This window comes from Neopsephotus bourkii, unplaced genomic scaffold, assembly GCF_033783945.1.
Source record: "Neopsephotus bourkii isolate Nb327-2 ecotype Australia unplaced genomic scaffold, CSIRO-AGI_Nbou_v1 NB_998, whole genome shotgun sequence".
Taxonomy (NCBI): Eukaryota; Metazoa; Chordata; class Aves; order Psittaciformes; family Psittacidae; genus Neopsephotus; species Neopsephotus bourkii.
Window position 1 is genome coordinate 1,590,910 of NW_026901490.1, and position 54,144 is coordinate 1,645,053.

Sequence of the window (54,144 nt, forward strand, 5' to 3'; positions counted from 1 at the left end):
CCAGTATACTTTAGTGTAATAGACACATCAAACTGATACTTTCTGAAGACACCATCCAAACACCTTCATTAGCATTCTTTACAATTCAAGATTTTTCTCATGGCTATATACCACTGCAGTAGCAATAATGGTCTAACATTACCCGAGGCAAGATTTGTTGGTAAAAGGCGAATCTTTTCTCAGGAAAAAACAAATGTATTTATGAAAAAAGTTCTGGATTTTCAGAATATATCACTTAAACTGGAGTACAGATACTAGAATAGCCTCTGCAGGTCTGATGCTCAGCATACATGTTTCCATCATGGATGACAAACCTCTTTTTCTCCTTTTATAGCAGCGTTTGTTCTGATGCAGCTCCTCTGAAAAGTATTTGCTTATTGGCCACTCCAGTACTGCCTTGTATGTACCTCAAAATCCTAACATCCTGTGGCACTAATCATTTTGTTCCTTAACGTTTTTTACCTCACAATCATTCCTCCTCCCTGCAATTCTCACCTTGCGACTTCCTTTTACAACTAAAGCACCAGCTCCTCCCTGTGAAAGAGGCCAAGATCTTGAGCACAACGAGCCATACTTCGTGCTCCTGGAGATTTTGACATCTTATTCACACCTTACCTAGTAAGATCAGCCTGCAGCACTGATGTCACACTGTCCACTGTGTGCGAGGACACACAAACAGGAATTCATAGAAAAGACTTTAAAGTACTTATTTTTGCATCAGAATATCAGACCCAATTCTTTCATAAAGATAACTTCTTGTAGTCCTTTTTTAAGTTATGTTTATCAATGTTAGCTGCTAGTTAAGTAGAAAAGGTTCCTGTAATTTGTTCAACAGCTGATTTTTGCCAAGCAATGCGCTCAGTGAGATTTGAGTTAGTTTATTTATGGAACTATCATGAAAAATCCACTCACTTCAAAAAGTCCTTAAAAATCCCTCAAACAATAAAGAACAGAAAGCAGCAAATCTTCCCCCCTCCACACACACATTTTTCAGAGGTAACTTACGTGATAATAAGCTTCCATTAAACATTAATAAAACAAAGGTTACATAATTCACTATCCAGCAAGTACTAAGCAGGATAAAACCAGATACTAATGATGGTTTGTTTGGGATTAATGGTAAGCGTTGGATTAGTTGAGGGCTTCTTGCTATCTGTATTTCCCATCTCTGAATAAAACCTCTAACTGCAAAAGACTAGTGCCACCTTTGGATGAAAAATAGTATTAGATCTCTCAAAGTGACCTGTTCCCTACCCACACTGCTTTATGCTGAAAACTTAGTAAGATTTAAGCAGAAAATACCTTTGTTCCTTCCCTCTCTCACGTTCTTTTCTCCTTTTGCCTCCTGTTCGATTTTTAAGCAACAAAGGGAGAAAGAGTCCTTCCCTTTTCTCAGTGTTCACATTTCCCCATCTCTTCAGAGTTTATCTTCAGCTCATTTGTGAGCTATTTCCACAAAATCGTTAAGCATTGAGGGGAAAATTAAAAACCAAAACCAAAACACAGTCTGAAACAAAAAAATGAAAATTCTAAGTTTAGATAAAGGTTTACCTAATTTTTTTGAGTCCTTTTTTGGTACTTTACCCACTGTCCTTATTTTACCTTGCTTTAGATAACAAAAAATGTCAGCCCTGTAACACCTAATTGATCTTACAAGGAAAGACAGCTTCATTTTGAGAGGTGGTATTCAAATGTGGCATGCCAGGTCTGGCTGGAATGGAGTTCACGTTCTTCAGAGAGGAGCATGCCCCGTGTTGTTTTGGGTACAACTAAACCAGCAATGGTTTTGGCTGTTGCTGAACAGTGCTTGCACAGCACCTGCACAGCATCAAATCTTTGGTTTGTCACCCGATGGGCCAGGGGTTAGCAAGGATTTTGGGAGGCGACACGACCAAGTCAGCTGACCCAAACCAGCCAAAGGGGTATTCCATAATGTATGGTATCATGCTGAGTGACGGCAGGGGGTGGAATACCTTCCAAGGAAGCCACTACTCACAGGCTGGCTGGGCATTGGCCTGACCATGAGAGATGGTGAGTGCACCCCTGCGGCACTTCCCTGCCCTACCCTCTTTCCTTCACTTTTAAACCATCTTTACCTTGATCCAGACATTTTCTTGTCTTTGTTTTTCCCATTCCCTCCCCAGCCCACTGGGGAAGCAGTGATCAAGCAGCTGTGTGGATGCTTAACTGCTGGACAGGGTCAACCCACCACACCAGGATATGCAAAAGCTATCTCCAAACTAGGCTCACAGGAACACACAGTGTGTTATTTCTTAAGGCAAAGCAGGATAGCGTTACTGTCAGCCCATTCTACATTCATGTTTGGTATTAGCAAAGAGTGATGACTGAAAGCTAAAAATCCCAGAGAGAAACAAATGATACCATTTGCTAATTCACATGGGTTTTCCATCTCTGTGTGGGTTTTATAATTACATGGAAGCTTCACTTTATTTCAAGGGCTCTGATTTTATTTCTAACAGTAGCACTTTCCAGTTATTATTGGATGATCCCCTGGAGACCTTGCACTAGGAAAAAAATAAATGTGCTCAACAACACACTGCATGTTCAGGCACACTTCTACAGCACAACGAAACAGATGCCATTTAATCTACCACACACAGAAGTGGGAACTTGATAAAGACAGGTTGGAGCTAGTCCAATCAAAAGAAGTGACTTTTCTTGATGATTTCCCAATGCAACCAATTAAGTCCACTCCCTGCACACTGCATGGCCTTGATTTCTCAAATTTCCATGATTTCTTTTTTTTCTACCAACTTCCCTTATCCCCTTGGAGGTGAACAGAAAAGTGTTTGGTTTCTGCTGAGGAAGTGCTCTGACATCAGTGCCCCTGTGTGGCCATCCTAGTTTTAAAGCACCAGTGAAGTTTGGCCAGATGACTTTTCCTGCTCTCTACAAGCATCGCCTAACATTTCAAAGAAAATTCAGACTTACCTGTAAAACAATTGTTTCACACATCAACAACTACTTGAATTGGTGTTATTATCCTGCCCTTCCACTCCGCTCTTATGAGACCCCACCTGGAGCACTGTGTGCCGTTCTGGTATCCTCAACATAAAAAGGACATGGAACTGTTGGACCAAGTCCAGAGGAGGGCCACGAGGATGATCAGGGGGCAGCAGCACCTCCCATATGAAGACAGGCTGAGAAAGCTGGGGCTGTTCAGCCTGGAGAAGAGAAGGCCGCATGGAGACCTCATAGCAGCCTTCCAGTATCTGAAGGGGCCTATAGGGATGCTGGGGAGGGACTCTTCATTAGGGACTGTAGTGATAGAACGAAGGGTAATGGGTTAAAACTTAAAGAGGGGAAGTTTAGATTGGATCTAAGGAAGAAATTCTTTACTGTTAGGGTGGTGAGGCACTGGAATGGGCTGCCCAAAGAAGTGATAAATACCCCATCCCTGGCAGTGCTCAAGGCCAGGTTGGACAGAGCCTTGAGCGACATGGGTCTAAAGAGAGGCATCACTGCCCTTCGCAGAGGAGTTGGAACTAGATGATCTTAAGCTTCTTTTCAACCCAAACCCTTCTATGATTAACATGAGCAGCCACCACCTGACAACTTACTGAGCAAAGGGCTCACATTCCCAGTTCTTACAACTGTTCCTCATTTTGTCTACATGTTTGGCTCTAGCCATAAGTTGCAGTGAGATGGCTGCTTTGTCAGAGGCTGTCCCTTAGAACTTACTTATCAAACCTGATTTTAATTCCCTCCAATGACAGGAGGAACCAGGTACAACACTAATACTCAAACCTTACTGTAACTCATCCATCACTGAGTCCCCAGTGAATGATTTGCCCAGATGGACCCATCACTGGGTCCCCAGTGAATGATTTGCCCAGATGGACCCATCAGTGAGTCCCCACTGAGTGATTTGCTACATAGCCACTGTAATGAGGTTGGACAGCTTGCTCCATCAGAATGAATATCTGATTTTAAAGTCTTGTGGAAAGAAAAGTAAGCAAAGAAACAGAGAAAACAGTCCATTTACAAGCTAGAAAAAATCCCAGCAAAAATGCTTGTATCCCATTACTGTAATCAGTTTGGTCAGGCTAATTTTCATCATCCAGTATTTTTTCTGTGAACATTATAAGCAGTTATATTTATGCTGCACGATCAAAACACTGATTTATGAAGGCCATTTACAAAGGCCATAGCTACACAGTTCAACATGCTCTAAAAATTCAGAGTTTCTCTATATGCCCTACCCTAATGCACGAGTGACTGTAACTCATGCTCGGAATAACACGTAACTCGGAGTCCAAGTCAGGTAAATATTAGAGCAGTGTATGTCAGAAGAGTCATGGAAGTCCCGATATGCTAGTAAGATTTAAAGAGCAGCTAGGAATCACATCTTGTGTAACAGCATCTCTTATTCATGTGAAGTCAGCCAAAGAAGTAAACTGTATATGCAACTGTTCTATTAACTTATTTTCCCCATTTCTATCCAAGCAAATTCAGAACATACCCCAGAAGGAACTCTGGAGCTGCAAGCACGTCCATGGACACTTAATAAAATGAAAGAAAACCAAAAATAGATAAAAACCACCAAATCAAACAGAAAATGCTGCTCTTTCCTCAGTTTCTTGGCCTTTCTGCCACTTAGAGTCACCTTTACACTTCCACAAGCCTGGGCCATATAAGCGCTGATTATACCCCAAGATAAAAATGAAGTTGAACAGCTCCAGACTGTGAAAGCTAGATTAAATCCTTTGATATGCACTGCCCTGCCAACATAAACTGCAGCATCAAGCAGGCCCTTTCTGCCAATACAACCTATTTTAATCACAAACCCACTACAAGTCTGCAGTGCCTGTCCAGCCTGCTTACATTAAAGCTGACATTGACTCATAGATATTGGTCATACCCATCTTTAGCATCATAGTGACACATATTGCGTAACTGACAGCTGACCACATTCACAGGCAGCATGGACCATCACTAGTTGTGACCTTAATGACTGCAGCCAACTACTCTTAAAAGCAGTTGCCTTGCACCCAAGTCAGAATTTTAATGCAGAACACAATTCAGAGATTTGAAAATGAATCCATGAACATTGGGCTAGAGGATCCAGCCCTGGCCTCCCAGACTGACCAGTTTAAAACATCAGCTACAGCAAAAGAGAACATCTGTGGATTCTCACCATGTAATTCATAGGATCATGTAATAGTTTGGGTTGGAAGGGACCTTCAAAGGTCATCTAGTCCAACCCACCTGCAATGAGCTGGGATATCTTCAACTAGATCACGCTTCCCAGAACCACATCGTGCCTGGCCTTCAGTGTCTCCGGGGATGGCACATCCACCACCTCTCTGGGCAACCTTTGCCAGTATTTTACCATCTTCCTTGTAAAGAAATTTTTCCTCGTACTGAGTCTGAATCTCCCCTCCTTTAGTTCAAACCATTACTCCTCATTGCAACAGGTCCTGCTAAGAAGTCTCTCCCCATCTTCCTTATAGGCCCCTTTCAAGAACTGAAAGTGCAGTAAGGTCTCCCCAGTCTTCTCCAGGCCAAACCACCCCAGCTGTGTCTGCCATTCCTCATAGCACAGCTCCTCTATCCCTGTAATAATTTTTGTGGCCCTCCTCTGGACCCTCGGACCCCCTCCAACAGGTCTATATCTTAACATAACCAATAGGCAGTACTCTACTAGACTTACAATACCTCAAGCCTAAGCATACACGGTACCAAAATGATGAGCTTGTGATGATACCACAGTATCTCAATTTGTGTTACCTTGCCCAAGAAGTCTGACACCCTCCCCCCTAGCTAGGATGCCAGTACAGGCAGAAATTTGTAGCCTGACAGTGGGCCTTACCCTCTTTTCTCTCCCTGAATAGATGGGATTCTTCCCTTTCTTCAGCAAAATGCTAAAATGGGTGTGACTGCTCTGAGAAAATGTAAAGGAGGAGTTCTGTTCAGACCAGAGATGGGACAGAAGGAGGGACTCTGTCACAGCCAGCAGCAGTCTCTCTGGGACAGGCTTTAGCTTTCCAGCAGCCAGATTAACATTTCCCACCCCATGCTGACATACTCTTCTCCCCTATTTACCAACCCAGGAAACCATTAGGCCTTTGTCCAACAGGTTTAATAGTAGCACAACTGCAAAGGGTACAATAATACCAAAGATACAAAAGATGCTTGGCTAAATGCATTCCAATGTTTAGCAGTGTGTTAGGCAATGCCATTCTAAAAATTCAGTAAGACATACTATAATACAAATTTAGGCACACAGATGCAAATGGACCCCTTAGGCCTAAGTACCAGCTCAAACAAAAAGGTCTTTTACTTGGAACTCTTATCAGAAATCCTGTATCTCCAAAACTTCAGCACTGTCAACTTTCAGTGCCTTGTTCTAACTGCTTACCCCAGCTAGGACCTCTCCATTTGCCTCCTCCAGAGCACACGATGCACCACAGTACTTAGCTTGACAAGAGCAAAGAGAGAGTCACGACTGATACCCTAAAGCTGTTTGTTTCACATATGGCTGCAGCTCACACTTCGTGTGCGTCTGTTCTTAAATGACAAGTTTATCTGCTGCTTTGATGCTAGCTGGCTCATGCCTGCCTAACCATACTGCAAGCAACATGACTAACCCAAAAGCAGTATGGTTCCAAAAGATTCCATAGGCCATGTAATTTACTTATTTTGTGGAAACACATTCACTACATAAGACTTTTAAAAGTGTCCATAGCAAATGGGGTGTTTGATGAGGTCTGTAGCATTGCCACTAATGGATGAGAGTGTCAATTTGTTTTAGCATATATACCAAAACTGGGCTGCTATTGCTATGCAAATTGTTTTATTCAGATGTCTTTATAATTGCTTTTGTTTCAAAGACCTGCAGAACTCACTACGGAACTCATGCTTTAAGAATATACATACTGAAAATAAACTGGCATTTTCTGCAGGAGGTTTCAAGTATCTGTACAAAGGAAAGTTAAAAACGAAAAAAAAAAATACCCTTTTAAGTGGGGTATCAGAAGTGAGGCTTTTTAAGTTACTTGAAGATTCGAATGGAGGAGATTGTTCAGACACAGAGTGCTATTTCAAACACAAAAGTATCACTGGCTCCAATTATATACTTTCCCAAAAAGAGACCTTACTTTGGGCACAGAGACACATACATTCTGCTTTTCCAAAGAAGCTCCTTTATGAACACACTGAGCTACACCATCAAAGCCCTGCTTTGGCCCTCAAAGCTGAAGACTCAGCCCACTGCTAATACAACACACGCCCCAAGGATGCAAGGACAAGCTCTGCACTAGGATGCTCCATGTACCCAAAACTGGGAGCTGAACAGGGCAGGTGAAGTCATAACACCCAGAGACGGCATATGTTGGGTTTGTATGACAAAGGAGTGGTCTTCACTAACACTGGCCACACGAGTTTACTTCTGGCCAACTACAGAGTTGGTATCACACCTGCCCCTGCCCACCCCTTCCTTTGGGTTGTATTTTTTAGATCAAGATGACTTGCACTTGCAGTCATTTACAGTGGGATTTCTTTCAAACACAGGAAAAGCACAGAGGAGGCGTTTGCACTCAAATTCTTCAGTTACTTTCATTTGACTGTAGCAAGAGAACATACTTTTAATCTCTGCAGAAATTCAAGTATGCTGCTTTAACATACTTCCTCTACTAAAAAAAACGACCAAGAACCTAACAAAGAACCTAAATCCAAAACATTTACACCCACTGTATCCACAAATTAACAGAGTCCTAAAAGGAAGAATTGCACAAAACTAGGGAGAACTGGTGCAGAAGCCCAGCCAATACCAACCGAAGATCTCAGGTTCTCATGTTCTGAATCACATCCCTCAGTTTCCATATGCAGCATGGGAACTCCAGGCTCCTACTCACCTAAATGACATACCTGGTGTTAGCAGATTAACTGCTTTTCTGCCAACATGCTTTGCAGATCAAAGAGTGGAGTATTTCCACAGATTCAGTTTAGAAAAAATTCCCTGTCCTTAAGGAGATAATATTCTGCTTTAGCGTATACAAACATAAAGCACAAAGTAAGGGGAAGTTGAGGGTACAGAAAGTAATTCTTGGGCATATTCTACAGAAGTATAATTGGACAACCAAGCAGGAATCTGCTGTCTTCACCACTTCCATCTTTTCTCCCTTGTCTTCCCTGAAGCATATAATTTTATCAGCATAGACAGACATCCAATGAAACTAGACATTAGAAGTGCCCTGCTAGCTGAATCTCAGCTGCTTGCATAGAGCCATTAGCTAGTTACCAACTCCAGGGCTATAAATCCGCTAGACAATGAAACAGAGACCTTGGAGTCAAAGCCAAGCAGTGGACTTGAGTTTTCAAATTAATGCTGTACTTCAGCAGCTCTCATCGGTCACATGAAGGAAGTCAAAGCCCTGTGAATAAAGCAGTGTTCTGCCTTGCTGCAAGAAGAGAGATCTTATACTTGTACTTAGGGACTTCAAAGTGCAGTACTATTCAAAAACTTCCACGCATCTGCCCTTTCATAGCCACAATCCATATAAGCGTGGCAGAGCATCTGCAATAAGAAATCAAGGCTTGTAGAAGTACATATTTAAGAAATTAGTATTGTTTTAAACATGATTTTAGAAAGCTCAAGGAATAAACAAGGTCAATATCATAATGAAAATCCACTCAATACTAGGAAGACCTTGCAACATTTAGAAGCCCAACTATAAAAACTCCCTTTAATTCTGGATTTCATAGAACTACATTGCATATGACTGAACTATCTTACGAATTATTAAGCATCAGAATATTATCAATACAATGAAACAAAAACCTCATTCTAGCTTCTCTGAGACTCAAATTTAATTTGTAACTCTAGTGCCCCTAATCCTGTTCTTAAGTCATTATCTAAACTATAGATCAAGTCACTCAAACCACCCATCAGAAAACATTTCATAAACCACTTGTAGACCTACACACCCTGCTGTATGATCCATGAGTAAGTGTAACTCTCTCTGATGCTATTCATAATTCTAACCTCATTTTATCCTGTAGAACATACTGTTCTTCTCACATGACAGGCTTGCAGACACCAAAAGATCTGCAAGTAAAACTCTCCAGTTCACCTCCCCAGTCTTAAACTGTATGCCTAATTCTACAGGGAGCAGTTGACAAGACTCTTGAGCAAAGCAGAACACATCTAAAGCTCTTTCTTCACCCATACTTTATTTCCAAACCAAGAATACCATGGCAGATATCCTTCCCCAGTCTCAAGAGGATGATCAGTTTCCTCAGGCAGCTCAATTTTAAAGACAACGTATTACCCCCCCCCCCGTTAGAAGGTTCCATTAGAACAATTTCTGAACTGTTAGAGCACATGTTCAGATAAACGAAAGAAAATTCCACTCACAGATGAAAAAATAACTCCATAATTTGGAAGCTATTTCTTTCTTACAAAACAATTAACTCAATAGTCCTTCAAATGTACGAGTAAAATTACCAGAAGCGTGAAGCACTCAAACTGACTCTTAGGTATATAAGCTCAAATATACAGCTCATGCAATGCAGCCTCTAGTAGCTGGTTCTGAGATCTTCTAGGCATGCATTAGAAAAAATAAGCTTCAATGTCATATTAAAAAAGTGTAAATTACACGTTTCTGTACATCAGCTTAAAGGCACTCATTTGTACATATAAATAGCAGCAAGGCTAGCAGTCAAATATTCAATGTTGTCCACATGTTCCTTGAACACAAAGCCAATGACTTCTTTCACTATACATTTTTATACCCCAATTACCAGCGCAGTCTTTATTTTCATTCAAAGCTGATTATTTTACAGCAAGCTGTCAGCTATGACACAGAACTTGTGAGCATGTGAAAATAAGACCATGCATCTTGACTGACCAAAGGCAATGCACAATACTGCAAGAAATGAAGTCATTAATATATGATGGCACGGCTTTATGGCTTTTTCATAATAATTACGTTAACATAGTCAGAACAGGCTACACAGAATGATGATTGCAGGATGAGGCCGTCATGGAGGTATCTTAAAGCTGTTCAGTTTGGAAGGTGTGGACACCTCTGGAAGCAAAATCAGAACCATGAAAAGTCACTACTGAATGTCTGTGATAAACACAATGTTAACTATTCAAGTCATCAGTGCACAGAAACACAAAAGCTGGGGTGAAGAACTGTTGACATCGACTCCACGAGAAAGCAGATTAGGATCACAGCTTGCAATACCAGTGTGGTTTCTGACTGCAACAGAAACTAAATTTAGACCCAGTTATATAAAAAAAAAATACTAATAGCCTTAACACTTTTAATCAGCATAAGAGGTTTAAAGATGCACAAATGATTTACTGTTGACTAGTTTTATACTGCTTTTGCAATATTGTGCATCAGTAAAATCAGGGAGATTATGAAAGAAATGCTGAAGCATAATAAAATAACATAAAGCATGAAAAGCAGAGTGACTTCAAACTTGGATACTACTAGAATCTTAGCAGAACACATCCAGAAGGTAGTTCTCCTCTATAGACTCCTGCAGCACAGGGCTAACCTACCCAGGAAATGCAGCACCAAGTACCTGGTAGATTCAGAAAACAGATTGGACTCTCCATAAATGTAGTGTTAACTCATCTGATCCTACAAAGGGCAAAAAATGCAAACATTTACTATCTTCATACTTCATACTGTTGCAAATCACTGACCCACAGCTAGTGCAATCTGAGCAGGCTTTAAAATGCCAAGTGTGGCATGGTGATGGGCAATATGCTCTGCCAGCTGTGCAACTCCTTCAGGAGCTGCAAAAGGGCAAAAAATAATTCCCTGATGATTTTCAAGGATAGTTCATCATTATGGCCTGCAGAGCACCTGACACTAATTTATGAAGTATTGATCACATCGTGCTCAGGGGTTTTTCTCCATAGTGGCTAAACAAGTTCCCAGAAAACAAGAGAAGACTCAACAATATTGTCCTAATATATATAATTACTTGGATAAGCTACAACTGCTGCCACAGGCATGTGGTAAAATTGCACAATAGGTGGCAATATTATCATACACCCACCACTCTCTGCTGTTTAAACTACACCATGAAAACATGCTCAGGTTCATGTTTTGAAGCATAAGCAACAGGCCAGTTAGGGAAAAAAAAAAGTTACATTTAGCTAACTTGAACTTCATTGCACAATTGCATCACAAAGTATCCCTCAAAAGCGTGTTTTGTCACCACGCACTAGCTAATACAGAAATGAAACAGCTGACAGACCTACTGAATTTTAGTGATGACCAAGTTCTATTTCTTTATTGTCAAGGATCTTTCAAAATCCTCAAAATCCCATGCACTTCTATGCAATTTAAGTGTTGCTACTGATAAAGACCTATTACCTATCCCCTTCAGAACTACTTTTAAGAAATGCTGGTAGTAACAGCTAAAATGCTGGTACCATAAAACTTATCCAGATAGATCTAAAAGAGGGGGGAAAAAAACCGCCAACCAAACCAAACCAAAAAACCCAGTTAACTTTGCAGCAATTACTGTAAAATATAAGCTCAGGCAAGTATTATCATCGATACCTGGCCAATCACTGGTGAAGCCAGTGGTTCTTTCTACAAAAATATAAAAATTGGGGGAGAAAGCAGTAGTTTCTCCCGATCAGAATAACTGCAATGGTCGTACATGAAACTGCAACCTTAAACAAGCCCCAGTACAATGTTAGCTTTCAACTTCTAAGCTATTAATCTTTTTTTCTTTGCAGGAACTAATTCTCAGTGATCTAAGCTGGCTCACTCTAGATTAGAGTTCTTGTTCCAATTTACATAGCTGTAAAGCAGTCTAGAAAATGACTGTGCTTTGTGTCACAACATTATGGTTTACAACTGGCAAGACAGCTAAACCAGAGTCCTTGCAGACAAGGCAACAGAGTTAAATGACAACTCTAAGAAGGCACTGATGAAGCCACCACTTTGAGAAACTGACCACTCCCAAGTATTGCTGCTTAAGAGTTCTGTTGCTAAAAGTTTGTTCTTCATCATTGACACCTAAAAATTCCTATAAACTGATTAGGCATAAACAAAGTAAAACCATCTGGTTTTATCTTAGAAAACCCCGTAACACACTGGAGATGGAACAGTTACTTAGCTGCAGAATTTCTGACATTGTTACTTGTTATTAATTGTACTTTATTTTCTACACCTTAAATACTAGCAAGGGCATCGCAGTTACCACCACATGACAAACTGCTTCCATGGGATTTCCAAACTTTTCCAAAGTCAATTTTACAAAAACTGGTATCAACCATGGGCTGAGATGGATAAACGGTTTGTGGTTTGCATCTTTTTCTTTTTAACCAAAATCACCATCATTGTGAATTTCTTTAGAACCATTCCTCAAAAATACTTTCTAGAGAAGTTTTTAGCACTTCAGAAAAACTACACTGAAAATAAAAAATATTTACACAACTGAAACTGTGTACTTGCTCATTATCAAAATTTGAGATTACCAGATTAGAAACTATACTTTTTGGCAGATACTTAACTCATTATCATTCAGCTGCTGAACCACAGATCCAGCTTGCACCAACTAAGAGGCTTATGCAACAACAGGCAGGTTATTACCGCTTAAAGCTCATATACCAAACTTGCTTCTTCGTAACGTTTTGAGTTTCTATGGACACTTCCTTACCTGAAAAACTGCCACATGGGTTACTGAAGTTCTACTAAAAAAAAATAAATAATATATATTTTTTTTTATTTACTTCCTATCACAGTGGTAATATATATCAAGAAGAGTGAAACAAGCTGCACTGCACGGAACAATTTAGTTATCCCATATTTTAATATCTCCCGTATTTATTCAACCTCCACACTCCTACTATACATAAGAAAACATACTTGTCAGCTAATAGATTTTTAATTACTACTTCTGTATTCCTCTTCTACCATGGTGAGCAAGCATTAGTCAGCTGAAAGGAGTGATCAGTCCACTTACCAGTGAAGTGCACTCACTCCTTAGAATTTCTCTGTCAGAAACAGTAAGACACCTTTTAGGACAAGAAAGTAAGAATTTTACTAGTGTAAATGATTTAGAAACTGTAAAACAATGTGCTCTTTCATCCCTGATTAATACTGGTCAAGCAGTAACAGTTCACTAATAGTTCACAATATACACGGCTTACTGAGGACGAAGTTTTAGACCATTTAAAATATCCAGTGAAATATTTGCCTTGCTGGCAAACTTCCCAGAAGATGATTTTCTGTAAAAGATTGTATTATTGTAGAAGAAGAAGTACTTTTTTTTTTTTTTTATGATGGCTACTGCTCCCATGAACTTTGGCTATCTGCTCTATTCTGTACTTGCAGGAAACAAGCCCCGCTATGGACCCTCATTTACAAAGTAAACCCTAGTGATGTAAATTGTGATCTGTGTCATACCCCTGTTCCAATCAGAGAAGACTTAAGACTATTTAAAGCATTTTTAAAAATAAATTCCACTAGATCTAGACTCATTGACTCATTTTGAACTACCATCAGTTCCTTACGTAGTTTTCAGATCAAGACCTAAAATTGTTTAGTAGATACTTCAACAGATTTGAATGCAGTATCTTCCCCAGCACCCTTTTTAAAACTATGAAAATATCTGTGAAAGCTATCAAACAGAATATTGTGCCATGTTCAGACCCTGACAGTAAGATCCCTTTTGCTAAAGTCTCAAAAATTTTACTGGTTTAAGTGTTTTCCCCAGGCAACACACTCCCTTCTCATAACCAAAACATTAACACATATCATATGTCTTATCAATGAAATATGTACCATATAAGTGTTTTAGAGTACAACCATCTATAACAATTATTTTGGGGACGGGGGTGGGGGGTGCGAGTGTGTGTGTTGGTAGGGTATCTTTCTGCTTGTTTATTCCAGATTAATAATGTTTGACTGCAATTAAAAGCCAGTACACACACAGGAGAACTCCTACATTTCCAAGGAAATTCTACCACCAAACGTATCTCAAATGCTCTTATGAAATTGCTTCAGTCTCTGACTGAATGCAGGGTATACCACCTTTCCATTATTTTGAAAAGTGGATCTGGTTAAGTCTAAACACTGCTCAGGGAAGGAGAAGATGGCAGATTTTCAGCTCCAGTACATACTGTCAAAGTAAAATGATTAAAAATGAGACTGTCGCCCACAAAGCCATTTAGCTTCAGGTTAAAGCTATGTTTAGACAACGGGAACAGCTTAACAAGCCTAGAATTTTTTTCTTTTATTATTAAGGAGTTTTGCCTCTACATTTCCTTAATCTTCTGGAATACATCTTCATATTCTACTATATAGGCATAGGTAGAAGAAAATACAGATAGCTGCAATTTACCCACAACTACTTGAAGAAGCCAAGTTTCTGCCTTTCCAGCCTCTTTACATGCCTCTGGCTCTTCTTAGTTGTGGAATCCACATTATCCGAGGCCCCTGGGCTGAAATACTGTAAGTAAGTACCAAAACTAGGGTTTGTTTTTTTAAACTTAAAGTTAATATACTTGACCTCAAAAGCAATACAGCAAAGAGTAAAAAGTGATACACTGTATCAAATTTTTAGTGCTAGCGAAGAAATGGGAGAATTCATAAAACACAGCTTACAGTCCATGGCAGCACTGACATTTTGTGGAGGTAAAGGGAAAAGAATCTTTCATTTCAGATGCAAACAAGAATCAGATTAGAAACTCTGAAAATTACAGAGAAGTTCAATTACTGTTTAATGTTAATCACAGTTAAGGAAAAAAATAAAATAGAACAATAATAATCTGAGAACTAACAGAGGACTGCAAAATTTATGAGAATATCCTTCAGTTCCACAAATAAGGAATACATAGCCAAGGAGCACACCTGCCCCACAGTACAGACACAGCATGTCATGGGTTTACTACAGACATCCTGTATTCCCCTTCACCTCTCTCACCACCAGAACTGTCCACAAAAAAAAAAACCTCAGCTTTCCCTAGTCCCAGTCCTCAGACGACTAAAAAGCCCTATGTATCAGCTTTCTAGGTCTGATTTCAAGCCACACTTACACTGAATAGACTAAAAAAAGAACAGCTGGTTTGCTCATATCAAGGCTTGAACCTCTTCCATAGTGATGGCACTAATTTGGGGTTCTCCTCTAACAGAACACAGGAATTTAGTGAACAGTAACCCAAACTTCTGTTTAACTGTGCAGAATTTGAATCAATAGGTTAAAAAAACAAAACTGACAGAGATTTATGATCAGACTGTCCTGTCTTTATCCTTTAAGCACAGCACTATTTTTAGTTTGATTTCCTAAGGGATTTTTTTCTTTATTAGCATACTGCATGCAGGCATGTGTGATCTCTGCCCATACTAAGCCCTAAAGTCCTAAGGCCAAAATCATCATGTACAAAGAAACTCACTTTATGAAAGTTCATTAGTATCAGCAACAACACAACAGTATTAACCAACAAGCACCCAGTACCATATAGATTTAGATAACATTGCTACAAACCAGCTACAAACCCAGAGCATTTGTATGAAGCTGTGGCTGTCAATAAGATAGAAAATAAATAAAAATAACAAAAAAAGCAAAGCAGCATATCGAAGCCATTCAGTCATTCCTAGCCAAGGTTTGCTTTGTGTAACAAAACGTTGTCACTGAGTATTCACTTTTCAAGGTTTCTACGTTTTTAGCATATAGTTCTAGCAAGTGCTTGTTTTAACACCGTCTTCAGTTTTAAGTTACTATTTTAAACAGAATAGTCTGTAGATCAGATAGAAAACTATTTCTCAGCAATAAATTGCAAAGTTAGTTATCTTTTCACTGAGAGCCCACAGGGCTATTTTTGCCACTTTTTAAAAAGTGTTTTATTTAAACATACACACAGAAAGTACGCATTACATTGCTGCTGTATGTAAAAACAAGCAAGCAACTCTCTGCTGCCAAAGCCAGTGGTTCACATGTGGACAGGGAAAAGAAGTATTAAGTAAACTCTCAAGAGGCCATTTGTTTAAGTTAATTTCTGAGAAATTAAGGCGCCCAAAACTGTGCTCATTTTCACCTAAAAAGGTCAATTCCCAGCATCAGCACCTACAGTAAGTCCCACTGTCAACTAGAATGAAAAATGGCACAACACATGCAAGTAGAATGAAGCATGGCACAAAACCATTAAAACACATCACATGAGTCAGATTTCAAGATAAAGGATCTTTCTGAACTTGGCTCACAGCACTCTGAACAAACAGCACTGCATGGATAAAGGCTTTAGGTTTTGGAAGGATTAAAGTCAGAACTCAGAAAGATTTTCCAGTTGGTGTAATTTTGCAAAACCCTGAAGTTGCAAATTCTATATGCTGGCATAGAAGTTACACGGAAGCACACGATCACTGGATTCTAATCTGCCTGACAGTATTATCCAGTCATCTTGGAGTACCTTTCCAAAGTAAATTTTTTGATATAGAATATGAAATGCTGTTCTTGAACAAATCAGTAATACACAGCAGATGCAAGACCTAGATGCAGTCAGATTAACAATGGGGGAAAGTTAGACAAGTCTAGCTTTACATGGCTATTAAAAAAATGTACTTTAACTAACCTTCATTTAAATGAAGAAAAAACAAACAAAAAAACACAAATCAGACTTGACTGTCCTGGTAAATCAGAGTTATTTATAAAACCCAACCAAACAAAAGAAAACCAAACCAAAAACCCCAACTACATAAGAATCAAAAAGAACAAAAGCAAAGCAACTCGCGGTTCCCCATCTAACGTTATTTTAAAATAGAAGAATAACTTTGCTCTATTTTGTATTCTTTGGCAGGGAATCTATGAAACCAAGACATGTTCTGACAATCTGAACCTTTCCTAAGAAGGATAATCATAAACTCATTTACAATGTGTTATGGAGGAGACAGCAACAGTTTGAAAGTCGACAACATGGAATGTACCAACAGATTTATGAAGAAGACAAGTAGCAATTATTTACATGTTCAGGGTAGTTAATTGTTCTTTAGGAATCAGGTTTCACCTGTATAAATTAGAAAGCTACAAAAAGTCAAAATTGAGAGAAGTCCCCACTGTCTTTAAAAGTTCAAATAAAACCATCTTTGCAGCACTTTCCTTAGACAATAGCGTATTGCTCGTATAAAAGGTCTCTTATCCTATAGAAGTCCTGACAGAGACAGCCTTCCAATCCAATGCGCCCCGTTTCAGTCTGAAACAAAAGATGTTTCAATTTATTACTTTAAAATTAAGTTACTCATTAGTGTAATTTAGAACATTATTTATCAAAGAGTTTAATACACAGAACACCTACCCTGCGAACAGCCACCAGGTTGTTGCACACAAGCACTCCTCCTACAAATTCAGCTTGAATACCTTCTCGCAAGAGAACTTGCTTGAAGTCAGACAGCCTTGGCTCATTCATAAACACAGACTGATGTCCAAGAACCTTTAAACAACACACACACAATTAATACTTCTGCTACCAAATACCTCCCATTTTTCCCTAAGATCTCCTTATCATTGTGTTGGCAGCAGTGTGGCCAACTACAGGACTATAAATGAGGAGACAGGTTCTGTTTCTGTTCACCTGCAACAAGACATTTCCAGGACCAGAGAAATTCAGAAGTCAAGTAAAACCAAAAAAAAAACAAAAATAAAATGCTCATTTCTCTATTCACATACTGAAGACAAATGGAAAGCTGTCACTGAAGATCCCTCTCCCAAGCCATGTTATGCCAGGGACAGAGATGCAGTAAGCTGTACTGTTTATCAGTACATACTTCTATGATAGTTGTCATGAATCTGAACAGACTTTAAGAGTTGTCTCCTCATTTATCTAGCTCCTAGAACAGACAACACTTCGGACTGTGCAAGACTATTTTAATAAGCAATTCTAGGATTATAAGGCATGGTAATCATTAAATGGAAAGATAAAAGTTGTACCTACTCACACGCAAAGTACTTTAAGAGCGAAGATAAATTTATAGAAGTCTCAAATCACTACTAAAGGAGACATATAAATTTTCAGAAGATCTGTACATGAAGTATTTTCCATAGCATCAACAAAACATAATGAAAACCAGGAGTGGCTAAACATCAACTAGTTTCCAAATTTGCAAGTACTAACTACAAATATGAAACATGTTAATTAAAAAAAATCTTTATCTTCGTAAATAGATAGTACTGGATACTGGGCAGTGTTACTGGATGCAAGAGATCATCCTCACCTACAAGCATAAAATATGAACAAAGAACAGTACCAGGTTTAAAGAGAAAACCAAACATGAAAATTCAGTTTTTGTTAGGCTTTCATTTGAATAAGATCACAGCATCAACCTCTAAGCACTAGAAAAAGCCAAATGAATACAGAGCTCTTGAAAAAAGAAGCCCAAATCAGCATAACTTCTGTACCTCATGGGGTGGCAGAGGTTCCAAAGTGGGAATGATCTCGCTCTCCTCACACACCTCCTTGTCATCATCACCAAAGAGGCTTTTCATGGCCTTCTGTTGTGCAATGACACTAGAGTCTGAGGAAGGGACATCCACTTGCATCTCTAACTCTTCGTCTTCCCTCAGCTCCCCCTCTTCCAAAATAACTCCAGTATCCACTTTTGAAACCCGCATGTCCAGAACACCATCTATCCAAGCCAACTCTGCATCCTTGGCTTTACAGAACTGAAGGGAGCTGACAAGAGAATCTTTTAACCTGACCTGGTTTGATGGAAAACACAAAATTCTTATTTCAAGTTTCAAAACAAACAAACAAAAAACCCAACCAAACAAAGAAGACAAACAAAAAAACAAACAAAAAAACCCACAAAAGAAAGGCAGTCTTCCTTTTACTGTCTCTCCACATAGGTTTGATTCATACTTTTTGGGGGCAGGAAAGGAAGGAAAGAAGTGGTATCAGAAAGTCAAGATGGTCTATTATTGCAGAATATAATTTGTATAACCCTCATGTTGTTACTCAAAAGCAGTGAAGATCAGTATCTTTAAAGAACCTATGCAACTGCAAACTTAAGTTAAACATAAAGCAAGAGCAATCAATTCCTTTTAAAACATCAGAAACTTTTTTATAGCCTATAAGTTCCTCAGTTGGCTGTAGTAAATTTAAGGAAAGTTTCCCCAGATATACTTAGGTTACTGAAGAGCAGTTCCAAATTTCAACCCTCCAAAAAAAGCAACTAATTATTTTATAGTAAGGGATGTCATAAATATCAGATTCTAAAGTGACCGAAACACTACCTTACCCTGAGTACTCTGTCGCATTCCAGGACTTTAATACTCTGAAAGACTGTTATCCACATGAGATTGTGCATGATCCCCATAGCAGAATGGAGCAGTATCCAGGATACTACAACTACCCATTTGCCTCACAGCCCAATCAAAAGACACTGGGATTCTGATTCCCCACTTGTACCTATTATTTTCTAATTCAAATGTCTCAAGTGCACTTCATTTGTTTAGAAAGCTTCAAACAGAAAAACAAACTAATGCTAGTAGTTACAAAACTAACAAATTCTACTACCTTACCTGGTAAATGTGAGTTTCGCTGGTTGCATCTACAGTTTCATGTAGTTTTGGCATATAAACTTTAATATCTTTTCCACCAAAAGCTCTGCAGCATTCTGCAAGGTCCTGACTGGCCTCAGGTGGTCCATGGACAATGATCAGTTGTCTTGGTTTCATTTGGTTAATAATTTTTTTAATTGAGTCACCATCTGAGCGTCCTTCATAGTCAATATATGTAACTCTGGCTCTAATTTGAATTAAAAAACCCAAGAACAACATTTTTTAGTTTAAAAGATTTAACCTTCCAGTGCTCCAAAATACTTCATTTAAAAATAGAAGATATACTGAAATTATTCTACATCAGCAAAAGCTGCCAGTAAAAGACATATTATCAATCAGTATGTATGTGCATTTAACACTATAAATTCTCAAAATTCATTCACACAGTTATCCAAAACATGAGATAAGCTTATTTGAGTAAGTTCTTATTTAAAAATAAATATATGAACATTTGAGTATCTATGCTAACATACTGTTCTTCCTCTTTCACTTGTCTCCATCAGACAGGGAACAAGCAGAATTTCTTAAGAGTGAGGAACCATAAAACCCTGTACCACACCCCAGGAAAGACTACTAAAAAACTAACTTAGCCTGGGGGACGAGGGGTGGAGGCACACCAAAACCGAAACAACAGAAAAAAACAAAGACCAAGCCCTTTCCCACTTCATTAATTCCAAACTAGCCTTTTACCCAATTTGCACCGTTCCCATACCACCATTCCAGCAGAACTGACAAGAACAAAGCCACTCACTTAATTTCCATTGATTCTGTTGCAGAAATACATTTGGTAGGAACATCTGATAAATCCTGGTCCATAGGCTCTTCTCCATTTGTCAAACCAGATTCTAATTTGTTTTTTTCTTCTTCTGTTGCTTGAAGTTCTGGAACTAGAAAATCCTCGGGTCTGAAGAAAGAAAGGCATTTTGCTTTTAACAGTCTCACAGTGAAACCAAAGCACTACACAATGTAAAAAACAAATACTGCTGTTACTACTGAGATGTTTTATAATTCTTATAGCCAACAACTGCCTTCAGTATTTCCATATTTGAGCAGAGGTCATTTGGAAAATACCACTTTCCTATCTTAAACAACCTTGACATCTTGGGAAATCCTGCAAAACTGAGGTTTTCTAGCAAGTATTCCTTACACAGAACAAAAATCACCAGACTTTTCTAGGATTCACAATATTCTTTCCCCTCATTACAAATTTATCAAAATTAAGTGTGAAGCAGAAAAACAGTCACACTAAAAAAAACGAAACCGTCTATCTCAAGATAAAAAAAAAACAACAAAAAACACCAAACCAAAAACTGGAGTGGAAACACTTCCAAAGGGGTGTGAATACACGCCAAGGATCAGGACTCTGCAGCTTCAAACTGATCATGAGCTTCCTGTGGGACTTAGTGCAAATGGTTCTAACTGTGGTAGAAAGAGCATGCAAGAGTGGTGCAAACGAGACAAAATTTTTATTACTTTTATTTCTGAAGTAGTATGAAGCTGCTACATGTCACAGTATGCATTCCCACCACATACTTGATAATCTCGCCATATTCATCCCATTTAATTCTTTCTTCAGGGGCTGGAAACATTGGATAAGACTTCTTTGCCTGCTTGAAGAAGCTTCCTTTCCGGCTACCTTCACCTTTCATCATCAAATCATGTTTCGTCTTATGTACAGTTGGCTGATCAATATCCTCTTCAGCATCACTCTCATCGCTGGAATCGATATCTGCCCTGAAATGACATTCCAAAAAAGCTGGTATTTTTTTCATTCAGGTTTAATGTTACATAAACACTCTTAACTGGAAAATAACAGTTGACATAAACACTAACCAAGGACAAGAGCAGTTTCTGTATCTGAGAAAGAGCTCACAGTCAAAGGGCAAATGAAACAGGTCTATCATAACACCAGATTAAATATAACTACTCCCAATTCCTCTGTGGCTTTAGACAAGTCTATCAAAATTACGTTTTTCATTTATCCCTGTGAACAGTGGAATGTTCACACAGAAATCTCAGCTCTGACCCTAACAGCAAATACAAGAACAGCCAGTATACTTACTCTTTAGATTGTTCTAACTTCTTAGCTGCTTCTTTCTTTAGTTTCTCCTTTTCTAGGTATTCTTCAAGTTCTTTTCCTTCCAACTTGACACGTTTCCTCAACTGAATAGGATTAAAATTAGTATTATTGTGAGCAGCTGACATGACTTTAATACCCTTCCTACACACTGCTGACAAGAACATTCATATTTAAGTACCAAGGGCAAGTACAACTTGTATGTTACATACAACGCAAGATTACGCAAATGTGTGACACCTTGGCATGGCAAAATCATGACAATGTTACCTATTAGTAGATTCTACTTTAATAGAAAAGCATTTCAAAACGTATTAAAATAAAAAAAATTACAACATTTTTTTTAAATTTACAAATTTTTTTTAAAACATCTTCAGGAAATTTCTCTTCAACAAGGGAATGGTACAATAGCAACCATAGAAGGGCTACAGGTTGCAAATCTGACTATAAAACTGAATCGTATTCTGGGGAGGGCAGCCAGGGAGCTGCAGGCTGGTGGCTACATGGGGTGCAGAAGCCTGTGTGGGTTTATGGCTGGTCTTGAAGGTCTTTTCCAACCTAACTGATCTATGATTTTCTGCCAAGAATAACCCATGGTATATTGTGATCTGTATGTCAATTACAAGCAGAATTTCATCTATTATAACAAAACCAGAGTGTTTTCTAAAGATAAATATTTAAAAAGCAATTTCATGCTCATCTCTATGAAGTATCAGTTTTGCCACACACCAGAAAGCATTTTGCTGTTTTTAGTATGAGACCTATTTTTATCCAAGTCTATCCACAATCAGTTAAGCATGCAACATACTGATTTCAGATTTCCCTCTGCCACTAGAACTGTTTTCAGTAGGTCTAAAAGGAAACTAAGTTCAGCTTTACCCAAATTCCCTCAGATGGCCCATAATAAAAATCACTGGGATATACAGATGCCACTTACCTCAATATCAATAACTTTCTCAGAAGGATTATCAATCAGGAATCGTGCTAATGTTCCAGGTGTAGTCCGGTAAGTTAAGATTATAGAGTTTTTGGAGTCCTGGCACCACTGAATAAAAAGATCTCTAGAAAACCCACACTCTAAGTCAGGCTGACTGGCAAGAACAACTTTTGGACTCGGCACTCGTGCCAGATCAGACAGACTATGACATAAGGAGAGATGGCGGAACTGAAAAGGATTGTTTCTCTTGTCTTCAAAGCATCTCATCAACTTGTCACTCATCCATTCAACCTAAAATAGGTATTAAGAGAAAGTTATTTATAAGAATACGAGTCCTACAATAATGTACAAACCTGATAAGAAGTACGGGATGCAATATGCACTTGAATATGCCCCTCAGCAAGTGTAGAAATAATGGTGAGCGTAAACAACACAGAAGCAAGTACTGTAAGTCCTCTTCTTAAAGTTATAAACTATGCTAATTAGTATTGTGATAAAACCGAAAACGAGTATCAAGAAACATGCTCATAGCCATGACTGCACTGCTACTTGACTGAAAGATCTGAGACACAAACACACACTATAAAGAGAGGACAACATCCAGTATTTACTCATTCTTTACTGTTAAAAAATAAAACATTTCTGCATACATGTTCCATTACCCTCATCATAAATGCATTTTAAAAACAGAACAAACCTGTGATTTAGAAAACTCCACTACATTGTAGCTGACGTTATTCAGAAGTGCTAGGGAGTAGACTCCTAATCCTGCATCCTTTGTTCTCCAGATCTGATCAAGGAGCTGAGCAAGCTCCAGAACTCTGCCTGCTGTATCCACCGCTATTAACACATTTCCATCACCTCGCAATGTCTCCAAAACATTAGCTAAGAATTAAAAGCAAAACAAAGCCTACTTACACTTTAAACCAAAATTAGAATGTTTGTAGCTTGTTTTTGTTTGTTATATCCACCAGTAATCACAATCAAAGCATAACAAACACAGATTTAAATTAATATTTAAAAGAGATCCAAAGCCACATTTCTACCAACATTAAAAGGAACTGGAGTTTTCTTGGTAAGTCTAAAAGATCTCATTGTCTTGATGCTACCTTTTATTTTTCACTGAAAAAAAGAATAATAAAAAAAAAAAGAAAATAGGCAAGCAAAAATAGCAAAAATAACACCACCCCAGAAAACCAAACCAAAAAAACAACCCAAACAAACAAAACCAAGAGTAAAACAATGTTTAAAATAAGAAGGTGCTGACAAAGGAAATACTAAGTGAAATATACTGTTTTCAACCATGCCTCATTGTTTTCAGAAAAAGTATTTAACCCAAAGGATCAGTACAATCAGAAAAGAGCAATTCAGAATTTGTTACATTTTAATAAAGGTTATTAGTTGGATGCTGAGGAATTTCTCATAGAAAAACAACTGACAGTAGCTAACAAATCACATTACCACTTTTTTCAAGCCCAAACAGAATACATACTCAGTAGCTGTTCATCCCTTTGCTTCCTCCTGGGTTGTACATAAGTAGCATTAAATGAATCTGTAATAAGCAATGAAGGCCTGCTCAGCATTTCCAAGGAACATCCATTCAGATGACTGTGGAAAAAAAAAAAAAAAAAAAGGCAAAATCTCACTTCATCGAATTCCTACTTTAAAAGGGAAAAAAAAAAAAAAAAAAAAAAGAGGCAGCTAGCTTTCAGATACCTGCACATAGAGAAATCAAACCCCTCAGGAGCTGAATGTTTCCTGCTTCACTCTTACAAATAAATAATACTCAGTGGAATAAAGAAACAAAGTTAATGCTTATTTCAATCTGATTAATCTCAAAACAACTAAAATTAGTGCTCTCATTACAGCTGAAAAGGCATGGCTACTTCCATACCTGCTTATTAAACACCAAATGACATATACCTAACACAACTTTTAATACATATTGCTACGTTATACTTACATCTCCCTCTTGTGGTTGAAATCAACTGCATAAACAATTTCTTCCTCTCCATCCTTGACAATCTTCCAGATTGTGCCTCCTATCATGTGTCCAGCTGGCAGTGGCGTGATTGACAAACCATGTCCTTTGCCTACAGAAGTTTTCAATATCTTAGATACATGTATTAACATAGAATCATAGAAACATAGAATAGTTAGGGTTGGAAAGGACCCTAAGATCATCAAGTTCCAACCCCCTGCCATGGGTAGGGACAGCTCTCACTAAACCGTATCACCCAAGGCCTTGTCCAACCTGGCCTTGAAACACTGCCAGGGATGGAGCATTCACAACCTCCCTGAGCAACCTATTCCAGTTCCTCACCACCCTAACAGGAAAGAATTTCTTCCTCATATCCAATCTAAACTTCCCCCGTTTAAGTTTTAACCCATTACCTCCTGTCCTGTCACTACAGTCCCTAATGAAGAGTCCCTCCCCAGCATCCCTATAGGCCCCTTTAAGATACTGGAAGGCTGCTATGAGGTCTCCACGCAGCCTTCTCTTCTCCAGGCTGAACAGCCCCAACTTTCTCATCCTGTCTTCACACAGGGGGTGCTCCAGTCCCCTGACCATCTTTATAGACCTCCTCTGGACTTGTTCCAACAGTTCCATGTCCTTTTTAAATTGAGGACACCACAACTGCACACAATACTCCAGGTGAGGTCTCACAAGAGCAGAGTAGAGGGACAGCATCACCTCCTTTGACCTGCTGGTCACGCTCCTTTTGATGCAGCCCAGGATACGGTTGGCTTTCTGGACTGCAAGCGCACACTGCCGGCTCATGTTCATTTTCTTATCGACCAGAACCCCCAAGTCCTTCTCCACAGGGCTGCTCTGAATCTCTTCTCTGCCCAGCCTGTAGCTGTGCCTGGGATTGCTCCAACCCAGGTGTAGGACCTTGCACTTGGCATGGTTAAACTTCATGAGCTTGGCATCAGCCCACCTCACAAGCGTGTCAAGGTCCCTCTGGATGGCATTCCTTCCCTTCAGCGTATCAACCGAACCACACAGCTTGGTGTCATCGGCAAACTTGCTGGGGGCGCACTCAATCCCACTGTCCATGTCAGCGACAAAGATGTTAAACAAGACTGGTCCCAACACTGATCCCTGAGGGACACCACTCATTACTGGTCTCCAGCTGGACACTGAGCCATTGACCACAACTCTTTGTGTGCAGCCATCCAGCCAGTTCTTTATCCACCGAGTGGTCCATCCATCAAACTGATGTCTCTCCAATTCAGAGACAAGGATGTCGTGTGGGCCAGTGTCAAACGCTTTACACAAGTCCAGGTAGATGACATCAACTGCTTTACCGCTGTCCATCAGTTCTGTAGCCCCATCATAGAAGGCCACCAAATTGGTTAGGCAGGATTTCCCCTTAGTGAAGCCATGCTGGCTGTCACCAAGCACCTTGTTGATTTTCATGTGCCTTAGCATGCCTTCCAGGAGAATCTGCTCCAAGATTTTGCCAGGCACAGAGGTGAGATACTCTGAATAAGTGAGTAATTCTGAACAATGGCAGGCCAAAATTATAACTGGTGGAAAAAAGTCAAATCAAGTATGAAAAAAAGCATTAACATCTGTCCTTCCCATCTAGCCAGTAACTTCAAAATTTTTTGCAGTATATTTCTATTCAGCCTCCAAAAAAAGAAACTAAAGTGAAGGTCACTTCTTTCCCGCACTGATGCTGAGAGGCACTGAGAGCTGCTCTATAGACTTAAACAACAGCAAATTACGTAATAAAAGTATCACGTATAAGCAGGTACTCTGGTGCAAAACAGGCCCCTCTCTAGGGTAACATAAGATGCTTACTGCGTCACTGGCTGCCTGAGTACTTACAAAATCACATACAGATTACACAAACTGGGAAGTCTGTCAGAATGACAAATACGCAAATCAAACAAACGGGGAAAAGCATTCAAGTGCTTCAGTCAAGGATAATCGATCTTTTCAGCACCTGATGCCTTTCTTAATGCATTGCTACTCCTTGATGTGGCTGCTAACCTGTACTGTTGCTAGAATAAAATGAGACTACTCGTGACCATTACTCACTGACTTCACTGCATGCAACCAACTCGAAGTGCACAGCTTTAATAATAATTAAAACATACGTTATCTTCTTATATGCATCCACCGAGTCTTTTCAGATCACTTACATTAAATACAAAAGAGTTTTTAAGAAACACCCTAGAAAAAGTTGTTCACTAAAATTATTTTAAAGATGCAAAAGTTGGCAGCACAAACGTAGCCTTGCTACACATATCCTGAGAAAGGATCAGCAGCCTTTAAAAGATGACATCCCGTTTCTGTTTTCCAAATTACAGGTCAAGCACTTTGGCAAGCAGCATTCAGGAACTAGGAGATACTGCACCTGAGACTAGCTGCTGGTGGTTAACTTGTAGGTGGCTGTTCAAGAACAGGATTTCTGATTCATTCTGATTTTTGACTTAAAGAGTGAGTGAGAAGCTGCTGATTCTCTGGATGCCACAGTTCCCAGCAATAAGCTAGACTGAATATCATAGACAGCCAGTGAAGACCTCCTAAGCCATCCACATGGTGTAACTTAATGTCTGCAAACTATTAATTCTCTAAAAAGCCTTCATGTTTCTAGTTGAGTTCCAAGTTACCTACCACTAGGCATGAGTATATGCTTTTGAGAGACAACAGCAGGAAAAGTAACAAAAACATACAATCAAAAACGTGTCTAAATATGCTTTGGAATGACCTCCTCATTAAGTGGAAATTCCACCCATTTCCACATACAATTACTGAGGCAAATGTTCAGCTGATATAGACTTATACAGGGCTACTGATATCAGTCCTGCAAAATCCATTACATATCAAAGCTTGCTCCCTTTTTAAATTAAATGTGTATTTATATATACATATATACACACATACTTTAACTCTTAGTGAAAGACAACAGTCATTAAAAGTCATTTAGTGAAACTTGGGTGACATCTTTACCTTTCAAGTTGACAATCTGAGAAAACTTCAGCTGTTGTATCTTATCAAAGGCTGCATCTACATCATCCAATGTAAAGAGTGTGAAATCTTCAGTATTATGGCGGGACTAAAACAAATAAGAAATATGGAAAATTCAAGAACCTGAGCACTCTACCATATGGATGTTGTGTACAAAAGTATCAACTTAAACATACCTGGTAGAGATCATACATGAACATCTGTCCCATTTTATATACAGGAATAGTTGCATAAATGGCACAATTCAACCCCATTTTTCCAACTGCATATGGAAGTGCACCAAGGTGTAGAGGATCAGGATGAGAAAGAAGAACAGCATCAACTTGGTGTACATGTCTACAAAAAGAGGACAACAGAAGTCGGTTAAAAGAGTTCTGTATGGTGTTATATACTCCCTACCATGGCTATTTTGAGAATACATCCTGAAGGCCAAACAAGAAAACTTAAATCCTTCCAAGTTCAGGATGAAGTTTTTAAAATCATCATTTAAAGGTTGCAGATATTTCCAAATGTTCAAGTACTGGAACTGCAAGTGAATACTGAAAACATGATTTCAAGGTCTGGAAGACATACATTTCACATCAAATTCTTGATTAGAAAGACCTTAATATATGCTTGGACGCCAGAAAGTGCATTAACTGAGGGGTCAAAAATATTACCAGTGCAGACATGCTACAAATTGTTTATACACTTAAAACCCAAAGCACTACAACTTTTCTTCTGATGAGAAAAAGCCACAGGAACAAAGACACAATGATACTTAAATTGATAAGAATAAAATCTAAACATATTCCTTAAAAACATAAAAGTCAAAAACATAATATAGGGAAAAGGACACAATTTTCTGGGGGAGTATTCATTTAAAAATAGAGTATTTTTCCTTGAAAAGTGTTGCACAAAATAAAAATCAGACTAGAAGTTTACTATCTAGCATAATTGAAAAAACTTAAGGGCATAAAACACATGCCACAAGTGAAAATACAAGTATGTCTGAAAGCTTTTTGTTCCTTCACATTATAATTGGGGCCACACATTCTTCTCCATGGCTTTTACTAAAAAAGAGATTTTATCTAATTGTTTCACAGATAAGACTTGAAAAAATGTATAAATTATCCTAAGTACACAATAATTCTTAGTAAGACTTCAAAGACTACAAGTGTGTTACTGCTAGAAAATACATGACTAAGCTTAGTTTCTTTCAGTAATTGCCATGGTTCATGTAATCAATGCTTGCATTAAAGCTCCTTGCTGTAAACCTGTAGAAGGTTCAGTATTAAAGCCTAGACAGGTATATTTCTTTGCAAGGCTGGGATAATTTATAGAAGCTGTTTTACTGACTAACAGTTTATTCAACTTCTTTGAAACAAAGAGTTGAACCACTTTGTATTGAGCCTATGTATTTTAAGGAGTCTTTCATTTAAAACCTAAGGAACCATTCTAAATTAATTTAGAGCCAAGGTCAATATCCCATAAACTCTGCTCTGTGCCATGTTTAGGGAAAAACACCTCAAAACCCCACAAACATCCAAGCCAAACACAGACCAGTTTGAGAATTACAGTTAATACATGTAACTTGTTAGACTCATAAGAAAAAAACCCAATAAATATGTTTTTATTGCAAATATTTCAGCAGCATAATTCCCTTCATATAACCCGTAACTCTAACAAAGAACAAATCCAAAACAACTCTGGATTTTATTACATCACCACACACATACCACTGCATAGTATTTCAGACAGAGACCTATCAAAAATTGTGTATTAACTACTTACTTTTTCAGAGAATCAATAATATCCATAGAAAAGTTTTCATCCCAGCCACAGTCCAAAAGAAAACGAAATTCATCTACTTGCAACAGATAGCAAAGGGCAGATTCCTCTTGCACCCCTGAAAGCGTAGTCAACTTGATAATCGATGTCATTTTCCTCTCTCAAGTATTTAATCTTCAAAAGAACTAATCTGAATGGAGGAAGAAAATGTTTCATTGCCTAAACCAAAGCAAAGGTCTATTTATACCTAACTTCATTCATTTCTGCGAACACTCAGGGTAACACCTACTGGATTAAGCCCGATATTAACTTGATCCTTGTAGGTGTTTGGTTATTACAAAGAGGATATTTTTACTACTGTAATAAGAATCACTCGGAGCAGCGCAGTTAGCAGCAGCAGCTCCCCGCCGAGGGCCGGACAGGAACGGCCGGACACGGCGCTTCCAAAGCTGTGTCCCCTCAAGCCCAGCGACTGCCGCAAGGGGTGTCCAGCCCGAGCTGGAATCCAGCACGGGGCTTGCCGGGGGCTCCACACGGCGGCTCCAGCGTCCCGCCGCCGAGACAGCGGCCTAACCCTGACGAAGTGAGCCTCGCCGGCCGGGCCCAACATTAAGGAAGCAAGCCCTGCGCCCACTCCACTCTCCAGAAGAAAAGGACAAGGGCGAGCTCGGTGAGGACAAAGCCGAGCGCTTCACGCCTCAACCCCAGGCAGAGACCGGCCCCCCGCAGCGGGGAGCAGAGCGTTTCTTACCGAGCCCCGGGCCCGGCCGCAGTGTGGCCCGCAGCGCGGCCCGCCGACCAGCCACTCCCGCCACCGCCGCCGCCTCCACCTCCACCACCCTCCCTGGGACCGCCTGCGCGCCGGCTTCCCTCAGGCGCGCCGGCCTCCCTCAGGCGCGCCGGCCTCCCTCAGGCCCACCGGCGCACCCAGCCACCGCTTCCGCCCCGCGCAACAGCCTCCGCCACCTTGCGGAAGGCGTGAAGAAGGAGGAGGAAAGGTGGAAGGGCAACGGAATGCACCACCGCGAGGCTTCCCGGGAGGGGTGAATTCTCCTCCCCCTCTCCCTGCGCAGCCGGTGGGCTCTCCCGGCCTGCTCGCGCCGCCTGTTGCCCGTTGCCCTTGGTGCGGCCGTTGCGCGGTGCCTGGCGGCAGTGGCGAACGGTAACGGCGGGGCCCGCAGGGGGGCGGGAGCCGCTGATGGGCAGTTTCCGTGATCTTGGCATCAGCCTCGCCCTGTCGCTCTGTCCCCCTGTCCGTTCGGCCGGAACACAGGGCGGGGGGCCCGGGCCGGAGCGACCTTCAGCCCCGTGGTGTTATGGCGTCTTGTCCCTGCGGGCACGGGCGTGCGTGGGCTGGTGGGGTCCCCAGGCAGGCTAGGAGCAGCGGAGCTGGGAGGTTGGCAGGGCCCTTTTCTGTGTCACTAGCGTGAGCGCCGGCCCCAGCCGCCATGGCGACCGCCTACGGTTTGGGATGTGCGAGCAACGGCGTCGGTTCTGTCCTCTAACTAGTGTGTGGCTTTGAGCTCGCAGCTGTGATTTCCATTGTGTCTCTTACAACAAGACGCTAATCTTAGCTTTGCTTAGGTTGTTAAAGCTGGCTGGATTTTAGAAAAGCCCTTTCTTCCTTGTCAGTTCCCCACCGAAAGTACAGATTAACTTCAGCCTTGTTACAGGTAATAAAGTGTCTGTCTACAGGAGTTTAGGTAGTAAATGCATTTGTTAGAGTTACTTTAATGGGTAAATTACTCTAGAACATTTAAATAGAGCTATTTCACCAGGGATATCTTAAAAGACGTTTTGTGTTTCTCTCACATTTTAGGTTAAAGCTCTCTTCTCCAGGGCTATAAGTTAGGATTCTTTCTAAGAAAATTATAAGGATTTGAGAACAGCATGTGTCTCATAGTAAGTGAGATTAAAGATGCCAGGCATGCAACATTTTCCATGTACAGATTTATATGTAACCCTCCTCTGTTATGCTTTTCTCCATAGCAACCATGGTGAATTTTGCCCAAGCTCTGCGTGATCACTGGGTGCATATCCTTGTTCCCTTAGGATTTGTGGTTGGATGCTATTTGGACAGACTGAATGACGAAAAACTGTCTACCTTCAGAAACAAGAGCTTACTATATAGAAGGTCTGCTTTATGTTATTTGCAAAATGCTTCTCTGCTCTTCTTGAGAGTATTAAGTATGAGAAAAAAAAAAACAGTGTAAAAATGCTAAAGGGAAGAAAGCCCTAAACATTTCAGCAAGCATTCATGAAGGGTTTAAATTACTAATGCCCCCTGAAAATTGGGGCTTTAGGAGCCATCTTAGCAATGAAAGAAAGGATCACTAGGTACTTGTGTAAATCTGTCATTTGAAAATAATAACCAAAGTTTTGAAAATTAACGTGTTTATGTCATCAGCTGCTGTATTTTCACTGAAGGATATGATTATAGACACTGATGAGTTTGGGCTTGCTGACCAACCTCTGGGGAAGAATTTAGATAATGCATTGCCTCAGCTCTATCACTTGTAATTCTGTTTTAGACTGTAGCATTAACAAAACAACATGAACTAAAAGAATGTTATTGTCAATTTGCAGGTGGATTTTTTGTTGTTGTTGGGGTTTTTTCTTAACTCTGATCTCGCCTAATTTAGGTAGACCAGAGTCATAAAGTTATAAACTTACTTTCATAGTTAGTGGAGGAAGTAAGTTTATCATGTTATCCACCCCATGGCACTTTTCTTAATGCAGTTACCGGTGAAATGAGGCTGGTAATTCAGCTTCTGGCAAAAATCCCCTCTTTCACACCCTAGTTCTCTTCCCACTAAAGCAATGAATTTTTGTATTTTAAAGAAGTAGATTTTTTTCCTTTTGGATCCCATTATGTAGAAAGTCTGTTAACATCTTAGAATTCAGCAGCATCAAGCTTCTATTTAAAAGAATGGGAGTTAAGAGGACTCAATCCTTTGAAGCTTTGGAAAGAAGAGAGGAAGTGTATCAGTATTGAACAATTTTTAACTGACAGTAGTTGCAAGGAAAGAAATGCATACATCACTCTCAAAATTGTAGAATAATCACATCTATTAGTAAATGTTCTGCAAAAATTATCCTAATTTTAGTCTCTTTCCTTTGTTTTTCTTTTCTGCACAGAGAGTTGAAGCCTGGTGAAAAAACTACATGGAAATAAAGGCTGCAGATGAAATGGAAAACATTTTTTTTTCGATTCATCATCTTACCTTACTCGTTGAAAGCATAGGGTTATGGTTTTTACCTTCGGAGAATATGTAAAGCTGCGAAAGACAACTACAGTTCATCTGTGCTAGCTTAATTTTAAATCTGACCTTTTGGAAGATGATTTAATTGCATGACTAGTATGTGTCCAGGGGTTCTCTTAGTCCATAAGTGTTGAGAAACATTTATCCTCAGAAGTCATGTTCTGGAGGGGAAAGGAAGAATTACATAATAAACTATGCAAAAATCATTCACGTTGCAGTGTGGTTGTAGAATTTATGTATTTATAGCTCATTTGTGGACTAGCCTTCAGAGAAACACTTAACAAAAACCCAGGATGTGGTCTTCAGTGGTTTGGCCTTTCTTTAGTTGGATCTGAACAAGTTTGTTTTCAGATTTCCTCGGCAGGTTTGTTTGGAATGCCAGCCAGTGGGATGCGGCTTTGTCAGCGCGTGTCGGCAGAGGGAGATGGAAGGGACGGAGAGGCGAGCTGTTACCGCTGAACTCGGTGGCGTGAGGAGCCTGGCCATTGTGGTGCTCAGGAATTCACGCTTATAGCGTGAACTCAAGGTACCTGTTTAAGCCCCCGGCGGCACGGAGCAGCCCGCCGGCCTCCTTGCCGACAGGGGGCGCCAGCATGGCCTCCTCGCACCGGCCTCACGCGGGCAGCCTAGCCCAGCAGGGGCCTGCGAGGATTGGCTGCTGCGGGTGGCCGAGAAAAAGAAGATTGGATTGGCTGGGGGAGGCGTCACGTGAGGCGGAGGCTGTGGCCGTTGACAATAAACATGGAGTCGATCTTCCACGAGAGGGTGAGTGAGGGTTTGTGGTTCTTTTTTTTTGGGGGCGGGGCACTCGGCTGCTGTAGGGGGTGTTATGCCACCGGTTGGCCTTCCGGGACGGGAGTCTTATCTGAGAAGCTGTTCGGGGTGGCGGCTGGGTCTCCCGTCCGTGCGGTAGCCCAGGGGCAGCTCTCGGTCCGACGGGGTACGCTTCGCCTGTGTCGTGCCCCTTCCCGCCATCCTTCCGGGAGCAGGATGAGGTAGCGGCTCTGTTTTCTCTGTCTCGGGGAAGAGCCGAGCTCTTCCCAGTGCCTGTGGCCTGGCCCAGCTTGGCTCTGCTTGGCCTGCCGGCTCCGCGGGGGACGAAGGGCAGTTTAGTGAAGATCAAAGAGGGTCAGGTCTGAGCCGCAGTGCTCCCTCTTGCATGGTGACTGCTTTTCTTAGGCTTTTAAAAATAGACCTCGAGTATGGGAAGGTACAGGCTACAGCTGTTTATGTTGCTTGTGAGAGAGCTCCCTTAACTGAGAAATGAGCATGAGGGTGAGCAGCGGCTGGCAGGGCTCTTGGACACAGCCTTTCACTTATTCTGGCTTGGCTGGGCTTGTGTTACGATCAGGGAAAGGGAGAGCTGTTAAGGAAGTCCTAATTAATATACTGTGCTTTTGTGTGCTGAACAGCTTTTCCTGTTTTGGAGGACAAATACTTATATGAACTACTGTGATTTATCCAGTTTCCCAAATATGAGCTATTTATGCTTTAATGCTATTCAAATATAATTGTCCTTTTTTTTCATGTACTTTCTTAGTGTTTCTGCACCTTTATTGTCTTAAGATAAATGTTAGTTATTATACACTGCTCTCATATATTGCTTGGTTTCCTTAGCAAATAAGCAAGATAGCAGTATAACTTAAAAACAAAACTGGTCTGAAATCTGTGGAGCATGAGAAGTGTTCTTTCAAACTAGGTTTCTATTGCAAAACTTGGTAGTCATTGTGGTATTAAAGAGCAGCTGCCCATAGGATGAGTGTTGGATTTCAACCATTATGGTCTTTGCTACAATGACCTTGAGTTCCAGTATAGATTTGAAAATAAGTTCAAAACAAGTGTACCTTTTCCCTACCTGGTCTAGCTTATTGCGTAATGAAGTGATAACCTTTTTTAATGACTAAGTTGCTTTCTAATTTAATAATAAAACTGCTGAAATTGAAGTCGCAGAGCACAATACATTTAAAGTCACAAGCTTGTAGTTGCTACAGGTTTTGGGATGTGGCGGGGGGCAGCCTTGGACTGCTCCTTAGTAAGTCAGCTATGCAAGTTACGAGGTTAAACCTGAATGCCTATTTTAAATTGGAGTACCAACTACTTTATCTTGTTATCATTATTAGTCTACAAAAAATTTAACTGAAATTCTGTCTCTTTTCTTAAGGGGTATTTTTCCCCCATCAAGCTATGTCAAAATATTGAGTGCTGTATGTGCATACACATGTCCTTACACTTCAGTCTGCGCACCTTGGACGTTCCAATAAAAAGGCATGAAAAATATGGTATTTATAAAGGAAATTTATTAAAACAAAGACCTAAGCAATGGGGCACTTTTAACAATTGCAGAAAGTAGGACTAACTACAACTACTACTAGTAGGTACCATTAACTTAGAAGTTGGTCATTTCTTTGATATTAGTGTTTGAAAACACTGAAAGCAGGGCAGCAGTTTATATCCAGATAGATTTCAAGGAGGAAATTTCAGATTATGGGAAGATGCAGTATTGTCTGCATTAAAAAAAACGAACAACAAACAAACCTGAAGTTAATGTCTGTTAAGAACTAAGATCAGTTTTCTCTTCTGCATTTTGCAGTTACTATGTACAAATTTTGCATATGAAAGTTAATGTTTATTACTTTTAAGATAAAACTGTACAAACACAGAAAGTAAAAAACACTTTTAGCAAAATTAAGATCAAAGACTGTAATAAAACTAATTTTCAAAGGTATTTTAATATCTTTTTATTTCTGAATGAGTTTCATATAATTCTGTTGGAGAAACCTGTGATTCTTGAACAGGTTCTTCTGTTATAGTTTTATCATATGACCAGCAGCAGGGATGTGATATCAAGGGGATGGGAGCTGCTGAGCTTGCTGATGGAAGGACATGAGCTGGAGGAGGCTTCTGGATTCTGTTGCAGCTGGGCTGTACAGCCTATCCAGCCTTAATAACTCATTGCTCAATTAAGTGATGAAGTCCTAGAAAGTTTTTGTGATCTGCAGTAGAGGGAACTTTCAGTGTTCCTGCTGTAAGGGAACTCATGGGAGATTTGTACATAAGATTCGTATGAGCTGTTCATGGAAGTTCCAAGTCTGTTCCTCCAAGCCATGCTTTTGTATTCTTAGTTTCTGTGGGAGGGAGGGGTGTTACTTATTTTAGTTGAGGGGCTTTAGTTTTGTTTTTAACAGTGCATGCACACTGGAGTTATTAATGTAAATAAAAATGAGGACTGATTAAAATGAAACAGAAAAGCAGGATTAAGGAAATGATGTTGATCTTGTCTGTACTTGTAGTTTAGTTACTTTACTATTCTTTTAGTCAATTTACTAATTTTTAATTTGGGTTGACTACTATTATCTTAAATGTGCTGAATATGTAACAAAATATCTGAAGTGTTTTCTACTCAAATGGTTTATCATGAAAAATATTTTCATTGTTTAATATGCTGAATTATTTTTTTTTTCTTGTCACATCATCATTGTCATCAAGATTTTAGAACTGGTAGTATTAGCCTCTTTTACCTGAATTCTATTCATAAATTTCATGTGGAAAAGGAGCTTTACTGCTCCTCAAGCTGCTGATCACTTTCTTGGCAATAAATTGGTTCTAACCTGAACTAGAAATAAATTCTGTAGATATATATTTTTTAATCTATTCAAAGTCCTAAAGGTCTGCTTTTCTTTACTCACATATGGAAAGCAGATTGCTAATAGCCACACTTGGTAGGAAAGGAAAACTTTTAAGAGTGCAAGAGAGATATTTTTTTATTGAGAAGTAAAAATTAAACTTTGATTTTCCTGTGGTTGTGACTTGGAAGAGGACAGAATCTATTGTACTGATAGTTGCAGTCTTTGTATGATTTGGTCAAGTGACTGGCAATTTTTAGTGTTTTAAAAAATAACATTTTGACATTAATTTATTTCCTTTGAGGAAATAAAGTAGCATGCATGTTGGTTTGTTCCCATGAAATTGATGGGAGGGTTGTGTTCTATAGCTTGCAGCGTACTACATCCAAAGAATGTATGGCATTCTGGGTGAGTGGCAAGGGCAGAATGCCGGAATTAAATGGTTGAGTCATTTTACAGCGTGAAACATTAATGTGATTTTTTTTGTTGTTGTCTTTTTTTTTTTCTCTTCCAATTTAGCAAGAAGGCTCGTTGTGTGCTCAGCACTGCCTGAATAATTTGCTACAAGGGGAATATTTTAGTCCTGTTGAGTTATCCTCTATTGCACAGCAGTTGGATGAGGAAGAAAGAATGAGAATGGCAGAAGGAGGAGTGTCTAGTGAAGAATATAGAACATTTTTACAGGTAAAATCATCTTAATTTGAGGTTACTTGATATTTGCCTGAAATTTAATATTTTGTACCAAAGACCCACTATTCTTGCATAGCTAGAAAAGGTCAATTCCCTAGTGCTGAAACTTCTTAATTTTATAGGTCTTTTCATTCACACATCTTAAATTTGGCATTCTGAAATGTTATTAGTACAGCTTTACAAAACTTCTCCAAAAAGCTACATTATCTTCATCTTACAGGTAGAGGGATCAAGCATCATGAGGAGGAGGATCAGCAATTTGCCACTTTTGGGGTTATTTTTTTGTAAGCTAGTGGCAGAGGTAGGAGCAGAAGTTTCCATGCCTGCATGTCCTTTAAGCATTGAGCATTTCTAATTTAAAAGTTTGGAGACTTTAATTATTTGGTTACTTAGTTATTGTAATTAGCCTTACATACTAGGGCATACTGAGTTGTTTCTCTGTGTAGTTATTTTCAAAACTTATTTCTGATCTTTTATGCTTACACCATTTTTCCCTTCTCTCCCTCCCAACCTCATACTAAGCAGCAGCCTTCTGTAAACATGGATGATAGCGGATTCTTCTCAATTCAAGTAAGCATGGCTTTATATTGACAGAATTTTTCTATTTATGCAATGTCTCATGTAATTTAAATAGCATTGAGCTTTTTATCTAGTTTGCAGTTTATAAGCTTAATGGAATTAAGTACTGGACTTCTAAATCTTCAGAGGGTTTTCCTCTAAGTGACTTGCAATTCTTCAGTTCATAGGCCCTTAAACACATGGTAGGAGCATGGACATCCTGAACTGTGAAATGACACGTGCTGGCAATAAGCTTGATTCTAAGTTGATTCTTACAGGTACTTCATGTGTAGATCTTGGCTCCCATAGACTGCTGTTGAAAAAGCAGACTTGAGATTATTTTCTCAAATACAGACTGTAAAGCCCTTGGGAATGGTTTCAGGGTTATCACAGCAAATGGAAAAAGCTGCAATATCTACACGTCAGTTTTTATAACATGCACAAAACAACAACAAACGTTACTGAACACCAAACTGGGGGTTATATCTAGATGGAGGTGAGAATGGCAACATGTTTAGTATGAGGTATCCCTGCCCATGGCAAGGAGGTTGGAACTGTATGATCTTGAGGTCCTTTCCAACCCTAACTATTCTATGATGCTTTGCACCTTTGGCTGCCTCCGCAGCTGCTCCGCTTGGAGCAGTGATTCTCATTGTTCCAGAATCCCTCAATAGCCTCTGTTTTGGTTGGTTGGTTTGCTTGTTTTGGGGGGGCTTGGGGTGGGGGTGGTGGTTTTTTTTGTTTTTTTAATGGCAGGGCTGTTCTGATCAGTGAAAAGCTATTAATGGTTTGGCATTTCTTGTATTCCTTCATTGTGCTTCGTCAATATTGAAGCTGAAAAAAAAAGCTTCCTTACGCTACCTTTTTTGGCTGTCACTGCTCTGCTCACTTGCTGCGCAGTTGCCTGGCTGAAAGGACAGTGAATGTGAATTTAAATTTCTTACAGCATCGTTCCAGTTAGTGCTAAAGTGTTACTGTAATAGAGATGTGCTAATGCAGCTGGCTGATCCTGTGACAGTCCAGTGGTGAAAAATTTCCAATAGTTACTGTGGGGAAGGACAATACTGTATTAGGGGGATGGGGATGGCAGAGCAGTACATTGAGAGCAGAGAGATAACATCAAGTGTGTGTGAGAAGTTTACTTTGAGTTACAGCCTTGCCTGGGGGAATAAGCTTATTAATACAACTCAGTTAAATCCTAGTAGTTTTCTTACTTGCCCTTAGATATGGCATGCATGTTAAAGTTTGAATGTACATCCACGACAGTTGTGTTTTGAATAATGCAATTTCTAGGTTTCCTAGCAGTGAAGTCCTGAGTTTTATGAAACTAGTATGTTTGTTTATAGCAGTTAAGACAGTTGTATTGCTTAAATTAAGATTTGACTGGTTTGATTCATGAAAAGTGCTGTTTTTTGACAGGTTATAAGCAATGCCTTGAAAGTTTGGGGTTTAGAACTAGTCCTCTTCAACAGCCCAGAGTATCAGAGGCTTGGGATCGACCCTATGTAAGACATTTTTTTTCTTAGCACCCTACTTTTATTTTACAGAAAAATAATAATCTATGACTTAAATCTTTCTTTAAAATTACTATTTCAAGCTCTGTTGCATTCTGATGGTTTTATTATCCCCTCTGTCTTTAATTTTTTCTATTTGGGGGTGTATATGAGTATCTGTCCTCTCTGCCTTTATGATATCTCAGTATCTGTGGCATCATAGATACACGGAGATTTCAGTAATGCTGAAAACTTCCTAAATGTTACAAAAGTAGTATGAGTATGGTTGTATTACTGAAATTTTATTATGTAAGTTTAAATTAGCGGTAGCAAAGAACTTGAACATTAATATGCACTCCAATAGTAGAGTATTTAATTTTATCTATACCTTTTGTTTTTCTTTTTACAGAAATGAAAAATCATTTATTTGTAATTATAAGGAACACTGGTTTACAGTTCGAAAGTTAGGAAAACAGGTGACACTGTCTCTTTTTACTTAAAAATTGACTTCAGAATGGGGGTGGAAAAGTGGTTGCAACTAGACCATGTGTTGGCCTTTTGCAAGCTTTGGCTGCAGTTTAATAGTATCCTGTACTGAAAAAAAAAAAAAAAGGAGTAAATGTTAAATGTTTGTAATAACACAAAAATACCAGGGAACTTTTTATGAATATTAGCCTGGAGAAATACCCTAGGATCAATTTCTTAGTGAACCTGTCCTCTAGGGAGCTGCAGTTCTTGTAGAGCCTGTGTGACATCTTTAGCTCTTCTCTGTATGAAAAGAGGGTAAGAGGAAAAAGATCAGCATCCGTACAGAATGCAGACTAATTTTAATGCATAAATTTATTGACATTGTAAAAATAATTTTGCTCATTTAAACGGACAATAGGCATAAGGAAAAGTTCAAATTTCAAAGGTATTAGTATTTATGATTGCTAGTGTTTAAGAGTATCCATCAGGATAAGGTTGGGGAAAGCAGAATCACAATTTTGCGCTTTTTCAGAAAACTTTCAGAAACAATTGTTTTATAAGCAGGAAGTAATTACTAAAGGTAAGGGGTGGCCATACAAGTATATGGTACGTACCTGTAATAACTCACATCCATATCCATTGTAACACCAATGCAGTTTTTTATTTCAGTAGCCAATCATTGTTCTGGATCACACTGCATAAGTTTTATACGACATAAGCTGGTTTGGTGTTTTCAGGTTTGTTTGGTTTTTTTTTTTGTTTTAGTTTGTTGGGGTTTTTTTCATAGAAAATGTGCATGAAATGGTTTTTATGTTCTAAAGTAATGGACAGGAGTCTCTTCCTGCATTTGGTTTATCTGGTGGTGGCTACCTATCTTGTCATCCAGATTAAAAACCCCAACAAAAAAAACAACCAAAAAAAAACCCCACCAAGCAAAAAAACCAAAAAACAATCCAAACCCAAACAAAAACCCCCAAACCAAACAAACAAACCAAACAAACAAGAAAAAAAAAACAAACCAGAAAACAACAAAATAAACAAAACCCAACTGTGAGTAAACACATTAAAGTCTGCTGTTCTGCTTCAATTTGAAAGTATGGGTATTGTTTACAGGCCATTTTTGTATATTTAATATCAAAAAGGCTGAATGGTCTCTTGAAAGCATGGGAATGTTGTTTTATTATATATGCAACCATGTTGGGTGGAATTTTGTGTGATAATATTCTAGCCCAAAATGTTCTAAGTTGGAGGGGTAATGTCTTCTGTTTGTACATGCAGCTTGTAACCACATGAAAACAATGCTAGGTATGTGTTATCTAGAGAGGAATGAAAAAAAATACTTAGATTTGACATGCTTGTCTTCTGTTACAGTTAAAAGCAGTTTACCAAACCTTCCTCCTTCATGTTTCCTTTTAAAAGTTTGTCTGTAATCTGTCCATCACATTTGTTTATGTAACTTTATTGCCCATTCCTACATTGTTGGTTATCTTACCCTTTTGCAGTGGCAAAGGGTGTTTTTAACAAATTCAGTGACTGAATGACAGATTGGCAGATAGACAACTCTGTTCCAGGTGAATTATAGTATGGGCCTATCTGCAAGTGTGTAACTGCAATATGGAAGTTTGGATAGATAAATGCATTTTTATGAAAATGGAGATAGAATTATCCTCCTACTATCTGAAATTACGCTTCCTGATTAAAATGGGTAGTACTGAATGAGTATGGTATAAAAAAGGTTCTTCAGATTAATTGCAATATATATGGGGTTTTAAAGATACAATATGGATGTCAAAATATTCTATATTTTTTTTTCTGTAGAAGTGTTATTAATGACTACTTGTCATCTTCAGGGAACTATAAATAATCTGTGTATATATTTATGTCATAACATTATGCTCTAGATTTTAGGGTTTCTTTTTTAATTAAAAAATTATCTCAGAAGTAAGCAGTAGTTCACCAGCTGTCAAAGGCAGAATGTTTAATGAAGGTATTTTATGTAAAGAATTCAACTTCTGTTTCCTGTATCTGTTAATTTCTTAAGATACAGTGTTAACTCATGAAGGTTTTTCTTCCCTCATTAGTCTCTGAACAGAGTTAAAACTCTGATTAAGCAGAATTTTAGATGCTATCTAAAATAACTCTTCTACAATTATGTTTTGACTTGCCTGTCCTAGTCTGTTTGCTTGGTATCAATGTTCGGTAATGGGAGAGAGCATGCAGTAATTTCCTCACTTCATACCTTCTGTTAGCTGAAGAGTATTTGAAGGGTAACCTTTAGCATTAGAGGTATTGTGCTTCAAAACTTTTAATTTGGTAATTTACTAGGTTTATTTATATATTCCATCATAGAAAATGACCACAATGTACAGAAATGGGTTACCTAGAAATCTTTATGCTAATTTGTTCTCTCAAACCTTTTTTTTTTTTAATTACAGTGGTTTAACTTGAACTCTCTCTTGATGGGTCCAGAACTAATATCAGATACATATCTTGCACTTTTCTTGGCTCAATTACAACAGGAAGGTAATAGTAATTTGCAGATGTTAAACCTCATTAATTAAAAGTAGGTAATAATAATTAATTAGAACTTATGTATTCAGTTAATTATCCTTAGTTTTATGATTGAAATAGTGAAATAACCCAAGTCCTTTATAATGAAAGGTAGAGCCCTACATTGTAATAAATTGCACATTACTGTGTTCCGTATAGTGTGCATTTTAGAGTGGTTTTGCATACACCTTAATGCTGTAGACTTAACAATTTATTTTCCTCAGGTTATTCCATATTTGTAGTAAAAGGTGACCTGCCAGACTGTGAGGCTGATCAGCTATTGCAGATGATTCGGGTACAGCAGATACAGCGACCAAAACTAATTGGAGAAGAGACAGTGCAATCCACAGATCAGAGGTAAGATAAACAGAGACTTCATTTTAGTGATGTTGAAGTATGATTGGTTTCCATGATTAATGTCTCCATGGAGACAACCTCCTTAAGAAGTAATTAGAAGTACTTTTAGTGCAGTACGCTTACTACTGTTGCGTAAAGTAACAGTAAGTTGGTGAATACAAATGGCGTATTTCTAAGTGGACAAAAATTACCTGAATAAGGATTCAGTCTTTCAATGTGTACAGGTGTTGTATAATGCAGATTTTTAACTTAATGATTACAGTATTTTTCCTATTATTGTAAAATGGGTAAACAAATCTTACCAAACTGTGGTTAATAGTAATCAATCTGTAATTAAGACTTCTTAGTGCATTCTGTCAGAAAAGAACAAGAAACCCATACCTGAATTTCACATCATGTAATCATACAGCATTCCCTTTTGGAATAATTTCACTGTAATGTTGTAGTGCTGCTCTGTTGTGAAAGGTACTGATAGCATGCAACATTCTTGAAAGCATATAAAGTGCCACTTCTGCAGTAATTTTATCACATTTTCATAGTGAATGAATTGCAATAAGCCAATTGCTTAAGGCTTTTTGGAGGAATTCATTCATTATGCTTTCTTCCACTTTGTAAAGGTAAACTGGTGTAAATTGATGGAATAAAACCAAATGACTTGGCGGTAACAAAGAAAGTGTGTATAGTTTATGGAGGACCTATTGCTCTAGTGTGGTCATCAGAGTTTCCCAAGAAAGAGACCGCATGCACTTGATACTGTTTTCTGCTATTGTAACTGTTTAAGTAGCAGTTGTTTTAAGTAACATGTATTACTGCTTTTTGTAGGCTTATTGTCGTTGAAGTTTTCCCCGTTAAACATGTACATGGGTTTAGATTTTCAGTATTTATTTTTTACAGCTGCAAGCTCTTCTTGCAGCCTTTTTGTGCTGCTTCACATTTCATTTAGAAATGAAAATACTTGTTTATAGAACAGGTTTTCACAATAGAAATATTTTTTCCCAAAGTTAAAAAAAAAGTCAAATTAGTAAATACTGACTTTAAATTTCACAGTAAGTTATTTTTTCTGCCTGAATTCTGCCATAAATATATCAATTTCACAGGCTACCCAGAGGTGATATGGACCAAGCAATAGATGTTAACCATCCTTTTGATGGAACAGGCATGCTAGATGAAGATGAAGAGAATTTTCAGAAAGCACTGGCTCTAAGTAGGCAGGAAATGGATATGGAAGATGAAGAAGCTGATCTTCGCAGGGCCATCCAACTCAGCATGCAAGGTGCAGTGCTCATCTAAGTTTCTCTTACACTGTTCATGTTGCTTATGCTTTAGGCAGCTACTGAAATTGGTTTCAGTCAGCCACTTCTTCCAGCATGCATCAAGCTCTCTGAAAAGACTGGCTTTGAGGCATGGAAGGACAGTTCAGAATTCCCTGTAGCTATCTCCTTTCTGCTTTTGAAAAGTTGAAACTTGCATGTTAGCATTGATCATTAGGAAGCAGGAACAAATTGGCAAAGGGCGGCAGGAAGGAAGGGAAGCAGTCCTAATAAGGAGATAGTATCGAATGAAGTTAGCCTCAGCACTTATTTCTCCAGTACGTATATTTCTTCCTCTGAAGTTTGAAGACATTTTCTGAAGCTGTATTTCATTTACTAACTTCATTTTACAGTAATTAGTAGGATATCATATGTTCTGGTTTTAGGTAGTCGTCGAAGTGAGAGCTCAGGCTCATCACCACAGAACGTTCCTCAGCTACCTCACACCAGTCAGACAGACTCCCTTTCTTCAGAAGAACTGCGAAGGAGAAGACAAGCGTATTTTGAAAAGTAAAGTAGTTGAAACAAAACTGCATCTGGAAGGACATGTCTTAATTTCCAGTGCTTTTGGCATGTGGATGAGTTTCTCACTGACACCCAACTTTTGTTTTAACATGTTTTCCTAACAGTACCTGAATTTTGCTATTCCCAGGTTGCTCCTTATGAAGAAAAAAAACTTGTAAATAATAGGAGTTCTGTTGGTAGTGCAACATCAGTCTTGTGGGGGATGGAAAAAAATATACACGTTGGGTTGGAAAGGACCTTAAGATCATCTAATTCCAACCTCCCTGCCAAGGGCAGGGATGCCTCACAGTAGACCATGTTGCCCAAGGCTCTGTCCAGCCTGGCCTTGAAAACTGCCATAGATGGAGCATTTATCACTTATTTGGGAAGTTTGTTCTAGTGCCTCACCACCCTCACAGTAAAGAACTTCTTCCCTATATCTAACCTGAGCTTCCTCTGTTAAAGTTTAAACCCATTACTTCTTGTCCTATTGCTGCAGTCCCTGATGAACAGTCCCTCTCCAGCTTCCTTGTAGGCCCCATTCAGATATATTTTAAAGAAATCCTGTGAATTTCTGTAATTATTTTTCTGAAGAAAAGCATTCTTTCTCAAAGACTGCTTCTGGTAATGATGCCTCTAATGTGCATCACATGAAAGTGTTCTAGATGATATTTTATGTCGCTGTTCTGGAATACCTTCTTAATACATTGAATCAGCTAGGTTGGGAAACATCTTTAAGATCATCAGTTCCAACCATTACCCCAAGACTGCCAAGTCCACCACTAAACCATGTCACTGAGGGCCTCATCTACACATTTTTGAACACTTTCACGGATGGTGATTGTGGCACTAGTGCAGGACCCGGCATTTTGCCTTGTTGAACCTCATACCACTGGCTTCAGCCCATCGATCCAGCCTGTCCAGAGCCTTCTTGTCCTTGGTGTTGTCCACAAATTTACTGAGGATGCACTCAATCCTCTGAGCTGTGAGGCACGCCTCTATTGACCAGTTGCCAGCTAGATGTGATGCCATTTACCACCACTCTTTGAGCTCTGCCATCCAGCCAGTTTCCAGCCCAGCAAAGAATACACCTCTCCGGGCCATAAGCAGCCAGTTTCTCCAGGAGAGCTCTGTGAGAAGTAGTGTCAAAGACTTTAGGTCCAAATAGATGATGTCCACAGCCTTTCTCTCATCAACCAGGCAAGTCACTATTGCAGAAGGTGATCAGGTTGGTCAGGCAGAACCTGCCCTTCATGAATCCATGCTGCCTGGGCCTGATCCCCCTGTTTTCCTGCACATGCTTTGTGATTTCACTTAGGATCATCTTTTCCGTGACACTGATGACACTCCCTGGCAGTGATGTCAGGCTGAGAGGCCTGTGGTTCCCAGTGTCATCCTTCCTGTCCATTTTGTAGAGAGGCATTACACTGGCCAACCTCCAGTCCTCTGGGACCTGCCCACTAGACCAGGACTGCTGTGATAGATGATGGAGAGTGGCTTAGCAAGCTCCTCTGCCAGCTCCTTTAGTACTTTGGGGTGTAACGAATCTGGCCCCATATACCTGTTCACGTCTAAGTGGAGCAGGAGGTCACTATTTCTTCCTGAATTATGGGGACTTCAGTCAGCTCCCCATCTCTGCCATCCAACTTGGGGAACTGTGTACCCTGAGGATACATTATTGGGGTATTGTAGCTTTTCCTTATCTCTGTCTCCTAGTGATGAAGGAAATAGAAATGCTATAGATGGGAGGAGTTAGACTTCGCATGAGAGGGTAAGAATGCAGAATGTTCAGATTCTAGGAAAACAGTAATGTTTTGGCTTGGCCACATAATGCTGGGGTGGTATGATGTCTGAGGGGTAGCAGTGTGAAACAATTGAGATTTTAGGTGCAGGGCTGTTACTGTACCAAACAGCTTTCACTTCTCACTCTCACCCTTCCTTACTATGAATTAGACTCGATACAGGTCTCTTACTGATGTTAATCTTACTCTGTTACAAATTTATAACACTTTTCAGGCAGCAACAACAGCAACAGCAGCAAGATCGGGCCCAAAACCTACACAGTAAGCCAGCTCTAAGCTCAAGCACTCTGGAAGCTGACCCAGGTATTGTTTTTTAAGCTTATTTTCAACAGTGAAATATTTGTCTTTCCTGCTTTTGTGCTCTGTTTCTAACTTTCCTTGACTGCCTACTTCCTCACTCCAGCAGCCATTCAGATGATGGATCAGAGCCCTTACTCTTTTTGGCAGTGAAGGATCACTTTCTTGAGAAGGCTGTTCGGCTTTGAGTGTCAATATCCTGTTTCAGAGTGAAGAGCATTACCATTAGACTATCTTAGTTCTGGCTTTTTGTTGTTTTGTTTAGTTTGAGCATTAAAAATTGTAATCTTTGATGGGACTTGTGCTAATAATTTGTTTTCTAAAGTACTTTTAAAGTTGTATGATAATGTAATATAACTTGGAGTGATATCTGACAAAATTACTGGAACCAGTTTTCAGTAGAATGTAAGTATGTAGGCCTTACTAATGTCAAGTATTGGTGATCCAAAATCCATATATATTACTTATTACAAACTGACTATGGATGGAAAGCGAAGTGCAAAATGTTCAATGATTTTAAAAAACAAAGCCAGTTTTGGGGGTGGGGTGCAAACAGGTGGGTGTGGACAAAGGGAGCAACGGTAGCATTTAACTACAGTTGAGAATCAACTCTGTGCATTTATTACAACTTACGTGCATTTATTTTCTTTAGGAGGTGATATGAGTGAAGAAGACATGCTTCAGGCAGCTATGAATATGTCTCTGGAATCTGTTAGAAACAACTTGCATACAGAAGAGGAGAAATGAATTAACTATTTTTTTTTCCTCTTATTGTCAAAACACTTAAGTCTCCATTATAATTTTTCTGTGTGGATGTTGCACAAGCAGGGTTCATTTTAGAGTTCTGGAAGCAGGAATGAAAGGGGGACTGGAAGTCAGTGTGGAGGGAATCCTCAATTACAAAAAAGATTGCACTAATTTACAAAACTTTAGCACTCCTACTATAGAACCTTTGTTAACAAGAGTCCTGTATTAAAATTACTTAAACTGTTCACATGAACCAAGTTAGACACGTGTAGCAGAAGGAACTTGCATTTAAAAAGCAAATTTAAATTGTATTGAGAAATTTTAAAGGAAATACAGAAGGTACTGAAAGGTGGCATCAACTGATTTCCTTCAGTATCAATGGAAAAACAGATACAAGTAATAAACTGTACTCATAAATGACAAATTTCTTTGTAAGGAATCCCTTAAAATGGGAAAAAGAATTCTGTTTATCTTAGATAATTTGTTTTATGATTGTTTATTGTGAATGACTTAATGTCAACTTTTCAATCCTGCTGTCTACTTTTGAAATGACCCATTTTGCAGGAGAGACATAGAATCATAGAATAGTTTGGGTTGGAAGGGACCTTCAAAAGTCGTCTAGTCCAACCCTCCTGCAATGAGCTGGGACATCTTCAACTAGATCAGGCTGCCCAGAACCACATCATGCCTGGCCTTCAGTGTCTCCGGGGATGGCACATCCACCACCTCTCTGGGCAACCTTTGCCGGTATTTTACCATCTTCATTGTAAAGAAATTTTTCCTCGTACTGAGTCTGAATCTCCCCTCCTTTAGTTCAAACCATTACTCCTCATTGCAACAGGTCCTGCTAAGAAGTCTCTCCCCATCTTCCTTATAGGCCCCTTTCAAGAACTGAAAGTCTGCAGTAGGGTCTCCCCAGTCTTCTCCAGGCTGAGCAGCCCCAATTCTCTTAGCTGTTCCTCATAGCAGAGATGCTCCATCCCTCTGATCACTTTTGTGGCCCTTCTCTGGACCCTCTAACAGGTCCATGTCTTTCCTGTACTCCAAAGCGGGACACAGCACTCCAGGTAGGCTCTCAGCAGGGCAGAGTGGAGGGCAGAATCATCTCCCTTGACCTGCTGGTGATGCTCTTTTGAATGAAGGCCAAGATATGATTGGCCTGGGCTACAAATGTACATTGCTGTCTCATATCCAATCCTTAATCTACTAGTACCCCCAAGTCCTGGATAACTCCCAGTCCAAGTCCTGGGGTACTCTCAGTCCCTTATCCCCCAGGCTGTATTGATACCAGGGGCTGTCCTGATCTGGGTGTAGGACCCTGCACTTGGCCCCACTGAACCTCATGAGGTTTGCACAGGCCCACCTCTCGAGCCTGTCCAAGTCCCTCTGAATAGCTTCCCATCCCTCAGGTATGTCAGCTGTACCATACAGCTTTGTGTCATCTGCAGACTTGATGATGATGCACTCAATCCCACTGTCTGTGTGGCTGATGAAGATTCTAGAGTACTGGCCCCCGTACAGACCCCTGTTAACATGAATTTTGCAATTCAAGAGATAATCGTCAGTGTGTTGTTGATAATGATGTTACTCCTGAATCTGTGACCTCTGATCTTCTGACACTTTCTGGTTTTACTTTGAATTCCAACTCTAAAATTTTCAGATCCATGATTCAAGTAGGATTTTTGCATTGCCCTATTATCTTTTGGCAGATACACTTGACAACTTTGTTTTTTTGGGGGTTTTGGGTTTGTTTTTGTTTTTGTTTTCTTAGGCTCTTTCCAGTTATGCCACTGTCTACTACAAAAGTAGCATATAATTGGTTGGGTTAAACAGGTTTTATTTTCTACCTCCTCTGGAGTCTTTTTTTCCTCTTCAAGCTCAACCTTTCTGGTCTTTCAGTAGGGAAGAGCTGTAACTTGAGTCTAGGAGAAAGGAGGAGGGGATTTATGTGCCATTAAGTCAGTGCCACACAAATAAGGTGCATTCTTGCAGTCTGAAATGACCCCTGTGCAAATCACTCATTTAACAATGAATATTTATGTCTGTGTGGATGTTCTTTCTGAAATACTTTTCATGAGTGTCTATCAGAATGTTGCAGCCTTTTCAGGAATGGCCTTTATTAGTGCACCTTACAATTTTTTATCATGCTGTTTCTAATCCTGAGAAAAACTGGGGAGCAAAGTATGAGTAGCTTAAGCTATTGGTTGTAAGACAGTTGCTTTGATATCCAGGATGAATGTGTAAGAGGGTGACCAAACCTGACTCATCTTCAGTGCAACAATTGAAATATATTTTCCTAAATGGTGCTCGAAACACAAGTTCTGTTTACATACAAATTAAATGGAAGTATGTTGTAGATAGAGTATGTAAGCTGTAGTCCACATAATGCATTGTTAACACAGGCACTCTGAGACTTTTGAAGATAACCCTAAATTTTTATCAAAATATTTTAAAGTTAGATCATTGCACACTAGTAACATTTAATCAAAATTAGTATGAAATGAATGGTCTCTAGATGGAAATACACATTCAGCATCAAGTAGTACTGTACGTGAAAGGGCTTTTACCTCTCAGTAAAGATTTGTTTACAGCATTGTTTTCTTGATATCTTAGGATATTATTATGTTATACATAATTGGACCTAATTCTGTTTTCCTTATCTGTGTGCTGAATTTCCACCAATGTCATCAGAACCACTGTATGTGTTAGACAGTATGGATTTTGGCATGCAGCAGTGCTACTTTTTAAAAGCTTGTTTTAAATTTTGTCTTTTTTAAAATAACCCTGTCATGCACATTATAATTAATAGCTGTAATGTCTCAAATTAATACAGCTAAACAATGGCTTTAAAAGTCAATGTGTGCATATGCCATTTGGAAATGCTATGTATGTTTTTCAGGATGAGAATTTCTGCTTTCAGTTTAAAATTTATATGAAACTGAAAACAGGAAAGAAGTCTCTAAAGCACTGAATTGTTTCCTTGCTTGTCCGTAAATCCACAGCTTTAATTTCCTGTCTTTTGTTGTGCCATGAACTGATTCTGAAGTAAGACTCTCAGTTTTATAAATAGGTATAGGCTGGCAATTTGATACTAGTACTTGGAACCTGGACCTCTTATTCCCTATTATATAAAAATATATTATTTCTATAGCTATATAGTGTGGCAGCCCTATATTAAAAATATAAGAAAAAAAAAGCCCCTTGAATTGCATTAACTGTAACCTGTGACAATTACGGTTTTTATAATCACTAAAGCATGGAGGTTTGCATTTGAACTTTCTTGCCACTTTGTAAATTACTTTTATCACCCAAGTGTTTTAATATGTAAGGCATATAAACAAACAGTGCCTGAAAAGCACATCTGTGTCAGTCGTTACAGGGCTAACCATACTCCTTTCTGTGCAGCAGCACTGTCACTGCAAACAATTTAATTTTCAGAGGTATGTCAAGTTTCATGAAGTAGGTGTATCATCCCAGTCAAGTAGCTAGAGATAGTAATTTAAGCTACGTATGTTAATTGCACCAAAGGAAAAGACTAATTGGTTCCAGTATACATTTTATAACCTAAAGTTCAAAATGTGTGGACCTGCCAAGAAGTTGTCAATAAAAAGCCAGTCTCATTTTTTGGTGTGCATTCTTTTGGTGATAAAACAGTTCTCAACGTGGCTGAACTATGCTCATAAAGCATTTACTAATATAGAGCCTATTCCTACTGTTATCTGTTCTGTCAAGCTGAAGTGTTTTTTGCATGTTGTAGCTTTAGGCCAAAGTCCATTGTAAAGGAGCAGAAACTGATTTTTATTTTTATTTTTTTAATTACAGTGTGATACATGAGGGAATTTTAGACTTCTTTCAGCCAACATATTTTTACTGTCTTCCTTGCAGTGAGCAGTCTATGTGACTGCTATGTAATTCATGTTTTCCTGCCTATAGATATCAAAGGGGTAGGCAAAATGAGTGATACTTGTATTAAATATCTTCCAAAATTACTTCTGTAAGTATAAGCTGTAAACTGTTTTCATGGTCTTGTAATGGGGACGGGAGGAAAAAGTGTTGTAGAATCACAGAATAGTTAGGGTTGGAAAGGACCTTAAGATCACCTAGTTCCAACCCCCCTGCCATGGGCAGGGACACCTCACACTAAACCATGCCACCCAAGGCTCTGTCCAACTTGGCCTTGAACACCAACAGGGATGGAGCATAAATGCATTCATTTGTAATGCAATCATGCTTGAATGCAGTTCTTGTTAGGCACAGCAGGTATGAGTTATTTAAAATTTCTAATTTTTCTAGTCTTGAAACTAATCTGGTACAATACTGGCTTACTCTCCAACATTCGGGCTCCTTGTGCCCTTTAAATAACTTCAGAATGTTTAAATGTAGTTTTCAGATAAGGTACTATTTTTTGTACTTAATTACTTTGCAAACTACTTAAAAATAACCAATACAAAGTTAAATTTCCAATGTGTTTTAATGTTGGACTATTATTACTATCACAAATCTGTAAAATGGTGGGGAGTTTAAAATGTCTTCTGCACATGTCTAGTAAAGAATTGTATTTCTGTATCTCAAGACTAGTATTATTATTTGCAACCTGCTTTATTACAAAACTGACAATTGGGCTTTTAAAAATTACCAACATGTTACAGTTCTAAAATGTCTGTGAAATTTCCTAGAATTTACTGTTTCAAAAATTGATGAAAACATACAAATGGTGGCCTTTTTATTGGGGAATGGGGTTGGAGAACTCTAGTTACTCAGACTTGCAAAGGCATACGATTGTACAACTCATTTTACCAAGACATACTTTTAACAGAATCCAAAAAAAGAATCCAAGGAAAAGAAAATTTGAAGTGGAACCTTTAAAGGGTTAGATATAAAATTGTGTTTCTGACTGAGTAAGCCATTACTGTCTTGACTAAACCAAACTTAATGCCTGGAAAATCTTCATAGTTAGTTAGAAATCATTAAAAAAAAAACCCAAAGAAAGAAAAAAAAAACCCAACCCTACAGGTAATAGATATAAATGATATAAACTCATGCCTAATTAGTTGTTCAAGTAGGCACAATGCTTAATATATACAAACTGGCCCCATTCAAATACTGGATTCTTCAAATTAGTAGCTTCTTTGTGTTGTATCCAGGTTCGCATCTGAAAAGCATGAGCTCTTTTGCAATAAAACTCTTTTAACCTGCATACACACATTTTGCCTTATTTGTATTTTTGGACAGGGAGGGAATGCTTCAGTATTTAGCCTGGCATAGTCACCTCCTTCGTCAACTGCAGTTCTTCACAATGTTGAAGTACATGTGACTTTTCAACTACTTTTATCAAATCAAAATGTTTTTACTTTATTTTCTTGGTTAAGGAAAGCAAATAATCGTTACTACACTTAGAGGATTTTTTTTTGTTTGTTTGTTTTTTGTTGTTTTTTTTTTTTCCTCCTAACTTCCCCTTCCGCCCATTTATAGCCACTGTGTGAATTCAGGAGAGGAAACTTGTAAAAAGGTTTGGACAGAAAGGGATGTAATATTTAAATGCCACTGAGGAAAAAAAGGATAAAACTCTTGATATTGTCTTCAAAGCATGCAAGCACTGATAAAACTTTATTTTTTGCTACATGAAATTCTACATGCACAAAACAGTGTAGAGTTACGATTTTGTAAGAGAATATTTTGTTTTTCATCTCTTGCCTAACAGCTGTGTACTTTAGAAATCATTTTCAGTAACAGATTTTTCATCTTGAGACTCTGCTTTGAGTATCATGTCTTCAGCTCTGGATTCCTAAACAATTTCTGTTTCTATTTTGTGTATATCAAGCATATAACACTGAGAAGATTAAAAAAGGTAAAGCTGAAATGCTTTGTCATTGTTTTGACTGGAAAATGGCAGTGCTGTCTGGTATTTTGAAAATGCTTTTGAAATAGGCATGAATATATATGGTTGTATTTGATACCACTTTTTTAAATAAATATGATTATAGCTTCTAACATTTCTCTCTTGACCCCAGTATTTATGTTATGTGTTTTCCCTTATGTGTGAATTGGGCACAGAACCATCAAACATTAAACCTACATCTTTGCTATCAATGGGCCTTGCACCAAATGTTGTATACACACATGAGCAGTGGGGCAATTTTCTGTTGCTCATAACTGACATTTAATCATCTCTGATATCCCTTGATCTCTTGATACTCCAGAATTTATATAAAGACACTCTTGTGAGGAAGGGGGTTGGTGCCAGTTATAGTTATCCTACATCTTTACAAATTGTATGCTATTTTAAATTTACTGTTTCCTGTTTTGCTACCAGAATACACATTCTTTTTGTGACACAATGCACTGGGTTTGTAGCTTTGTCAATCCACAGACTAGACTGGATGATCTCTGTGTACCTTTATCAACAGTGATGAAGCCAGTCCGCTAAAAAAAGAGTTGCAATGCTAAATAGTTGGATTTTATTCTTTCAAGAGTACTAAGTAAAAAAAGTAGGGAAAGAAAGCTTGCTGTGCTACTTCATTAACTTCTTGCCTTACTTGGCATTATAAAATAGACCACAATATTCATATTGTGGTTTTATTATTTCTAAATACTTTTTTATATTTTTTTATAATTTCTTTAATAATATTTATATAATAATTTATTTAATAATAGTTTTTTATAATTTCTAAATACTTTCAAAAGGCTGGAGAACATCTCTGACCTCACTTGAAAATGTAAAGACAAGTTTCCCATATAAATGAATTAACCAAACACCACTGGAAAAGATGACTCGTCTTTTATCTCCTATGGACCCATATGGGTTTTGTTAAGCCATGGAATAGGGTGTTTGAAGCATTGTAACCTTTTCCTCTCCATTAAACCCAGTGTTTGAAATTAACAAAATCATTGTTCTGTGCTATATCACAACACTAATACTTCCTGTAATTGTGCATGGATTTTTGTTTTGGAAGGGTTTGGTTGGATTGTTTTTAGGTTTTGGGGTTTTTTGAGCTAGGAATGGATTTGAAGTAGTGTATGATTTTATCATGGATAATTTTAAAGGCAGTAAATATTCTAACATTTGGCAATGTATAAACCTGATGGAAAAACTGTTCACAGGGAAAGCAGTCTTATCAAACTTGACAACTATTTCTGTTACTTTTAACTTCCAAACTCTT

General features: G+C 38.9%; 3 protein-coding genes across 3 annotated transcripts; 2 read left to right on the forward strand and 1 right to left on the reverse strand.

Moving 5' to 3' along the window:
* Positions 1-14,494: 14,494 nt before the first annotated feature.
* Positions 14,495-30,144, reverse strand: CPSF2 (cleavage and polyadenylation specific factor 2). Its single transcript, XM_061359940.1, has 15 exons — positions 30,074-30,144; positions 29,326-29,512; positions 27,729-27,888; positions 27,535-27,640; positions 24,532-24,661; positions 24,061-24,176; positions 23,266-23,453; positions 22,569-22,859; positions 21,617-21,717; positions 21,088-21,288; positions 20,306-20,458; positions 19,516-19,741; positions 18,394-18,693; positions 17,294-17,428; positions 14,495-17,191 (listed from the first exon to the last, which is right to left on the reverse strand). Exons 2-15 carry the CDS (start codon positions 29,472-29,474, stop codon positions 17,099-17,101), a joined length of 2,349 nt encoding a protein of 782 aa, XP_061215924.1. The 5' UTR covers positions 29,475-29,512; positions 30,074-30,144; the 3' UTR covers positions 14,495-17,098.
* A 219-nt stretch (positions 30,145-30,363) lies between these two features.
* Positions 30,364-32,791, forward strand: NDUFB1 (NADH:ubiquinone oxidoreductase subunit B1). Its single transcript, XM_061359942.1, has 3 exons — positions 30,364-30,484; positions 31,312-31,456; positions 32,461-32,791. The coding sequence occupies exons 2-3, from the start codon at positions 31,317-31,319 to the stop codon at positions 32,495-32,497; spliced, it is 177 nt and encodes a 58-aa protein (XP_061215926.1). The 5' UTR covers positions 30,364-30,484; positions 31,312-31,316; the 3' UTR covers positions 32,498-32,791.
* Positions 32,792-32,878: 87 nt separating this feature from the next.
* Positions 32,879-49,755, forward strand: ATXN3 (ataxin 3). Its single transcript, XM_061359941.1, is given in 16 exon segments — positions 32,879-32,905; positions 32,907-33,072; positions 33,075-33,127; positions 33,129-33,187; positions 33,189-33,220; positions 33,223-33,350; positions 36,728-36,892; positions 37,424-37,468; positions 38,876-38,961; positions 39,359-39,425; positions 41,853-41,940; positions 42,192-42,324; positions 43,422-43,597; positions 44,021-44,144; positions 46,155-46,243; positions 46,890-49,755. Coding segments are annotated over 16 exon segments (1,533 nt in total). The 3' UTR covers positions 46,985-49,755.
* Positions 49,756-54,144: the final 4,389 nt, after the last annotated feature.

Coding starts and splice junctions, on each gene's coding strand:
- CPSF2 (XM_061359940.1), bottom strand. CDS start 29,474: ATGACATCGATTATCAAGTTGACTACGCTTTCAGGGGTGCAAGAGGAA. Junction 22,860..23,265: donor TGGAGTTTTCTAAATCACAG/GTTTGTTCTGTT, acceptor TACCTATTTTAG/GTTGAATGGATGAGTGACAA. Junction 21,289..21,616: donor AAGTTAGAACAATCTAAAGA/GTAAGTATACTG, acceptor ATGTCATTTCAG/GGCAGATATCGATTCCAGCG.
- NDUFB1 (XM_061359942.1), top strand. CDS start 31,317: ATGGTGAATTTTGCCCAAGCTCTGCGTGATCACTGGGTGCATATCCTT. Junction 31,457..32,460: donor AAGAGCTTACTATATAGAAG/GTCTGCTTTATG, acceptor TTTTCTGCACAG/AGAGTTGAAGCCTGGTGAAA.